The sequence below is a fragment of the Manduca sexta genome, chromosome 13 (genome assembly GCF_014839805.1).
Source record: "Manduca sexta isolate Smith_Timp_Sample1 chromosome 13, JHU_Msex_v1.0, whole genome shotgun sequence".
Taxonomy (NCBI): domain Eukaryota; kingdom Metazoa; phylum Arthropoda; class Insecta; order Lepidoptera; family Sphingidae; genus Manduca; species Manduca sexta.
Genome location: NC_051127.1, coordinates 9611834 through 9683922, shown reverse-complemented (window position 1 = coordinate 9683922; position 72089 = coordinate 9611834). Strand labels below are relative to the sequence as shown.

Here is a 72089-nt window from a genome sequence, read left to right as displayed (position 1 = left end):
GGAGGGTTTCGTATTCTTCGCTTGTCGACTCTTGGACTCCATTTAATAACTCGTATACCCCAGCGGTTGTCGCTTCTTCTAGATATATGACCAGCCCACTGCCGCTTCAGCTAATCTTGTGTGCTACGTCGTATGTAGGTATATACAGCGTCATATTGTCTCTTATTAGATTAAGATTATTTATTAGATTACCCTAATTATTCATATAATATTGGTGCAATATTTTTAAAAAGACGTCTTCCAGTTGATTTCACAAATTCTCTAAAGAGTACTGTGGACTGTGAAGATATTATTTCGCCAATTTACGGTGAGAAGTTACCCATTACAACCACCAACATTGGCGTCTTTTATAAAATGCATATATTACTTCGTTAGTCTTTTTCAACCTTCTCGGTGTAGGCCTCCTTTAACATTTTCCATTCACTGCGGCATTGAGCTCTTTTTATCCAGTTCGATCCGGCGACTTTCTTCAAGGCGTCTTTCCAGCACATTTGTGGTCTTCCTCGGCGGCGATTTTTTGCCCATAACTTCCATTCAAGTAAATGTTTACACCACGATCTATCGTTCCGAGCGACATGTCCAGCCCACTTCCATTTATTTATTTACAATGATTGTCTTTGACTTATTTTGCTGTTTGTTATTGTCGTTCCGGTCGATGTAAATAGGGGAAGTCGTTGATTAGACGGGGAAGTATATACTCATTCTAGGTTTGTATATATTCAAATAAAAAATATTTGAATACTGAAGTTATGTCAAGGTTGCTCGTTTGATATTATAATTATTACACCATTTTATTATATAAAAAATTATAAGAGTAGGTAGTTATTATGTACTTATTTCCTTCCGGTCGGCGCTAGCTATATAATAACAATAAAATAAAATACAAGTAGAATTGCGAATTTGCTCCTTTTTTTTAAAAAATCGGTTAATAATCGTTAATACCTATTAAATTCATGACTTTTACTGTGGGTCGCTGATTGAAGCAATCAATCGACTTCCTGACTTTAGTCATTTTTATTTAATTTTATTGAAGTTAATAAAAATAAACTAGATACATATTTTGTAGTAACATATAAAAATAAGCAATGAAACGTATAAGCAGTTTCTAATCTTAATAAGTTAAATTGACTACTTTTTCCTTAACAGGTCGTTAATAGTTGCAGTTACCCTACACTTCCAATTTTAAACATTGATTATTATAATTTTTAATAGCAAATAAAGACTTATATTATGTAAAACATAGTTTTATTACATTCTTCAAGGTGCTCCATTTATCATTCGATCTATCGTTCTCATTCGATCCAAAGTAGCCAAGTTCCTGATGCATTGTGACTCACATATGGGCAACAAATAAATGTTCATAAAAAAGTTGGTGGTCGGATATATTTTATATCCGCCCGGATAGGGACCATCGTACTGGTGTTAAAACCCGCCATAGTGGCGACGAAGTGTGTCGCGTTCCGGGAATCAGTCTGTGTATATCCGGTTCCAACACGCCGGCATAATTGATGTCGAGGGATAATCATCTCTCGTCAGTCGACATTCTATTGGACCCCATTCCACTTACCATCAGGTGTAGTCGGACCACGTTGCCGAGCACGTAAAAATAAGTGGTTTTATTTATTACCATACTGACAAAAAGACCCTGTATATCCTTGTGTACCCTGTGTTAAATATAAATAGTACTAAGACAGTACAAAATATACTCACTTTTTTATCATATAAGTGGTAGGATATACTAGCGCAATTGCTGAATACGGATATTCAGACCTGGTATCTAAAATATCTTTAATACCAAACGAATCTCATGATAATTTATTAATTCAATGACAAATAAAGAACATGACAACACATTATAAAAAGAGAACATTAAAAAGAAAACTACCAATAAACCTACTTACTTAAAATAATAAAACATTACACACCTCCACACTAAATTAACAATAAGCATTATTTCAGCGGAAACAATAAATCTTTTTAAATCTGGCAATTGTCAATGCCAAGCCTTTTAATAGGCTTACGCTCGCGTTTGGGCCTGGGTTCACGGGGGGCGACAACAGACTCAGTACCGGGCGCCGTTTGTGCTGACGTTTTAGCAGGAGTGTCAGTCGTAGCAATGCCCGCTCCTGTCGACGTCCCCACTGCAGGCATTTCCCTGACACCTGTGCCCCTAGTCTCATCTGCTACTATAACGGGCGTCGATCTTTCGGATCCAACACCTTGGCTAGGAATACTTGGTACCTTTGGGAACACGCATGAACTCATTAACCGCCGTTTTAACTGGTCAATATGCCGATGTATATGGGACCCATCACAAGCCACAACAGTGTAATCTCTCTTACCAAGACATTCTAAAACCTTCCCCTGCGACCATTTAGAACCTCCCGCGAAATCTTTATACCAAACCAGATCCCCAGGCTTGAACTCTCTCACTAACCGGGACCTTTCATCTGTAGGCCCCCATGATTTCGCAAGCTTCGTTACAACGGGCTTTAAGGAATCAAGTCTTGTTCGTAACTTTCTACCCTGCAACAATTGTGCAGGAGTTACACCAGTAGTACAATGAGGAGTGTTATGATATACTAACAAAAACCTATATATGGCCAACTCGACGTTTATTCCCTCATGTAAAGCCTTTTTGATAACCCCTTTAACTATTTTAACTGCATTCTCTGCGGCCCCATTGGACGCTGGATGATAAGGAGCCGTGAAAATTTGTTCAATACCATTATTAGAGAGGAAACTTCTAAAATCATTACTAGAAAAAGGAGGACCATTATCGGAAACGACTTGCTTGGGAAGACCCCACCGCGACCATGACTCACGCAGCTTACTGATTGTAGCTTCAGCTGTTGTACGCACCATTTTAAAAACCTCAATCCATTTCGATCTAGCATCAACAGAAACTAGGTACGTATAACCACCGATAGGCCCTAAAAAGTCTAAATGTATTCTCTCATACGGGCGTTGAGGCCAACCCCACGGTTCCGGAGGTGCCGCCGGTGGGGCGGACGCTACCGAAGCGCACGTAACACACGCACGGCAGGTTGCTTCCACCGCCTCGTCGATCCCCGGCCACCATACATAACTCCGAGCATACGACTTGGTTTTGACGATACCCATGTGAGGTTCATGCAATTCTTGCAAGACACGCGGTCTACATGAACTGGGTACTACCAGACGATGACCCCACATTAAACAACCCAGCTCAATGTACAACTCGGATTTTCTAGTTAAAAAAGGTTTTAATTGCACTATGCCAACTTCTTCAGGCCAACCGTTTTCTACATAATTACAAACACGACTTAATATCGGATCGCGTGCTGTCTCCTTCTTGATTGTGTTGTTATCGAGAAGTATTGCATTCGTTGCAAAATGTAAATAAGTTTGTTCCGGAGGTTCGTATTTATCATAGTCATCCACTGGTAAACGCGAAAAAATATCTGCACCATTATTACTGGAACCTATGTACTCTATATCGAATTCATATGCCGCGACTATAAGCGCCCAACGCTGCATGCGACTTGCAGCCATCGTAGGGATTCCCTTATTAGGACCAAATAAACTAACGAGCGGTTTATGATCAGTCTTTAGCTTAAAACGACACCCATATAAGTATTGGTGAAATTTCTTTATGCAATATACTATAGCTAAGGCTTCGCGATGTATCTGGGAGTATGCTTGCTCTGACTGCCTAAGCTTCCGCGATACATATGCTATAGGGCGCTCCGTCCCCAGTCCCGCATCACGCTGAGACAACACCCCTCCTACACCATACGAACTTGCATCGCAAGTCAAAACAAGCTGCTTCTTCGGGTCATAATGGGTTAAAACAGCACTACTAACCATTAAACGCTTAACCGCTTCAAACGCATCGGTTTGCGTTTGCCCCCAACTCCAATGCCTACCTTTTCTCAACAAGCCATGCAGAGGAAAAAGTAAATCGCTAAGCTTGGGCACGAACCTAGCATAAAAATTCACCATACCCAAAAACGATTTTAATTCTGAAATGCTATTGGGAGTCGGCATGTTTATAATAGCTCTCAATTTATCTGGATCCGGCTTAATACCATTTTTATTCACTATAAAACCGAGGTACTTAATTTCTTTTGATAAAAACGTACATTTATCTTTATTTACTTTAAGACCTACGCTTTCGAGTTTGTGAAACAAGGCTTCAAGCGCTATTAAATGTAACTTCCTTGTATTACCTGTGACGATTATATCGTCACAAAAACATTGAACATTGGGAATACCCTTTATGACATCGCACATAATTCTTTGGAATATACCGCTACTAGACGACAAGCCAAAGACCAAACGATTATACTTAAATAACCCCTTATGTGTGTTAACTACAGTGAACATTTTTGATTCTTCCGTGAGACAGATTTGATTGTATGCTTGTGACAGGTCAATCTTAGAAAATTCCTCACCCCCCGCAAGATTCGAAAGTAGCTCGTCTATACGTGGTAATGGATATCTATCGACCATCAAAACAGGGTTAAGGGTTACCTTGTAGTCAGCACATATACGTAACTGACCATTGCCTTTCGGTACCAATACCAAAGGAGTCGCCCAATCCGAACAATCGACGGGTTCAACGATGCCTTCTTTTTGCATGACGTCGAGAGCAGCATCAACTCTTTCACGCAGCGCAAACGGCACTGGTCGGGCGCGGCAGAACACAGGAGTCGCATCCTTTCGCACGCGCAGCGCCGCCTGTCCACCCGTGTAACAACCCAACTTGCCATCCAAAACATTTTTATATCTGTCGAGAATATCGTTTAAATTATTACATTCTACCTTAAAATGATCCATAGTACCTTTTGTTAATATAGGAATTTGAATACCAAGCTCAAACAACCATTGTCTACCTAATAAACATGTTACACCTTTATCGACTACAAAAAGATCAAGACACTTTTTACGCTCTTTATACTGCACTAAGGGTCTAATAACACCGAGGGGTTGAACTTTAGATCCGTCATAAAACTTAAACACTAAATCGCAAACTTCTAACTTCAGGGCCTTGAACAACTCGTTGTACGTCCTTTTACTTATACACGAGCAGGCTGAACCAGTGTCGATTTCCATCGTCAACTTGGTATTATCAACTAACAACGTTAATTTAACTGGACTATAATCGCCTACATTTAATCGAAACATTGGTTCTTCCTCGTCGCACTCAGAGTTTGCAGATTCTAAGGCCTTTTGAGATTCTAAAGTCTTTTGCTCACTAGTGTAGTGAGTATGCCTGCGATCTAATCGCTGCCTCTGCCTTCCGTTGTTTTGTTTATCTGAATACTTAAATGGGCAAATCTTCCTTAAATGACCCTTATTCTTACACAGAGCGCATACAAAATTTGAATATCTGCACTCCTGTGTTTGATGCCGACCACCACAGGCAGTACACGAATCTTTCGAAATTTTGACGTCAGCACTTTCACCGGCATCCCTGCTGCTCCCTCCGCTCATGAAAGATCTCCTAGTACGCGACGAAGTAGCATTCAACGCTTGACAATCAACTGTAGCTGCCGGTGTCAACGGCAGTACAACAGCCGCAGCATCGCGCTCCGCCGCCTCCAAGGAAGTCGCAAGAGTTACAGCTTCAGCAAATGACATTGTCGCCGGTTCGGCAAATAAACGCTGTCGAATAAGTTCGCTTCTCACACCACATACGAATTGGTCACAAAGATTATCATTTAAATTCATACCAAATTCGCATTCTTGGGATGCCTTCTTTAAAGCGGCCACGAATTGCATTATATTTTCATTGGCGCTCTGTTTTTTCTGGCGAAAACGGTAACGTTGGACCCATACTGACGGCCGCGGTTGTAGGTGTCCGCGTACTAGGTCCACAAGATCTTCATACTTCAATTCTGTCGGTTTTTTAGGATTAGCTAATGTGACCATTAACTCGTAGACCTCTTCTCCGACTATCGAGATTAGAGTCGGCAACTTTAATTTCTCTTCCACGCCGTTAGCAACAAAATACATGTCTATACGCTCGCAATACAGGGCCCAATTACCTGTCTCCAAATTAAACTCTTTAATTTTTCCGACCGTCATGATAACGCTATCCCATCCTCGTCGCCAATAAAATATCTTTAATACCAAACGAATCTCATGATAATTTATTAATTCAATGACAAATAAAGAACATGACAACACATTATAAAAAGAGAACATTAAAAAGAAAACTACCAATAAACCTACTTACTTAAAATAATAAAACATTACAGTATCTACGGACGATATAATATTATATACTGATATAGGAACTTGCCTACTTTGTGACTGAAGTATTTTATATGATGCAGGAAAATTTCTTTGGGACTCAAACCAGAGGTCACGTGTGATGTGTTCGGTATAGCATTCTTTCTTTTCCCTTTCATAATACGAAAAAATATAGTTTTATTTCAATGTCAAACATTTACGTTGATAAAACATTAGCTCGAAAAAAGATTTCTGCTGCTTACCTATGGTTGTGACTGCTGAGACTTCGGATTCGATCACCGGGTCAGGCATGGTGATGTTACGTTTTTCTGCGCAGAATTAGCCAAGATTCTGGAATTTGTACTCGATATGGCGATAGGCTCGCCCACATTACATCATGGGACGGAATACACACGGCGGAATAGGGGGTGCACAAGTTTCGCCTCTGCCTACACCTTCTGGGATAAAAGGCGTGAGTGTGTGCATGTTATTATTATAAGTTATAATAAAAGTAAGTAAAACCATGTTACGTATAATTACAATGATTGTTTCATTCACGAAAGTGTTTTGAAATTGACGCGTCGCGTTTTACGCTCTGAATATTTTGTCTCGTCTCGTGCGCTGTAACCTTTATGTGTGCTATACCATCATTTACAATATGAGAAACGGAATGCCTACCTGGTGAACACCCCTCCCTTATTATTCGTCATAATTTTAGAGGATTTAAAATTTCCTTATAAAAATCTAGTATAATTTAATAAGAATTGCAAGTACTCCCTTTTCATATCATCACTCTTTCTAAAATACACATACAAGCCTGTCATACTATGACTGCAGGAATACAAATCTTATTCGTTCCTTGAATCTATCGCTTAAGCCATTTTGTCAATACTGCCACACAATGCACCTAACAATCACACGCTTTAACATCTATACTACAATCAACTTTAGAATAACAAGCCTGAACTAACATGCTGTATAAAATAGCTCATTGTTCATTTTCCTTTAACTTAACCTGAAACATTAGCCCTTAGCTTCCACAACGATGTCAGTAGGAAATGACTACGGTTGCCTCATTTCCTACTGATAGCCCGTGACAGTTACATAACACATATGACAATGCTGTTTCCCCATGCGATTGTGTCTGGGCAAGCTACGGAACGCCCTGTATAAAGTGTAATACGGTTGTGGCAGACGTCAGTTATGTTTAAGATCCTCTCGAGATGAGCGTTAAGGTTGTCTGCTGTCTACTCCTCGGGTGCGTGGCTGCGGAGTATAGGAATGATGGGTAAGTGATTTTGAAATTTAAAGTTAGTTGCTGAAGATTCTTTGTGGATTGTCACAGTCATCTAGTAAGATTCCATTCTAAAATTGTGTTTTACTAAAATTCAATTTCATACTTGTAATTATTTGCAGGACAAAATATACAGTTCCTATTATTACATGAACTAAAAAAAATAACACTAAAGCAAATGTAGTCGTTTGAAATCATGGTAGTGGTATTTACTTCATCGTCTGACAACACCATCTTATTTAATTATTATTATTTAAACATGAAGGTATCCGGAGCTGTGAGCAAAACATACAATATTGTTATAGGTTAAAGTTATAATTTTTCAGAGGGTTTGTCCCAAGTTTCCAACGCACGGATGATCAGCTCGCAGAACCATCGTCAAGAGTGGAGAAGGCTAGAGAGGAACGAGACAGCCAGTCTGAAAGGACGCAAAGATTTGGAATCTCTGCTTATGGCGGTGGAACTACGGTAAGGAGCATTTACTAAGAGCGCCTTGGTTTTATATGTATATATAGACATCGGTTCAATTACTAAGGCTCATTTTAACGTCGTTAATATTTATCTCGTATAGTTAAATATACACACGTTTATCCTTGAAGGGGTAGGCAGAGCCGCAACTCACAGTCCACCGACTGTGCACTCACTTTTCGCCGTGCGCATTCATTCCACGGTATGGTAGTCATAAACCTTTACTAATATCTCTATAATTAGGACATATTGTGTAGTGCAGCTGAGTTGGATATCGTACCTTAACTGAAAACAGAAAGACTCATCATGCTGACCATATGAAAATACGTCATTTTTCTTCGGGAAAATTAGGCCTCTGAGATTATGTAATCCGTTATTCGGTCGATTATGTACCTTTTTCTGTTCTTCAGGGTGGCTTTGGCAGCACTGCTCCCGGGCTGTACGGCCCTCTGAAGATAGATCTCGGCGGAGTACTCATTGGATCCATTTTAGGCTTCGGCGCAGTCATTATTTTACCTAAAATAATCCATGCTTTATCGTACAGTTATGGCGGAGGATACGGCAGGAGTAAGTACCTAATTACTATGCATCTTTCACGTTCCTTATTCACGTTAAACATGGCTTCGACAAAACATTTTCAAATATGTTGCAGAAAGGACTAATTCATGTGCTTTTAGTTTTGTATGAACGGCCTCCTGATTGTCTTCAATCCAGCTGTCATCAATCATCGTAATCTACATAAAGTGGTGCTATATTCGGGCAGCGGAACACCTCGAGGTCCACCGCTTAACCGTTAGACCAAGGAAGTGACCCAATATACAATCTCTAGAACCTGTTTTTCATCAAGCTCGCATTCAAATTATGAAATCTCTGCAGCGAAAATATTAATTTATCATTTCTTTCCTGCCAGGTGTGGAAACAGATCTTAGCCAGATGTCTGACATCTTCAACAAGATTGACGACATGCTTAGCAGGTACAACATAGACTCTTCAGCATGTATGCAGCGCCTGGCTTGTTCCTACGTCCAGCTGGCTAACGAAAATGTAGTCACTGGAAATGCCACGGAGTTTGATGCCATGCTTGCTTCTATGTCTAGGTAGGTTGAAAAATAGAATAAGATTGCTTACTGACTTTAAGAACTTGTATAGAGTTCAGACTTCAGGCAATCTCACGGTATTGAAAGCCTTTAATTTAAAATCTATGACTGATATAGAATTGAGAAAAAATCATCCCCAAAAATTTAAGTAATTACTAATAATTCCACATAATCTTGACCCCACTTCTGTATTCGTTTTCGGCATCAGGATTTGTTAGAGGCTTTCGGCTTCGATCACATCACCTGAAACAAATTCTGCGGATCAAAAACATTTGCCTCAATACAGAATAGAACACGTGGTCTCTTTTCTGAAACCCGAGACTGATTCTTGTCAGGTCTTGTCCATTATAACTTGCTATCTAATTATGGTAATCACATCTAAAGACATTTTTTTTTTACTATTGTGTAGAAAGTACTAATGATAGTGATTTTTATAGCAACTCCTTGGTACGCCGCATGCTGGCAGGAACTTCGGTGCTCGACGCGGTAACTGCTGGTAAATCCCTGGACACTGACTGCCATATCCAGTACCATAAGTGCAAACTCGATAAGAAGACAGTTCTCAAAATGCTTGCACAACTTATACCTTCGTAGTAGTTACCTAGAGTTCATTAAATATCAGATTTTTTAGTAAAATTGTTTTTTTTTTTTAAAATATCATATCACGCTCAAATGAATGTTACGTTGACAAGGCGTTCCATATTAAAATTTCATTCCTAGTCCATTGAAAAGTTACATTTGGGGTTGCGTTTTTTAGAGGACGCAATTTTATTTTTTTGAAGTGTAGGGGGGGTCAGTGTAAAGCTAAAACCAAGTTTGTGGGGTCGCCACCCTTGTCCCACGGCCGCCATCTTGAAAATAGGGGTTGAAATGGTTTATACGATGTATCTCTTAAACTATTTATCTGACAAAAAAAATGTATGAACATTTTTTGTTGCAAATTAAATTCTCTACAACTTTGGTCTAGTAACCTTTGTCGTAGAACTATAAATAAAAAAGTTATAAGCGAAAATGTTAAGAAATTCAATGTTAAGCAATGTCCATTGCAACGTCATCAGAACGTGTGTTTATAAGGTTCATAATACTTTTTTTGTACTCTCATTAATACCCAAATACCCAAGGGACCATTAGGGAACAAAAGAATATTTGCCTGCTATTATTATTATTATTTCTAACCTCTCTTATTGTAAGAATAGCTGATAATATTGTGTTGAAGTTGCCGTTCAACTTATATTTTTTAGTTGTGCTGTGCTTTAAAGACTTTTAAAAGTCAAAATGCTAATAAAAAAAGTAGTTTTCACTCAAGTTAAAATCGTGTCTAAAATCATTCGAAATCGTTTTCACAATTAAAAACAGAATAAAATACATCCGCACGTACAGAAATATGTAGCACAACTAAAGGTATAAGTTGAACGACAACTTCAACACAATATTATCAGCTATTCTTACAATAAGAGGTTAGAAATAATAATAATAATAGCAGGCAGATGTTCTTTTGTTCCCTAATGGTCCCTTGGGTATTTGGGTATTAATGAGAGTACAAAAAAAGTATTATGAACCTTATAAACACACGTTCTGATGACGTTGCAATGGATATTGCTTAACATTGAATTTCTTAACATTTTCGCTTATAACTTTTTTATTTATAGTTCTACAACAAAAGTTACTAGAACAAAGTTGTAGAGAATTTAATTTGCAACAAAAATGTTTGTACAGTTTTTTTGTCAGATAAATAGTTTAAGAGATACATCGTAAAACCATTTCAACCCCTATTTTCAAGATGGCGGCCGTGGGACAAGGGTGGCGACCCCACAAACTTGGTTTTAGCTTTACACTGACCCCCCCTACACTTCAAAAAAATAAAATTGCGTCCTCTAAAAAACGCAAGGTAAGGCCTAAAAAATGTAACATTTCAATGGACTATCCAGAGAATTTCTACATTCATATTTTGATGTGGTATTTTGGTCTTTATCCGCGTACGTAACATCCATTTGAGGCAGACTGCCAGCTATATTTATTGTTGCAAATGATTCCCATACTGTCAATTACGTGATAGGTTTTCTGTTAATTTTTTGTGTGCATAAATATAACAAATGCGGGTAGTTAAAATAAAACCACGATTACAAATTTAACAATTTTATTAAAGTCAACACCAAATCCTATCTACATCTGATATGCTCTGCAACTCATTCCTTGACAAATATATCCGTCTTACCATACATTCTCACCGCGCGTATAAATATTCCCTGCCATTACACTGTACTTTACTATGACGAACGTAATATTACCTAAAATATATGCTTTTGAGCATCCTTACTTCATTAAATTATTTGGTGATTTCCGAATGTTGCCTAAAAAAGTTACAGATTAAAAAGGCGGGAAAATTATGATTGTAAAGACAGGTAACGCCATCTATTATCGTTGAATTAAGTTTAGCAGGGTTGGCACTTAATGTTTTGGAAATAATGTCAGGCTAAAGTGGAGAGTATTCGTTAAGGGCCTGGAAAGAGCAGAGCATTATAAAATAGGGTAATTTAGGAGGATGGGAGAATCGCTGAAGATTTTAAAGTCATAAATCTCCCATAATGTCATCATAGGTACGTGATTTTAGGGCTTGTATTACATAGACAAATGAGCTTTCAGAAACCACCAAAATTAAAGTATTGTGTACACAAGAGTATTTACTATCTTTGCTTTAAGCTGTGGAGCAGTGTAGACAAGCATTCCGAACACCTTACATATTATTCTGTTAAGAATCTTATACTCGTAAGTCTAATAATAGTTAAGTTTATATTACATGAAAAAGGAACAAAATTGTTTTTTTAAGAAAGGAAGAAATACGCCAGCATTGAAACTTCATCATAGTCCCGGATTTTAAATCATTTGACGAAATAATATAATTGGCGTTCTTGTAAGCAAGTGACTACACATTTGACATTTTATAATTACATATATAGTCTCTTCTGTCAAGTCTTTTACTTGTTTTCAAATTGGCAACGGAAAATACGAATGGAGATTGACAAATAAAAATATAATTTCACATTTCTAGACTGACTATCTCCGTTGATTCAGCGACCAAAATTGTCCATGACCTGTGCCAGCACTGACTAGTTAATGGCTTGAAGTTTTCTCTCTAACCAATAGGGTACATGATTACGGATCAATCGATCGATATATCATTATCAATATCTTTTTTTAATATGGCGACACTATTCTATTAAAACGTAAAAGAAATGATGAACTTAAAAAAATATGGTATGATTTCTTACATTTTACTATATGATTACTTACTTTATTTTCAGAATAAACACGCATGTACCCTTGCCCACTTTCTCTATCGTTACGATTATCTTACAAAACTAAGTTTCACGAAACTTGGTCGTCATAATTCGATAATTAATTATTGCATGGCATTTATGCTAATTTTAATAATTAATATACGTGCAAAATGTCACTTGCCTACGCATTATTTAGGTATAATCGATGAAATTTTCCGATAAGTTTTATATTATAGATGAAATGCATGAAGAAGTAGAGTTTACAGAGTTTGAAACAATTGTAATCGATAATATTTACGTACGATAATTGTTTAATCGATATTATTTGATTGTAGTATATCGATTCTGTGTGAAGTATGGTACTGTATCGATAAACTATGGGATCTTAATTATGTAAGTATGACATTTGACTTGTAAGGTGACACAACTCGTCGATACTTTGCCGCTGATTCAAAGTATTACGGCTTACTTACACTAGTTATATTGGGCTAAATTATACAGCGGTTATAATTAAATAATGCACTCGTGGAATCACTAAGAATTAGAAATGCATCGTAAAAGACGGCAGTTAATATGGTAACTAGTGACGAAATGATGTATTTGAAATGTTGTCACATACACTCATTCTCGAAACATAAGTGGGATATCCAGTTGTGGTATTTTTAATTAAACAGTATGTAATGAGTCGAGGGACATGTTTAAGGAGGGTATACACTTTTGGATTGTCATCCCAAATAGATATAAAAATATGACCTAATTTTCAACGGTAATTTTGGCACCTAGGTATATTTGCCCAAACCAGACTTGAAGTATGAAGGGAAAACGGATCATACTTAAGTCATATTCATATGCAATGATCGATAGGTCACACAAGTAGCTAGCACAAGGAAACGTACACGTTGGGAGACTTCGATTATTTTCGAAGTTAACATGTTGTTTCTAGCTAATAAAAAGTCGACCCGAATATTCGTGCAACCAGACTGTGTTTTTCTGTTTCTCAGTTGATTGTTTTCCTTTTATTACATATTGTGATTTCTTTATTTTTGTTGCAGATAACACTTGTGCGTACAAATAAGCTACAATATCGAGTAATTATAACAGGGGTAACGATACCGTATTTTTACTTTTAAGACTGATATATTAAGCTTTGGTTTGGCAAGACTTGGATAAAACAACACATTTGAAAATATAGTTTGTCAATTAAACGTGTTTAATATGGGAAAATAATAAGGACTTTCAAAAACCTTTTTGGTAACACCGTTAAAAGTGTATAGTATCACTGACAAATCTTAATATATGACTTGAAGATTATGTATATTTCATATTTGGAAATATGTCAGAAACTGTGAATGATTCATCTGACCTTTCTTTTTAATTTTGGTTATGGTTACACGAGACAGACCTAAAAGATTTGTTCATATAATATATACAGCATTATACAAATATAAAAAAGTGGAAGTATCAAAATCTTTGAGTTGAAGTACAAACCTGTCATGACGGTGACAAGATCATACACGGACTACAAGTAAGTGTTGCCAGTAGCCGATTTTAGAAAATTACTAAAAGATGCCATGTAAACATATTTAATCAACAAAATGTACTAAAGATTGGAACTTTGATATAGAAATAATTAGATGTGTATATGACAACGTATCAATTGGTCCTTAAAAATAAACCCCAACGGATTGATTAAAATAAGTTGTATTTGTCATAAAGGAGATATCATACATAAAGTTTGGTGTTTTCTTTACAAATAAAAATTATATATAAAGTAATTCACATCGCAGTGTGATGTAAAAATTGGCTGAGAATAACTTATTTTGTTCTAAATAAGAAAAAAAAAATTCATTGATGGAATTGTTAAATAAAGTCCAGGGCCTTGAGACGTTTTGTGTTGCAATAAATAAATTAAAAACAAAAAGAAATCGGAGGGACCTTAATATGGCCGCAGTATTTTAAATATAGAACCCATTTAAAATTAATCTACTGAATAGTTTGACTTGTAAGGATAAATATTCCTATAACATATACGTAGAATATGCACGATACATAATTGTATATAAGCAATTCGAGATTCGTAATTGCTAACTTATAATCTGAAGATGGAATTGAGCATTATAAACCCAATTTCTATTACATTAGCATTGCTTTCGCGTTACATCGGACTTATAAGACCCTTATAATATTATTTACAAAGCGCTACATATCGGAGTTTATACCTAAACCACTTATTTTAGAATGTACAACGCTCGTAATCAAAATTCCGGAGGGAATAAGGCCTTGAACGTAAAATATATAAATACCCCACGATGATTAAAAATAAAATTATTTCCTCACTGGTACAGGTTTTGATAAAAACAAAAACGAACTTTTAGATATTTTTTTACTTAAAAATATCTCGCTAGATGGCGCTGACTGAATGTTTATTTTTCGAATATTACATACGTATCTCTAACGCTATTGTTATAGTTACATTTATTACAATAGCAACTTTAAAATCTATTTAGCAAACTATTTGGAATTATATTATGTTTCAATTAGTTTTTCAAAAAAACCCTCATACGCATTAACGACAACCTTTAATATTGCTTTGCGCGTGATGATTCTTAGAGAAAATTCGCTCCATTTACAAATTTATTATTACAGCCAATACTTTGTATTTAATAAAAAAAAAAAAAAACTATTGATCAGTGGCGAAGGGTCCTCATAACCAGATTCCTGCTGACTTCCCTTTATGTAGAATCTAATTATGATTAGAACCTAAGATGTTTTTATTACATAGATACGTTGTCCGAGCTAAATACTGGCAAGACGAAAGCAAGGTAATTAAGGCCCGACTTAACGGCCAATGAGCGTTGCGGCACTAACGTTGTTATGTATATATATCCTTTTCTAACGAATGTATGCTGCATTTTTTTATTCCTTCTTCGAGCCAATTTGCAATTATATGTACAGGTACGTGAAGATAGCAAATAGTGCGCCGTTTTTATGTGCCATTTTGTTAGTGTATGACGTGTCTATTTGTAAAACGTCATTGATTAGAACGATGTGAAGACCGCATTTATGCATATTGGTACCTATATGTTGTGTCGGGTTCCCTTTAAGGAAAATTTCACCTTCCGCCACTGCTATTTATACATACGTGCGGTATAGACTTGCTAAAATCATTATGAAATCTTAATTTTTTTTTATTGCTTTGAATGACGAGACGACCATAAACAGCAGAAACACCATCCAACACTTTGAATACCAAGTATTGTTTGGTATTCCACTGCGTTCGCCATACTGAGACATGAGATGTTAAGTCTTATGTCCAGTAGTTACACTGGCTACAATCCTTCAAACCGGAACACAACAGTGACTACACACTGCTGCTTGGCGGCAGAAAATATATTTACTTCGCAATATTAACGGGACTTGCGTTTTTGATGTCCATCGTTACATGAATGGTCTCTGGTCGATTTAGTGTTGTCTTCGCTCCTGCGTTTCGATTTTCTTTTCTTTTGGTGTTTTCCGGGTTTTTTTGAATGAGTGTACCGTTACATCACTATTTGTAAATTAAAGAATTTATTATCCCAAATAAAATATCACCAAAATCCACAAAGAAACCAGAAAGCGGTTATGAAAGAGGTTGCGCGATAAATTTGATGTTTTTTTTCGACTTTTGGTAATAGTGAATGATATAGGGTGTTAAAAAATCGTATTATAATTTTTCATATTTTATAATGTCTATCATCAAATTATCACGAAAAAATGCCACTTTAATATAATATAGACATCCATAATGGCGTATGAATTTAAAGACGTATTTTTTTTGTGAATTTTGTAAGTATTTTTTTTTTAATCTTTTAGGCGCCTCCCCGGGGAAATAGCTTTGAGAATTCGTTCCCTGCTTGTACGAGTTATGTGCGGGAATATGTGAATATTTACGAATTATTTAGTTAAAAATCAATTTTAGGTCGTTTTGAAAATTTTAATTACCAAAATATTATATCTTATTAAATTGATTTTAGTGTTGGCTACAAATGAAAATGATGTGCACTTTATGAGATACACGGAATAAATATTTTTAATCGTATTTTTATTATTAAATAAATTATATCCATATTATAATAAATTTGAATTACAGAAATATGATCTTTTTTCTTTTTTTATGTGTTTTAAATTTCGAATAGATAGCTTTTAAAAACTATATAAAATACGGTTAGCGCGCCATTTTGCTGCGGGGAGGGGCTTTAAGATATTTTTATTTACAATCATCATATACTATTACCAAAAGTCGTTTTAAATCATGCTTTTAGAGTGAAATGAAGCTCGAAATGAATAAAACTATTACATGCTTGAATACCCTTTTTTACTACAGAAATGTATATTTTTATAACAGAATTTACGAAATACAGGGTGTTAAAATAAGAAAAATGCATTCTTATGATGAAAACATATGAAATAAATATTAAACATGCTCATGATCCCAAAAACAATTGAAAGAAAGCAAATTTGAACAATGTATAATTGTATGACAAATTTGAAACAGTTCGAATAACAAATCTATGACACGAAATTAAAGTCGATTTTGTAATGTCTAAGAATTTAAGAAATCATATTGTGACATCACTGATGTTTCTTTGTTTTAAAATGAATTGCTCGCGACTCCGTCTGAATAAAAGTTTTCCGGGATAGAATTCCCGCCATATGTTTTTCCGGGACAAAAAGCAGCCTATAACCCTTCCCATCCTGGGAATCAAACTCCATACCAATTATCATCGAAATTCGTTCGGTAGTTTTTGAGATTATCGCGTTTAGACAGATAGAGGCAACGAGGGACTTTGTTTTATATGAAGTTAGATATTTAAGAAATGATAAATCCAAATATCACGTAACACAATTGCTAGAGTTAGAAAGCACGAATAATGTAAACCCGCTACGAAGTCAATACGAGACTATAAAAAATAAATGTACGCTTAGAGCTACCACACTGGGAGCATCAAATAGCCTACTTAATCTTAAATTTTGAGCATTTTCATATTGATTTCTTATTTATCTTCTTTAGAAAATCCGTCTTTAAAAATAGAATTAAAACAGCTATATTGAACAATCAAAATTGCAACGTAAAATTAAGCACTTAAGTACTTCAGATGTCGTAGTATACCAACTTATGCACATAGTGACGTCATCATTATGAAAGAATGTGCGTGCGAGAGAGATAGCATTATTTTGATTATACAGATATGTGAATTGCTCAATTATTATACTGCGTCTGAGGAACAAGTCCTCTATCCCTAATGTCTTTTTTTGTTCGGATTTTCAATCGCAAATGCTCCCGGTGGGATATGCTCTACTTTTACTTATTGTAATTCTTGTAGCTATTTATAACAGACTAGATATTACACGATACTTAATTTAAAATAAAATAAAAAATACTACATTTTAATACTTATAAAAAACGAGATATGAGCTACAAAATTGAGATTCATTGAGCCAAACTAAATCGAGTCGTATTCTATAATTATTAGAGTCTAATTTATGTACTATTATAGTGCTTTAGATCACGTTTAGCTCATGCATCGTGTTTTATGTCAACACACATGTCAAAATGCTACACAACACATATAACATTAAAAATGTATAATTAAGCACCAATAATGCCACAACACGGAAATTATTCGCAACTAAATACAACATTCACTCGTATCGACTTCGTAAACACCACAAATGAGAATTGATACCAATTTGTATGAAAGAGCGCACATTCAGTAAAGAAAGCTTATAGACTTATGATTGACAAAGGATACTGAACAAGGAGTTTGCGTACGCCATCGGCTTCACGTACGGGTGGGGCTGTAAAAAAAAAAAATAAGCTGTATACAGGGTCATTTTGATATTGCGTTACTGAATGAAAACACATACTTATCTGCTTGGACATAACACTACAATAAGTTATCTGAGCCGTAGATGTAAAATAAAAGTGTATTTCGGAAAAAATTAAAAGTAATTTTAATTTTACGCACCCTAAAGCCAATACCACTACTCTAAGAGAATTCGTCGCAGCGGCAACATCATACTTTCAGTCAGAAATACACACGCGCACACCACATTCGCATTAAACTACAAAATGATAAAAAAATCAGAAAACTAAAACCAGGATTTTTTGGTGAAAATATTCGTTATTAATGGATGATTTTTGGCACAATGTCATCTAATGTGAAGACGAGTATGTGGTTTCATTTAGTAACGCAATGTCAAAATGATCTTGTATACTAGTATACCAGTTACTTGGCAGAGACTTTCCCATCCTCACACTCACCACAACTCCTGTAAGCCAGGGTCAGTGGCACGCATTTTATGACACCGAGCGGTGAAGCTCGGCGAGTCTCAGGGAACACTAAGTTGTCATTATCCCGCAACGACATTAATCAAATAGAGAGGAGTTGGAAATATTAATTGTCCACTACCCTCCATAGGAAAGCGGGAGACAAAATAATGAACTAAGGAGGCGTTTTGACCTCAAGGATAGGGACGTTTACAACTAGATAACCTAGTTATAAAACACCACAGACTGAATTAAAAGAAAGGGTCTTATCACATGAGTTGTTACAGCTTGGCAGTGGGTGGAAAGCAACGCCGAACAATACCAAACGCTTTTTTAGATCTGTCGTTAAAATGGACCAATCTGTTTGTATATATCCGGTTCCAACAGGCCGGCGTAACTGTGTCGACTGCTGAGAGATAATCATCTCTCGTCAGTCGAGATTCTATTGGACTCCATTCCACTTACCATCAGGTGTAGTGGGGTCATTTTCCAAGCCCGTATGATCACAATGATTTTCCTCCGAGTTCCGTCATAATTTTAAAATATATTTGGTTTTATAAAAATCAAATAAAGTAGTAATCAAATACGTACCACCGCTTCGTAAGTAGTGAAGTTTGGCTTCAAGTCTTTTCCGTTCATTGTGATGAAAGCACCGAGGTTGGCCATTGTGTCGCTGCGAAGTATAATGCCATTAATATCTTATTATAAATGCAAAATTATATTTATTGGTTTGCCCTTTATCCAACAACAGTTCAATACGATTATTTATTATAAATGCAAAATTATACCAATTTTCGGATTCTATCGCGGTTTTAGTATTTTATTTTCTCCCGACGTTTCGAAGACTTTGCAGCCTTTATGGTCACGGGGGGGGACTCGAAACGTCGAGAGAAAATAAAATACTAAAACCGCGATAGAATCCGAAAATTAGTTTAATTTCAATGTCTAACATTCGCGTAAACATAAGAAATCATTATGCAAAATTATGTTTGTCCGTTTGCCCTTTTATTAACAATTCAACACGATTATTTATCTTAAAGAATCTATTTGTGTTATATATTTCTCTGGGTCCTATACGACCCACTCAGTTTCTTTAACACGTTTTCCATTCCACAATGATATTAGATAGGCAGACTGTGTTAAAAGCCTGTATAGAAACTAAATCAATTCCATTCATCTCTTCAGACACACCGGGTCCTTTCTGACCCACACGAATGGATTAGGATATCGGTGGAATAAGATAATATGACTAACACACCACAAAGTCACCAGTAATTAGGCACCAAGAATACGTAGACACACTTGCCATCGTGCTGTTATAACCCTGTTCTGTAAGGGTTCTGGCTGTGACAGCACTAATGCTGTCACCGTCAGCATTTATAAAGAACTAGCTTTTGCCCGCGGCTCCGCCCGCGTTATAAAGTTTTTCAGGCTAAAGTTTTCCGTTATAAAAGTAGTAGTTTCCCGGGAGCCTATGTTCTTCCCAGGATCTCAAACTGTTTCCATACCAAATTTCATCTTAATACGTTGGGTAGTTTTTGAGTTTAACACGTTCAGGCAGACAGATGCAGCGGGGGACTTTGTTTTATAATATATTTTTAGAACTTTTTAAGAGGAACAATCCCGTCATACATCATTGTTGCATAACTTTAACCGTTTACGCAGCGCACGCAACGGAAGCTCTCAAAACTAATAATTTTTCCCCGTTTTTGCAACATATTTCATTACTGCTCCGCTCCTATTGGTCATAGCGTGATGATATATAGCCTATAGCAATCCACGAATAAAGGGCTATCCAACGCAAAAAGATTTTTTCAGTTTGGACCGGTAGTTCCTGAGATTAGCCATTACTGCTCCGCTCCTATTGGGTATAGCGTGTTGATGTATAGCCTATAGCACTCCACGAATAAAGGGCTATCCAACGCAAAAATAATTTTTCAGTTTGGACCGGTAGTTCCTGAGATTAGCGCGTTCAAACAAACAAACAAACAAACAAACTCTTCAGCTTTATATAATAGTATATAGATATATATACTTGACGGGACCTCGGGCCCATCAGTCTGTATTTGTTATTCTCACGCGACGGTTGCCTTCGGACCTCTTTATATTCATGTGATTCAATAAAAGGATTTTTTAAAAAAAATTTTTTTAAAGGTCCCCGTAACAGTGCGCAAGCGCGTAGTCCTCGTGGCAACGTACGATTCGTCACGTCGAATCCGAATTGCCCTCCACATTTCACCCCACACAAAACGGGTCTTTTCCGACCCGCATTAGAATGACAGTAAACAATTCGACTACAATAATATCAGCCCTGTATTATATACTTGCCCACTGCTGAGCACGGGCCTCCTCTACTACTGAGAGGGATTAGGCCTTAGTCCACCACGCTGGCCTAGTGCGGATTGGTAGACTTCACACACCTTCGAAATTGTTGTAAATATGGTATATGTTCTTAGTAATTAAATAAAGTTAGTAAAAAGATGTTATTGACACGAGTGTTTATTTCGGACTAAAGAGAAGTAACTATGGCAAACAAAATACAATTAGTTCTAAAAATAGAACATATAAAAAATAATAAGTCACGACGAAGGTTACAATCTCCAACAGCCGCCCTTAATCGCAGTTGTGACAGAAACAAAACAAATAAAATAATTAAGTTTCTAAACCTAAGTTAACTACACATCGTTTGTGTGCTAGAGGTCCGAGGGCCTTCGTTAGTACATCAGCAGGCATATCGTTACTTTTTATATATTCTAACTTAACAATATTATTAGATACCTTTTCCCTAATAAAGTGAAACCTAGTATCTATATGCTTCGTCCTGCTGTGGTGTACAGGATTTCGAACAAGATTAATGGCACTTTGGCTGTCAGAAGCTAAGTTAACTGAACAAAGTATACCTGTTATCTCGTATATAAACCGACGTAAGTAACACGCTTCCTTCGTGGCAGACGCTAATGCCATATATTCTGACTCGGCCGAACTTAACGCAACAGTAGGTTGCTTCTTGGATTCCCATGATACTGGACCTCCACTTAACTTGTAAACATAACCGGTGTATGACCTTCTGTCGATTGGACAGTTTGCCCAGTCTGCGTCACAAAAACCCTTTAAAGGTTCTCTATTCTTCCTGTAAACCAATGAATAGTTTAGGGTACCTTTTAGGTATTGCAGAATCCTTTTAGCAGCATTCCAGTGTTCTTTAGTAAAACACGTATTAAATTGACTTAAATAGCTCGTAGCGTAAACGATGTCTGGTCGTGTGTTTACCGCTAGATACATGAGGCATCCTATTAAGTTTTGATAAGGATAAGACTCACCGACTTGACCATCCATTCTTTTTTCCATATTCTTTTTAATTAATGGAGTATCCACGGCCTTACAATCCTTCATATTAAATTTTTCTAATATAGAAAGAATATAATTTCGCTGGTTCAACCTTATACTCTCGGAATCACTTTCAACTTGTAGTCCCAAATAACATTTCAGTATTCCGAGATCTTTTAATGAAAAATATTTCGACAAATCATTCTTGACAGTGTCAAATGTCAAATCAGAATTAAAGAAGACTATTATGTCATCAACAAAGATTCCTAATATTACAAGTTCTTTACCAAAAGTTTAGTATACACACAAGGTTCGGAAGGAGTTCCTATGAAACCTATTTTAGAAAGCGTTTCATTTAACTTTTTATTCCAAGCTCGCGGTGCCTGTTTAAGACCGTAAAGAGATTTCTTCAATAAACAAACTTTGTTTTCTTTACCCTTTTCAATAAAACCAAGAGGTTGCTCCATGAAAACTTCTTCTTCTAAATCTCCGTTAAGGAAAGCTGTATCGACATCTAAGTGCTTCATTCTCAACTTCATATCTGCAGCTATCGCAAACAACGTGCGGAGGGAAGAATGACGAATCACTGGTGCGAACGTCTCGTTGTAGTCTACACTTTCAACTTGATGAAAACCTTTGACGACGAGTCTCGCTTTATACTTGATAATATTACCATAAGCATCCCTTTTAATTTTGTAAATCCATTTACATGGTATAACCTTTTGTTAGGTCTATCTACTAAATTCCATGTATGGAGTTTCCTTAAGGAACTATACTCATCAACCATAGCATGTTGCCACTTATCAGCATCATCGGCATGAGTAGCTTCGTAATATGTCGTAGGTTCATTAGAATCTACCATTGACGTATTGTAAGCTTTATAAAAATTTGTTGGTTTTCTGTCTCTGGAAGGGTATCTGCGCTCAGGGTGCGATTCCTGTTCCAAATTCGCTGTCACTTCTTCCACACTAGGCATCCTTAAGTCACTGAGAGACTCTCGCTCTTCCAGAGTCACTGACTCTTTTGTACTTTCTAGATTTACTGGTAAAGTTGCTTCAGCCGCCGGGCTGATACTCTCATCACAGTCATAGAATTGACAGTCATGATCAAACTCAGACTCAATCTCTTTTGCTCATCAAATAACAATATAGATTTTGACTGTGCGACAGACTCAGATTGCTTCTGCTTTAGCGCTGTAAAGCAATTTTCAAAAAAGGTTGCATCTCTGGATATAATAACTTTTCGTGGGTTAGCAGGATCCCTAAAAATATAAGTGCCTGGATTTTCAGAATAACCGACGAAAATTGCTTCCTGTGCCTTGACATCTAATTTCTTCCTGTGACACGAAGGTATATGGACTAGAGCTCTACAACCAAACACTTTTAGATGGCTAAGATCACATTTTCGTCCATACCATTTGTCATAAGGAATTTGTCCACCTAAGGCTCGATGAGGAGACCTATTTTTAAGGTAAATGGCAACTTGGAATGCATCTTCCCAGAATGCTTTCGGTAGTGAGCTTTCAGCTAGCAACGTTCTTGCCTTTTCTGTAACCGAACGATGGGTGCGTTCCGCTACTCCAACTTGCTGAGGACTATAAGGCGTCGTTGTTTGATGTTCTATACCTTTTGAAGCAAGATAATCAACAAACTCTTTATTCACGAACTCCTTACCTCCATCAGTCCTAATTGCTTTAATTGTTTTATCTAACTGATTTTCAACAAAACATTGAAACACACAAAATATATCTTTGACTTCTGTTTTAGAAGAAATAAAATAAGCAAACACTTTTCGCGTATAATCGTCTACTATTGTCAACATATATCTATTTCCTTGAAAAGAAGTTGTAGACACCGGTCCCATCAAATCCATATGGATCAGTTCCAAAGGGGAAGTAGCCCTATTAAACGCTAACCTTTTGAAAGGTTTTCTTGCTTGTTTACCTTCCACGCAAGCGATACAACTAGTTTTATCTACTCCTGTATACTTTATACCTACCTTGTGATTTTTCAGTTGGTTCATGCCTATACGACACAAATGTCCTAACCTCTTATGCCATATTTGATAACTATCCTGACAACCAGAGTGCACATCTTGTGTCAAAAATTATCCGCCACATTCTCGGGAACATTTACAGTACCATCTAAAACGTACAGTCCACCACAGGGCGAGGCATGAGCAACAGATTCACCTGTAAAATTAAAAGTATCAGATTTATAAAAGTTACATCCATTTTTATCAAAAACACAAATAAAACCCTTTTCAACAGTTTTATATACAGATAACAAACTAGCTTTCAAATCTGGTATATAAGCAACATCACTAATATTGTTGACCACGTTCTCGGGCGTGTTTATTGAAATATTTCCAATTCCGCAGCACTTAATCTGTTCTCCATTTGCGACAGTAACAGTACCTTGATTCTGTATCGAGATATTCTGAAACCAGTCCCGTCTAGAAGTCATGTGTCTAGTACAACCTGAATCTACATAAATTATGTCCTTTCTTGGGTTTCCAGAAGTATTAAGACTTGTAAATATCGTATCATTGGTATTTACCGCATTGCCTTTCTCCTTCTTGTTTCTCTGTGGACAGTCTGGTCTCTTATGTCCAGGTGTCTTGCACTCATAACAAACTATATTCTTCTTCATTGACTTAGGCTTCTTCTTCGCATGAAAAACAGAGTCTAATGATGTAGCCACATCTTTGGACATTTCATTAAGCAGTTTTGTTTTCACCAACTCTGTAGTCACGTCTACATTGCAATTTTCTAAAGCCATAATGAGAGGTTCATACCTTGGAGTTAGACCTCCCAAAAGTATTGCAGCAATAGACTTGTCCTCTATGACTACATCAATATCCGCAAGATCCTGTGCGGTTGACATAACTGCGTTAATATATAGTTCAATATTTTTGAACTCTGATAGACTCAACCTGTACAGTTTACGCTCCAAAAATAATCTTCGTCCTATTCCCTTATCTTCAAAGGCTTTTTGCAAACAAGTCCATGCCTCAGATGCAGTTTTCGCACATCTTATATGGGTTATCGCTGCACCTTCTACTGATAAGCATATCTTTGCTAATGCCTTTGCGTCTTTGCGTACCTTTGTAGAGGCAGGGGTTGTGTCTCCTTTTGGGTATCCACCGATTGTTTCCCATAAATCCTCATGGATAAGGTAATTTCGCATCTTGAACTTCCAAGTTGGATATCCATCTTTTATCCTCAAACAAGGAAATGGAAAAGATGTGATCGACGCAGGGGAATTTTTCATACTCGAAACATCTCCAGATTCATGTGACATTTTCAGACTATTACTATTTCCTAGTCACACAAAAAATATATACAACTTTATTTTACTAAATAACGTGAAAAAAAACTAAGAACTAAGCGTTCGTGCTGATAACGTGTTGTAAATATGGTATATGTTCTTAGTAATTAAATAAAGTTAGTAAAAAGATGTTATTGACACGAGTGTTTATTTCGGACTAAAGAGAAGTAACTATGGCAAACAAAATACAATTAGTTCTAAAAATAGAACATATAAAAAATAATAAGTCACGACGAAGGTTACAATCTCCAACAGAAATTCCTATAGAGAACTTCTCAGATGTGCAGGTTTCCTCACGATGTTTTCCTTCACCGTTAAAGCGAACGATAAATTCACAAAGAACACACACATGATTTTTTTAGAAAAGTCAGAGGTGTGTGCCCTTGGGATTTGAACCTGCGGACATTCGTCTGGCAGTCCGTTCCACACCCAACCACGCTGTCGCCGCTTATTTAATTCGACTAACTCACCAATAATTAGGCGCCGAGAACACGGTGATGCATTTGCCGTCGTGAGCCAGTTCGTAGCCCTCGTTCTTGACCTCGTGGCTGCGGATGATGTAGTCGAGGTTGTTCCGCTGCAGGAAAGCGTTGGTCACGTCGGGTCCGAACTGACAGCCGACGCCGCGTTTCGACGGCGAGCGACCCAACATCGGCTGCGGGTCCGACCACAGAAGCTCGCACATTATGCCTGGAAAATGTATTGGACATTTTCTAATATGTTTTTATTACATAGATACGTTGTCCGAGCTCAATACTGGCAAGACGATAGCAAGGTAATTGCCCGACATTCACTTAGTCAACCTCCAACCACTGTCGCGGCTTGTCGGCTTACTAACTTTTTGTATTTTTATAAATAAAATGCCTTCCTGTGTTTTTAGTCGATGTACAAATTATACTCCAACTGTGAATGAACAAAACGTTTCGTTTCGTACGTTAGTAATAAGTATACACTATTTAACTTATTTTTTAACTAATAAATGCATTTCATTCGACTGTCACGGCGACGGGGCGGTCGACGCTCGGGCCCATTCGGGCACACTCGGGCCCACTCGGGTCGTATCAATGCGAGCCGCTAGGGCTGTGAGCATAGTAAATACAGCGCTGTTTTTATGTGCAATTTTGTCAGTGTATCTCTATTTTGTTACTATATCTGGTTCTCGTACTGTGTACATACGTGTTACAACAACTACGCTACCGAGATAGTCAAAGAAAGAGGAGCGGGGAAAGGGGCTTTGTTTTATAATAATACTAGCGACCCGCCCCGGCTTCGCACGGGTGCAATGCTGACTATTTAATGGATGTTATTATTATACATATAAACCTTCCTCTTGAATCACTATCTATTGAAAAAAACCGCATCAAAATCCGTTGCGTAGTTTTAAAGATTTAAGCACACACAGGGACAGAGAAAGCGACTTTGTTTTATACTATGTAGTGATGTAAGGACATGCTTTTGTTTGCGGTTCCGCCCGCCTGAAACTTGTTCCAAGATAAATATTTTCCCAGTTCAAAAACCAGCTATAGCACTCAAGAGTAATCTGTAATGTATCTTCCTATTAGAAAAAAAAAATCAAAATCGCTTTAGTAGTTCCTGAAATTGGCGCTTTCAAACAAACTCTTCAGCTATACAAACTCACCTTCCTCAGGCGGTTGCTTGTTCCTCTCAACGTTCCTGATGTCGTCGAGGGTGACGTCATCCCTCGAGAACAGACCCCCGTGCATGACCAGCACCCTGTTGTTGATGCAATGAGCGAGCGGCAGCCAGTTGTACACTTCGGTGAACAGATCCGCCATCGGTGATGTGTATTTTGCTGTCACTTCGCCGCGGAATCCGTACATTCGGTTCATGTCTATTGTCTCGTGGTTTCCTGTTGGAATATGTGTTTTTAATAAGCCTTAGGCAGTCAGTCAAAGTAGTATTTGTCAACAAGTAACCCGAGGTAAAAAAAAAAATGGCGGTAGGTATCATATCGTGGTCAATTTATGGGAAATCAAAAACAAAGAAAAAAGTAAATAAATCTAAAAGGGAGGCCGGTAGGAATCGGGTTGCATGGACGCTTAGCCACTGTTAGATAGCGTCGGTGGAATGATCGTATTGCGATAGGTATTAAATTGGTACATTTTACCAAAGTAGTCGCCGATAGAACTTAATATTTTACTAGGGATCCGCCCCAGTTTCACATGGCATTCATTATTCATAGACAGATATTGATGATGAAACAATAGTACCATAAATAAAACTTTTGTCGATCTGATTTCACGCACACGCACACACACACGTACGCACGCACCCACGCACGCAAACAGATCTTTATCATACTAAGACCGTGTCTTCGATTAACATATTCGCTACTTTTTTAACCGGGTAAATTGCTAAGGAGGGAAATATTTCAATTTTATATCACGTTTTTTTAACTAGATGACGCTAGTGTCTTATATATGGCGTTGCGGTTCGTATTTTTCTACCTAGAAAGGTTTTCGATGCGGAAAAAACACGATCAATACCTAGTACAAAATAAATGCGATTTGATTCGACGCATTTCGATTCTACTCTTAGTTATCGCGAGACAGTCTTTAAAGATCACTCGCCAAGCTATCGACAACAATAAATAACAAACCAATATCCGAGCCAAACTTGATTTGCACAAAAACCTTGACCTCTAAATAATTAATAGAAATATAATAATACTAAAGTATAGATATATGTTCTAGCTAAAATACTCACATTCAAACCAGTTTGTTTCATAACCTTTTTTTATGAGGGTAATCATCTCAAGATCGATTATAGACATTCACGATTTGGATAATTTATTATATAGGTCCATTTTGACATAGCGTCGATAAATGAAAACATACTTGTTTTCTTGAAAATAACACTACAATAAGTTACTCGAAAGAAAATAGTCAGAAAAACTCGGTTCTGGCTGGTAAATTTTTTAGATAGATCGAAAAAAACAATTATCGCTTTTTAAAAATAGCGATAGATTTAACACTTTTTTCAGGATACATATCTGATACTGGTCCCTTTCATCTCGAACTTCAAACTATCGCAATGCGGTATCTAAACATGTTAAGTAACTAACTGAGAACTAAATTTTTGGTTAAGCTTCGGTTAATCGATAATCGATGCCATACTGTATATCGATTATCTATTCGTAATATAATCGATAAGAACTAACCTCGAGACATGAAGAAGTGGTCCGGGTACAGCAGTTTAAAACTGAACAGAGTGAAAATGCACTCAACACTGAACGACCCCCGGTCCACAAAGTCTCCGTTGAACAGATAAGGGTTGGTCTCCGATGGTAACCCGTTCAGCGCGAATATGTTCAGCAGGTCGTAGTACTGGCCGTGGATGTCGCCGCACACCGTGAACTTCTGATTGTCCGCCACTTTGATGTCGACTAGCGACGGTTGCGTCTGTAGATACGCCTTCACGTCGATCAGGATCTGTTGGTAGAAGAATCGTGTGAATTTACCATCACACATACGCACGCACACGTACGCACGCAAGCACGCCCGCGCACACACATATATACAAAATAGCCAGAGGTGTAACTAGTGGTCCAATAGTTGTGTATTTCATATTATGATGTGATAGGGTGGCGAGCCTATCGCCATATGGGACCCAAATTCCATAGTCCAGGTCGATACTGAGTGTAATAATCAAATATAATTGTACCCAACTCAATAATCAAACCTGTCAACGCACGCAAAATACTTGCTGGTGATAGGATATATTTTATATCCACCTGTATAGCGAACACTGTACACACGGTGTTAAAATCCGACAGTGGCCGACGTAATTGTGTCGCGTTCGGGATCAGCCTGTGTATATCCGGTTCCAACAGGCCGGCATAATTTTATCGACTGTCGACGGATAATCGTCTCTCATCAGTCGACATTCTGTACCCCACTCTAATTACCATCAGGTGCAGTGAAGTCACTTGGCTATGCTCGTGAAAAATTTATAGTGTGAAAAATAAATGTACAAATTAATACATATTATTAACTAACCTTGTACGCATATTTTTTATGTAATTTTTTTTGTTGTCTGTAATGTTCCATCAGATCGGTTGCGAATTTGAGAGTAACTTTGCCATCTTCAAGGGCAGGGCCATTGTAGTCATCTTCGATTGCTGTTGAGAAAGTGACGTCATAATTAAAAAAACTTTTTGATGGAGAACTATTTCGGGTAAGTTATATAAGTGTTTATGTTTTGTTTGGTTTTACTTTTTTATGGCAAAGAATTTTGGAAGGTATTTTTTTTGCGATCAAAAATACGTTGTAATTGGCTAATATTAAGATACAATATTAGCCAATCACAACGGCCCTATGTCTACGCACTGCGAAGGCTGCCATGCCGTCAGCACTGAGAAACAGACTTGTTATCACAGCCATGCTCCGTCCTTAGATAAATAACGTCTATGAATACCGAAGTTTGTTTGAACGCGTTAATCTCAAGAACTACTAAACCGATATAGATTTTTTTTTCACTTATAGGAAGCTACATTACGCCTGAATGCCATAGGCTTTTTATCCCTAAAATAATTATCCCGGAAAAGTTATTTACGCGAACGTAGCCGCAGGCAACAGCTAGTTCAATATAAAATCAAACAATATATCTAATTAGGTTTACAGATATGGTATCAAACACATTTTATCTAATATATTTATAAATCTAATCTATGTGTAGCACGAATAGTCTGTTTTTGTGTTGGGGCCTTCCCAAGAATGAGGCCATCTGAATAACTTACAATGCGTTAAAACTTTGAATCTAACACATACGCCTTTCATTGGCGAAAATATTTGATAGACCATCATTTTCTAATTATAAAGGTAACATTAGATCATTTGAATATTATCATTGAGCAAATTTTTTTTATTGCTTTGAATGACGAGACGAGCTTGCCGTTCGCCTGATGGTAAGCGATACGACCGCCTGTAAACAGTAGAAACACCATTCAACCTTGAATTACAACGTATTGTTTGGTATCTTATTGCGTCATCCTAAGACATGAGATGTTAAGCCTTATTATGTCCAGTAGTTACACTGGCTACAATGTCCTTCGAACCCAATCACAATAGTGACTACACGCTGCTGCTTGGCGGCAGAATTAAGACATTGCAGTGGTACCTGCCCAGGCGGACTCTCACATGTGAGAGACCGATCACCAGTAAAAATCCCTAATTTCATTACAACATTACGATCATTACTTTTTATTGAAGCTTGATATAAATTCAGGCATTTATTAATCATGGAAAACGCATGCTTCGAGTTGGACTGTCATTACACGCAGGCGAAGTCGCGTGCAATGTCTAATTACTTTATTTGCAATTAGTTCAATTTAAAAGTCATAAGTTCGCAGAGCATGCCATATTATGTTGAAATTCTAAGTTATTGGACAATATTGTCTGACACAACTAAGCTAGTTGATCAGATTTTTTTTGATAGCCCCATAATATGGCATATTCGATTTTTTTCTAACAGATCTAAGTGGCAGTTTCATCAAATTTGGTATGATGAATTCGAAAATATTAATGAAATTACTGTTCCATATTAATACTCAGAAGCACTTAACATGTTACAAATTATGTCAGACAGTGTAATGTAATGTTAAAAACACCATTCAATTAAATTTATTTCTCTCGCTTTTTTTTTATAGAATAATGTGCTTTGGTTGAAAGATGTTAAGAGCTATTGTTTTTAATCTACAAGTCGCTCAGCTTTATTGCGAAGAACTCTCAATGCTAAATTAAACATTTTTATACCAAATGATTTTATGGTTAGTTTGAAGGTATAATCTTGGGCTTAATTACAGCTGTATTGAACCTAAAAATTCTTTTACTAACATTACATTCTGCTGGAGCAGCACAAGTTATATAATAATATCAGCCTTGTATTATATGCTGTCCCACTGTTGGGCATGGGCGTCCTCTACATCAAGAAGATTAGGCCTTAGTCTACCAAGCTGGCCTAGTGCAGATTGGCAGACTTCACAATACCCTCAAAATCCTTGGAAAATTTCTCAGTTATGCAGGTTTCCTCACAATGTTTTCCTTCATTGTTAAAGCTAGCGATAATTCATAAAGTATACCCACATAACTTTAGAAAAGTCAGAGGTATGTGCCCTTAGGTTTTGAACCTGCAGATATTCATCACTGCAGTCCATTCCATACACGACTAGGCTATCGTCGCTTTTTACACAAGTCACATATTATAAAACATAATTGAGGAGTTGGGTATGTAAAACTAGTCAGTCAACAAAGTACTCACTCATAGCATCTAAGTTGATGGAATTAGCTATGTTCATATCCATGTTATCAACCGAAATGGCCTTTTCAAACGCAATCTTCTTGACAATTTTATTGCACTCGTTGTATTTAAGTTTTGCATCTTGATCATTGGGCCTAACTTTGGTTACCTGCAAGGAAGACAAATATTATTATTTATGGCAGATAGATTTAGAATAAAAAAGGCCTCTTAGGATGCGCAATAATATTACTAGATACTAGTGGTAAAGGGTCCATATAAACCGATTCCTGCTGGCTTCTCTTTTATAATTTTTGTAAAATCGTATTATCATTACAACTATTTACAGACCGAATTCATTCATTAGTATGATTTTTTTCGGTTTCCATTATGGAACATGTTATCTTAAGCCATTACAAAATATGGTTTTATTTACTTGAATATTCTACTTGAAAAAGATAATTTAACTCACAATAAATAAATAATATGAAAACTGATACTTAAATATTTTATTTTTACTCTGCATTTTTACATAAATAAATCAAATCAAGTGCATTGTTTCAAAACAATATTAAATTGTTGTGACCATAATTATTTGACATTATAAATACTTGGATTCTTGTCAACCGTGATAATTGTTTGTTGATGTTGCACCTGCGCATCTTTGATTTGTAGAAAAAATAGTTTAGCCACTTGCCTGGGTTCTCATTTTCTGTATTATAGCAAGCTGTAGTGTGGAGTGTTCATTAACAATAATTTATACTATTATAATAAAGAGGAATTGTTTGTGAGTTTGTTTTTTTGTGGGTTTGTAGAAGCCGATCTCTGGAACTACTCAACTGACTTTGAAAATGTTTTTACTAACAGGAAACTACATTGTTCCGGAGTGCTATAGGCTACTTTTTGCTTAAGAAAATATAAAACAGGACTTATTATTTCTCACAATCATAAATACATGAGTTAATGTAAAAATATACAAACTTTATAAAGTAACAAATATGTAAGACATTGTAAAGTTACTATTAACCTTTTGACAATAACTTACAATGTTTAAGGGCCTATATCACAATGTTCAAGGAAATGTTATCTACTAGTTAATGTAATGTTAACACTCAATGCATTCTTTATTTTCCTTTTATTTGGGAGCTCGATTTTGAATTTGGTACCTTTGTATTATATTCAATGTTTAGAGTTTACTTAGACAATGAGAAATAGGTCCTAGATGATATAACATTTTTATTATCATATTAAATTAATACAATTTATGCCCTAACATATTTGTAATAATATTTTCACAAGTTGTTTTTTTTTTATTTGGATACTAATATAATTTTTATATTATGAATGTGAAAGTTTGTGAAAATTATTGAACGTAAGTTAGTAAATTTTTTTTTATTTATAAATAACAATAAATAATTGATGTCCAGGATCCTTATCTCTACTAATATCAAAGTTTATTTGTTTGTGTGAATGCACTAATTTTAGGAACTAATGAAGTGACTGAATATTTTTTCACTGATAGGAAGCTATGTTACTCTTTAGCTATAGGGTACCTTTTATCTTGTGAAAATATAATGTATAATGAAACCCAGTTCCTTGCCACATTGGTCTGAAGGGGATAAACTGAGAAAGTACCAAAGGAAATAAACTGAACAGATTTCAATGTAATTTGCTATAGAAATAGTTTTAGACCCTGGTAAGGCCATAGACTGTTTAACCTGGGAATATATATTGCAGGCCTTATCCCTTTTTTCAAATGGCCAAAGCTATGAGCAAAAGCTATTTAACGCAATATAAGAATCAAATCCTGAAAAATGCACTGGGTGTTATTTGTAGTGGGAAATAATTCCATATTACAAGCAAGATTTACTTTAATATATACCTAAAAACATGTAATTTCTTTAGCAAATTTAATGAGGGCAAATTCTACTATAATATAAAGAAAAAAAAAACTGATTTGGACTTAAGAATCACTGGCATGTTCAACACTGCTATAACGAAAATATAAGCATACCTATATAAGTGTTTTTAAGTTATGTACTTACATATTCAAAATCCTTAAGCGCTAATTTGTACTTCCCAAGGGACATGTGAGCCGCGGCCCGTCTGTAATACGCCTTGGTGTAAGCTTTGTCCAACTCTATTGCCTTCGAAGCGTCGGTTAGCGCATAACCAAAATTCTCCAGCCGCAAATTCGATATACTCCTATTCGCGTAAAACACCGCATTATTTGGATTCTTCTCTATTGCTTTTGTATATAACTCAATAGCTCCGTTGTAATCTTGCCCTGAAATTTTGAGGTTATGTAAATTTTTCACATCATTTCTGTCACATCAATTACATACACATCGAAAATGGTTAAAATTGTTTGTTCTCGTCTCATTAACGTATTCAATTACTTACTTTTAAAATATTCATTAGCTTCATTTTTCAATTTTTCCGCCGCCTCTATGTCTTCTTGCGAGACGGGTCCCGTAATTTCCTGAGTATTAGCCATCGCACCGAGTCAAATTTAATGTAAAATTTATAATGTAATAAAGTAAATTAATTGGCTAATCATATAAATCGTGATATTCTCACATTCATTTACATGCTATCCGCAATTCATGAAAAATTAATTGACAGATTAATTAATGAATGAAAAGACTGAATGGTATGTCAATTGTCATGTGAATGAAACCATGAACGATAATTGTTGATGTTGCCATTTCTTTATTGTATTTATTTTGATTGATGTTTTGTACTGAATCAACCCAATAATTTTACTCTTATCTAGTTTCATATTTTTTTATTTATTTATCATAACTAAATACTTGCACGCATTATTATTGTCACCCCTTGTGCAACCGCATCAAATACTTTCGCTTTCCATATATATTATAATTCTCTTTGACTTTCGCTATAAGTAACATCACCTCACTGCGAGTGGTAGGACTGCCCATGTGTCAAAAATTAGAAAATGGAACATGGACATTTGGTAATATCTTGATGTCGCTAGAATGTAATACAATCACAATACAATGCAATATGATAGTAATATAATAGTTAATATAATACTATTAAGTTTCCGGCTAAAGGCTATGTATCCATGGCTATGATTTTTTTTTAAATCAGAATGTAACAGAAACAATATAATCAAAGAGCAATGTCTTTTCCATGTTGTATTTCTTCCCTTCTCTTATTTAATGTTAATATTTATAAAGCTATTTCTTCAGTTATTGTACATAATAATATAAAAATATAGTTTGTATATACCTAATGTATTATATTGACGAATATTATTATTATTAACTCTTTTCTATTACTATTTAGTAATTAATATATTATTGTATAACCAACTTTCCTGACTTATTTAATCCAAATTCCGAATCCTATTTTCTTCCTGTAATATGTTTCCCTAGCTTTATTGACATTGGCGTAGCAATAACACAGTGCTTGTAGCCATATTAAAAAAAAAAAGAGCAATATATTTGGCAATATAATTTTACGAGAGAGTTCTGAATGATTGAAAATTTTCCAGAAAATTCTAAAGTTGAATATCTTATTCCTTTTGAATTTCTGTATTGTTTCCAGATTGTCCCATTTTTCCACACCGGTAGGTAATTCCGCTGAACGATAAAAAATTACGCCAAGTGTTTGTGCACTGTCAATAAGTTTAACATTTCCTATATTTATGCCTTATACTTATACATTGTACATAATGCAACGGTATTACAGAGATTTCTTTGTGAATCATGACCCTACGTTTGGCCTTAGGCCTAAACCCTTTCAGTAGCAGAGGATGTTCTTGCTCTCAGACTTAACATGTGACATTAGGTATAGTTTACTATCAAGGCTGGTATTATTATTATGATATTATTGATTATAATGATCTATATTTGAATATAATTTAATACATAATGTATAGGTATAATTTAATAAATATTCTATATTTAAATATCTTATAATACCTATTCATAATACTTGTATAGGTAGGTATCTACTGCCTACTGCTGAACGGCCCTGTTCTACTGACAGTTAAGGCCTTATAGTCCACCATGCTGGCCTAGTGCGCATTGGCAGACTTCACATACTCTCAAAATACTTATGGGGAATTTTTAGTTATGTAATTTTCCTAACGATGTTTTAATAAATAAGTTTTAATGAAGTCGATAATAATTAGATAAATAGTACACAGCGAAATGTACACAGGTTAAAAAGTGTTTGGGTTTTTAACCTGTGTACATTCGCCTCGAAAGACCTTTCCATTCTCAATTCCCAAGTGTATACCCACTTAATACATAAGTATTTTATGTTTGTTTGTTTGTGGTAGTTTTCGCAAATCATAATAAAGATTGTTCGCAAATAAGACAAAACATGTACTTATTGTATGTATAAAAATAATTTATTATAAATTCACTAAACAAATTATTTATATTTTGTACAGAGATTTTCTGATAGCTTTAAAAATATAGGCTAATTTTTACTTTAAAATATTTCTATATACTTAACAGCTATTAGAAAATCTGCATCTTATTTTAAGTATTAAAGATATTTATTCTCAATAAAACAATGTCACTTAGGTACTAGAGAACAATATTTACAATAACAATTGTAATAAGGCGCATACAAGCATCATAATAATACTGCTCTTGACGATGAGACCCGAGCTGGGTTCCTCGCACTGCGGGCTTTGTTCAATTTGTACGAAGTAGGGCTGGTGGAGTTCTTCCTGACGTTGGATGACCTCGTTAATGGCGGCTGTTCCTGCAGCAGGCATTGTCCTGGTGCGACTGAGCTTCCAAGCTCCGACTGGAATGGAAGAAGGGTATTAGTACAAGTTCATTATTTATGATTGTTTTTTGGAATATGGTAGGCGCACCGCTCTTTCATAAGTAAGTAATTAATTTTTAAAAGGCACGGTTTTTTGAGGTAGCTGATCGACAGACTAAAGGAATAAAATAAATGTCTTCTAAATCGAGACTGTCCAACCTAATATTGTAAGTGGACACAAACATTTCCTACTTTGACATGAGCAAAATCATTGTCTGTCGAAGGAGCCACAATTAAAAGTAGAATTGAAATCACTACCAGTTTTCTGTTTGTTTTAAATAATGTTCAGTAATTAACACCTATTTTGATTTTCACGTTCCAACTATAATATCTTAGGATAGATCGTAATGCTTTACAGTAGCTTCATGATTAGCCATTATATAACTTTGAAGCCGATATTTAAGAGTGTTCGTAAAATTAATACTTACCAGCTCTCTGGAAGCGGTTAACATTGAAACAGCTGTATGCTAGTGAGTAGGAATTGTAATCCGTCGCTAGCACGTAAAGACTGGTCGTCACAGTGTCTGAAAAGAAAAGCAAGTAAAAAAACGGCTTCACAAATAAATAACTATAACATACAAAGGAGTGTTTAGGAAGCCAATATAAAACCTGTAAATTACCAACAATATCATACTGTATATCTCATATTCTTGTTTTCAAAGATAGAATGTTTAGTCATTTGAATTTGGAACTGCATAAAAATTTGAAGAAAGTCCACCTACCGTTGGTTCCAACAATAGGCAATGTGACCTGCAGTCGAGCTGATCCATCATTAAACTGGGGTACAGCCGTTCCGCTAATAGTCACCAAGACACCGTTGATGACCTCCCAATTGAGGACATTGACGACTCCACTAGCTTGGTCCAGGATGTATCTGGCGCCGATACAAGTGCCACTCTCGTGGATTTGAGGGTACTTCTCTATTTGGTACCATGTGCCGCCGTACTAGAAGAAAATTCTGATGTTAATGACGACTTATTGCTTATATAAATGTGGAAGATAAAGAGATTTCTATGATAAAGAATGAACTACATCACAAATTAAGATACCATTTCGATGATAAAAAATGTTCTACATAACATATCAAAAAGATATAAAACAGATCAATAAAATAGTGTATAATCTGGATTGAGGCTTAACTTACCGCAGCAACATCAAAGTTCTGCACGACGGGTATGTTCATATTGCACTGGCCTGGCAATATGATTTGCCGGCCAGTCTGTTCGGGGTAGTGGAAGCAGGCGCTATCGCTCTGGTCGACTGGCAAGTAGAACTTCTGGTCAAGAACTCGATTCGAGTGTATAATCGGTGCCATAATGTTCTGTGCCGCCTGTGTTAGCTGTCTTGACTTGCTGTGTTTCGCACTCCAGACTGTAAAATACGAGAGATTGATTCACGGTGGTAGATTTTGGCAATGGTAGGTATTTCTGTATAATGGCAGTCATTTTTAAACTATTCGACTGATCAATGTATCTTTAAAGTACTATAATTGTAGTGTTATAAATTGTTTCTCGTATTTGGTATGCACCAAGATATTTTATTTTAGCAACATTCCTTATCTAGGTTCAAGGATTATGTGCAGGGGTCTGGTTTATTCAACACAATATTATAATAGATTACGTAAATATTATTTAATATTTCACTCACTGCGTCTGTGTTCCGAGTCTATATTGACACAAGAGTAAAGAAGAGCGTATGTCTCGTAATCAGTAGCAAGCACCCAAATTTCTGAAACGAAAATAATTATAAAATTAAGCAACATTCTGAAATTGCATTCACAACTTTTTTGAATTTTCGACGTTATATTTTATAATAGATATATTTTTAAGTTTTTTTTAATGAATTTGTAACAGATATTTTTTTATAATATTAAAATCATTGATGCGAAAATCTGGTCGCAACTATTCGCATATTCTTTAAAATAAAAAAAAAATCGTTGTAAAAGATTTTTCTGATTAAATTATAAGTAAGCCTTCCTGTACCTTCCACTTGTCCATTCGCTAAAGTCCTAGTAAGACGTCCATTAGGTGATGCACCTACTGTTCCTGTTACGACGGTAGCATTTCCGTTGGCCACGCTGGTATCAACCACGACGTATTGGTTACCAGACTGTTGGTATTGAGAGCTGACACAATTTCCTTTAGGATTATCCACTGGGTAGCCCTCGATCTCGTGCCACCAGCCAAGGTACTGTAATAATTGTGAGGCGTCAGAATTTATACTTGATTTTGTTTTTTCTTGTTTTTTTTTCATTCTTTAAGGTGTTATAAGTGTTATAATAGAGGGGAGATTCTTGCCATGGGATTTCAACATCTAATGAGGAATATGTCTAACAAGAGATTATTGGTTTGTTTATTGACTAAAAAATTTTGTCCTTTATAACTCACAGTTGGACAAAATATAACCACCATGTCAACATTTTATTAGTTTTGGATAATAACAAAACAAAATGTACCCTTTGTAAATCGAAGTTTTGAACTGCCTGAACGTTTTCACACTGCCCTCTAAAGACAGGTGCGCGATAAGCATTAACTTCGGGGATATAGAAGCAAGTTTCTTCGGACTGGCTGGTGGGTTGGTAGTATTCTTCGAGAAGACCCTGGGTCGATCCGATGACGCTATCTATGATGTTGTGAGCTTGGGTGCTGAGTGTGGTACTTCTGCTGAGTTTCCAACTACCCACTGTGAAAATCGAACCATTATTTTTATCGAACCATTATTTTTATTTATTTTTTTATTTTTATTTATTTATCAAATTTACCAAAAATACAATTTTCCTTATGAACTAAGACAAATAACTCTTAGGTGGTAACATTCTAATAATATTAAATTGAGATCATAGGACAAAAACAATACCTCGGTCCCTACACTAGGCACAGCCTGTATCGTAGGCGACCGATTTACATACCGTGTTACACATTATAATAAAATAAAGTAAATTGCGAAACATCAATGCAAGGTTTTATAAATTTGGGTCTGAGTGTGTGGGTGTATAATACGTGTAGTTGAATGAGGGTACACGTATTGAAGTGTCTGTGTGTCATGTGTGTGTGCGTGTGTGTGTGTGTGTGTGTGTGTGTGTGTGTGTGTGTGTATTATGATTGTTTAGTATGAGTATAATTGTATGTGTGTTGTGCGTATGAGTTATAGTATGCTACTGGGCTACTTTAAGTAGTGCTTCAATGTCGTTATATTCGAGGGAACATAACCACTTCTGAACCTTAAATTTCATTTCTCTGACTGAACAATGTTTAATTATACAATTTGCGTTACCGTTTACTTTATTATAAATATGGGGATGAAGAAAGACACTGAATCTTCTTGCAAAAGATGTGTTTACTTTTGATGTGGGTAGTTTATATATACGATCGAGTAACATGTTTTTATGTTTAGGCGAATCTAAGATGGTACGATGCGTATTTAGCATAACTCTCAGGATAAATAGACTACGGACTGAAAGAACTTGAGTTTCTTTATAAAGATTAGTAGTTGGATACAATATAGGCTTTTCAAAGATCACTTTGAGCACCGATCTTTGTGCTCTCTCTAGTAACATCATATATGACGCCGCTGTACCACCCCAAACTATAATACAATACGATATTACAGATTGACAGATTGCATAATAAACAGTTTTAAGTAGTTCAGTGGAAGCTGAAGTGCGTAAGTTTTAAAAATGTATATGAGTTTTCGAACTCTATTTGCTGACGTGATCAGGTGCTCTTTAAAATTCAGTTTTTCGTCAATAAGTACACCAAGGTACTTAATACTGTGAGATTTGCTGATAGTTTTACAGGTGCAGTGTAATGAATTAGGACAGGTATGAATTTGAATATTCATGTTGGACGGTGGGGCCGAAACTTTAGTTTTGTGAAAACATATATAGGTTGTTTTTGATAAATTGAGTGTCAATAAATTGTTTTGTAGCCAAATGGCAATGTTTTTCATTCCTCTTTCGGCTACATCAAAACTTCCGACCAAGTATTTGCATGAAAAATAACTGCCGTATCGTCTGCGTAACATATGATATCAGAATTACTTATATTGGTTTTAATGTCATTTATGTATAAAATAAATAATATAGGACCTAATATGCTTCCCTGTGGAACGCCGAATTCTAAGCTACATGGATTGCTTTTATCTTGATTAATTTTAATACATTGTTTCCGATTAATTAAATAGCTTCGAAACCAATTCAGGCAAATACCTCTAATACCTAGGAGTTCCAACTTTCGTAACAAAATAGGAATACAAACCGTATCAAAAGCTTTGCTTAAGTCAAGGAAAACGCCTATACAAGCTTGTTTTTGTCTAACTGTTCTACAATAATTTTAGTCGTTAAGTCAACTGCGTTTTCCGTTGATTTGTTTACTCGAAAACCAAATTGCCTTTCTGATAGTATATTGTGTTCGTCAAGAAATTTAATCAGGCGTTTATGCATTAATTTCTCTAAAATTTTAGAAAAAGACCCTAAAAGTGATATTGGACGATAATTACTAGGTTCAAACTTGTCCCCTTCATGGATAGGAGTAACTGCTGCCATTTTCCAGGCAGATGGAAAAATACCCTGTGATAAACTAAGGTTACAAATAAATGTTAAGGGCATAATTATGTGGTTTTGAATGGAGTATAACAAACGAGTTTGAGATACCATCCAGGCCTGGGGCACTGGATGGTTTCAAACTTACTATCAAGGATTTAATCTCTTCTTCGTCAGTGGGATCAAGAAATAAAGATTGTAAGGGTGTATTGTCTATTGCTACTTTGCGGGCAAGTGAGTCCTGGGTTTCGTTAGAAGTTGACAGTATATTATTTGCTAATTGTTTTCCAACACTAGAAAAATAATTGTTACAGTAATCTAAAGATTTTATTACAGAATCTTTTGTTTGTGTGAGCTCCAATGGTACTTGTTTAGTGATCTTTGTATGTGTAATATTTTTAATGGTATCCCAGAGCTGTTTTGGACAATGTTTACTCTCCTCTAGTTTATTTGTATCATAATTTTGTTTTAATTTACGAATAATGTTACCGTAGATGATTAATATGATTAACTTTTATTAACCATATTTATAATGTACCAAGATTTGCAGTAATCAGAATTATATTATTATGCATATATGATAAACTATAATATAAATAAAAAAAAGGTAAAAGATTGGAAGATGTCTAATTTTTTAATGGCATTAGTGTTTAATATGTGCGAATTTTCTTCTTATTTATAATTTTAAACTTTATTCATAATCCACATAAAGTTTATTTTGCATTACCGAAACTGTGTACGTTACTCAAGTTAAAGAAGAAAATTACCTCGCCTCCTGTTATTGTCCAAGTTGCGGCAGTTGTATAAGAGGGCATAGTTGTTATAATCAGTTACTAGCACGTAGAGGTCTGCAATGCGTATATCATCTGTAACAGCCAAAATATTATGTTTAGAAGAAAAATAAATAATTATACCAGCCCTGTATTATATACTGCCCATTGCTAAGCACGAGCCTGCTGAGAGAGTTTAATCCTTAGTCCACCACGCTAGCTTAAAGCAGGTTGGCAGACTTCACATACCCTCGAAATTCTGATGGACAATTCTCAGATATGTATGTTTCCTCACGATGTTTTCGTTCGCTGTTGAAGCGAGCTAATTGAAAATCAAATCACACGTAACTTCGAAAAGTCAGAAGTGTACCTTAAGTTTGAACCAGCGGCTTTAGATTAAGCAGACCGGTTCATTTCCAACTAGGTTATCTTTCATAGAATAATTATTGATTTCGAATTCGATAATACTACAAATGTGTAAGTTTTATTTGATTCGAAATTGGTTCCTACAATAAGAATCGGACGAAACTTGTTTTCAATCCAGTTAGAGCAAAATAAATGATCCAGACCAAATTTCTATTTTGGACCTCACCTTTTGATTTTGGGAGATTGAAAAGTAGATATCTGGTAAAGATAAATTGAAAGTAATATTAATATGAAGTTCGTAGTAAAATAAACATTATTCTTACCGCCACCACGGGATAAGGTAACCTGAAGTAACCCAGTGGTGTCATTAGATATGACAACCGCGGATCCAGAGATGGTTGACAAAGTGTTGTTGATAACTTGAGAGTTGGTGACGTTAATAGCGTTGTCGCCGGCGCTATATACTGCTCGGTTACATTGGCCTCGCTGTGATGGTTGAGGATACCTAGCAATCTCCATCCAACGTCCCAAGAACTGAAGAAGGATAATGATTATTTTATAATCGGCAGAATTATTTCTCGGTTTATAATGACAATTTTTGATTATAGATTTAATATGTTATAAATGACAAGCTGATTACTTAATGATCAACTACCTCAAAATAATAAGTGAATTATTAAAACCACACAATAACTAATTCATCCGTTCATAAAGTTAATAATGAATAAGAGACTAAACGAGATCGAAGAAACCGAAATTAATTATAGCCTCTCAAATGTAATCGAATATTTTCAACTTACCGCATTTGAATTGAAATTGGAAACGCCACGGATGCTTGTGTCACAGGGTCCTGGTAGAGTGATGTAGTTAGGCAAGACGGGGAAGACAGGGTAGTGGAAACAGCCGTTATTGCTTTGATCCGTGTATCTGTAGTACCCTTCAAAGAGATCGATGTTGTTGGAGACGATCTCATCAATAGCCCTGGAAGCATTCGCAGAGAGACCAGTACGAGACCTGCTGAGTTTCCAACTGTAGACTGAAAAGAAAATGGTCATTAATTTCTATAAAGACGTCATTATAACAAACATAATATATCCGTGTTCATTGTAAAAGTGATACTAGGAATATGGCAATAAGTAACTATTTACAAATTGTAAAAGATTTTAAATTTCCTTAGTTATGTAGGACTAGATAAGTTCATGTGGTATATTCTTACTTTGTTTTTTGTTCTGCGGGAGATTCCTGCAGCTGTAAGCCAAAGCGTATTCAGTGTAGTCGGTCGCCAAGATGAAAAGATTGTTAATCGGCACTGAAAGAAAATAACACATTCTATAAATTAAATACACAACATATTGTTGCAAAGGAATGTTTTCTCAACAGCAAATGCTATAAATTATGTATATTAAGAATAATAGTTTTCAGTTTATAAGCGCCTGCTGTAAGAAATACGTTATACCTACATATTTACGCTCAATGGCAATTGCTACGCGAAACACACAAACTGCCGTTACTATTTATTTGCTTAAAATTCATAACATTTGTGTTTTTGTGTTGAATGCAATTGATGTTAAAGTAATTGATTATTGTAAAATTTGTGGGTAACGTGACAGGTCCATAGTATTACATTAGAAGGGAATATAAGCTTAGTCAAATATGCCTCGGCTCAACTCTTCTCGGATCGACGAGAGATTATTATTTTTAATACGTGCACGGTAGAGCGATCCCACTGCACCTGATGGTAAGTGGAGTGGGGTTCAGTGGAATGTCGACTTACGAGAGATGATTACCCCTCGGCAATCGACACTTATGCTGGCCTGTTGGAACCGGATATGAAAAGATAAGAGGCTAGATTCATAAAATTTTGCAATCGGGTTGTCTTATAGATCGTACGTATAAAGATTCAGAAAGAATATCAAAACTCTTCCTCAAATTCAAATCAAATTCATAGTGATTATAGTTTATACGTTCAGCCCAACTGCATTGTGTCATTTAATCAAGATTTTCTTATTTATATTCGATAAAATTATATGTAGGTATCGCCGTATTGGTTTCTAATATGCTTACCCCCACTGATTGTGGCACTGATGACACCCCTACCACCAGCGGCAACCGTAGCGCTGGGAATGAGTGTGGTGTGCTCTCTTTCATTCCTGATGGTGCTCTGGGTGACATTAAATGAGTTCGCCCCATTGACAGTATATTCCGAAGCCACGCATTCGCCATTTTGGAAATCTGACGGGAATCTTGCTACTTCATTCCAAGTGCCGGCGAACTGTGGGGAAGAAATATCATTAAAGCTATCTCCTCCTGGGGCCTTAGAGACGATGCCTTTTATCGTTGTCTCAGGCCTATGGTCTGGTTGAATTTATAAGTTAAAACTCGGATGTAGCCACTACGGCATTTTTATAGATAAAATGTGTATCAAACAATATACTTACATCATTAAGATTGAAATTAGTGACAGCCTGCACTTGGTTGTCGGGCACACATTGTCCATCCAAGATAACGTCACCGCCAAAGTTGTCAGGATAGAAGAAGCAGCCGGTAGGACTGTGGTCTCTTTGGACGTAGTAGTCTTGTCTCAGGACCTGAACGTTGTTAATGACGGCGTTGATAGCGGTATTAGCAGCAGCAGTCAGGCCGCGAGTCCTGCTTAGCTTCCAACTGTGGACTGTTGAAGGAAATGAGGTTTTATTATTTAATAACTTTATTTCATATTTGTCTAAATTGATTTTGTTTTAATTTCCCTGATACTTTGAGATTTAATTCTAACTGTACAAAGTATGATAATAAAGGTCAATTTGTGGTCAGGAAAATTAAATTATAGTTATAAACGGCAATAGTCTTTTCTACATTGATTGGGACCTAACATAACTAAATGAATATTTGATACACGTCTCCCTATTCTTGAAAAGCGATCACATTATTTATGTATATAAAAAATATTTATAAGTTCTATTATCACCTTGACGGTGTTCTTCACCGACATCCCGGCACGAATAAACCAAGGCGTAGGAACTATAGTCAGTAGCCAAAACCCAGTAATCTGTTGTAACTGCAAAAAAAAAAACTTATGTTTACGCAAATGTTAGACATTAAAATAAAACTATTTTACGGATTTTATAGTTTTTACATATATTTACTCGTAACTCAAAAAACCGGCTGTCAGACTTAAAACTTAAGACCATTCTGCATAGATTGGACTAGCAACAGCTAAAGTAACTTTGACTTATTAGATATTGTAACTTTGACTTTTCGGAAGACCAACACCTCAGTTCGCCCCGTGACCACGAAGGCTGCAAAGTCTTCAAAAAGTCGGGAGAAAAAGATAATATAAAAAGCGCGATAAAATCCGTAAAATAGTTTTATTTAAAAATACATTGAATATCGAGTCATAAATTCTAACCACTACGTTGTAAACTTGCTTACCTTGAACACCGCCTACGATGAAGGTAACAGTAAGCCGAGCGCTACCGTCAATACTAGCCAAAGCAGCGGATCCTGTCATAGTGCTCAGTTGTTGGTTGACAACTTGCGTGTTGACCACCGTGATACCAGTGGTTAAGCTAGTGTATTCAGCTGTGTTACAAGTGCCTCTCTGGAAAGGCGTTGGGTACGATTGTATGTCGTACCATGTGCCCATGTACTGTAAGACATAAATTCTTTAATATTAACGTTAATTATTTGATACTCCTATGATATAGAAATTTGTTCAATGTACCCAACGTTACGTATTGTATTAAAACAGCATGCACACGTAAAAAAAAAAGATGTAAACGAAGTAAAATTATGCATTTTGAGTATGAAATACTTGGGAATATTAAATTATTTAAAAAACTGCAATATTATTTTAATAAGAACAGAAAAGACACAATAGAAAAAAAAAAACAATTACCCTGGATGCGTCGAAGTTTTGGACTACGGAAACATTACGGTCGCATCGTCCACGGAAAATAACTGGATCATTGCTAGGCTCAGGGTAGTAGAAGCACCCGGAGTCGGAGCGGTCCACTTGTTCGAAGTATCTGTTGTCCAAGACGTTGACACGACTGATCACTTGGTTGATGGCATTGTTCGCGGCTGCCGTCAAACTGTTTGTACGACTCATCTTCCAGCTCCAGACTGAAAGAGAATATAAAGCAGTTGATTTATTTTGAATTAATATACAAGTTCAGGTAAGAAGATAGAAGATACACACCTCTTCTTCGATTTTGGGCGATGTTGACGCAACTGTAGATAAGGCTGTAGCTTTCGTAGTCCGTGGCCAGAATATAATAGTCGATTGGTGCAGGTGCTAAAATGTATTCAAGAATATTTTATCATTACGCTGTAATGCAAGTATTTTTTATCAATATAATGCGTGCAATTGATTTTTCTAGGACTTACAGTTGGGGAAAGTAACAGTCAGTCTGCCGCTGTTGTCTGGTGCAGCGACGGCGGTTCCAAATATCTGACTGAGTGTCTGATTCACGACTTGTGTGTTGTGGACAACGACCGTTCCGTTAGCTCCGAGGGAGTATGTAGCTTCATTACATGTGCCTCCTTGGAAATTTGAATGGTAGCTTTCTATTAGCCTCCAAAGTCCCAAGTACTGGAATACAAAAAGAACATTTAATAAATAATTCCATTATAATAAAGCAAAGTTGCTGAAAAATATTCTTGTGAATAGATGAATTAACGTGTAACACAAATATGAAAAAGCATTAGAGGTGTACTTACTCTAGCGGCATTAAAGGCCTGTACGACAGGGACGTTAGTGTCACATTGGCCGACAAACTCGACGGGTTCTCCAGGCCCGAGGTCAGGCAAGTAGAAGCAGGCGTTGTCGCTTTGATCGATGCGCTCGTAGTATCTGTTTTGAAGCACATCGATGTTGGCTATGGCGTTGTTGATGGCCGTGTTGGCTGCTGCTGACAGTTGCTTAGTCCTGCTCAGCTTCCAGCTCCAAACTGTTCAAATTGATCATGACAGAGTTAACACGATATTAACAACAAAACAAATAAATATTCGAAATTTACCAGCTTACCTCCTCGGAAGTCAGCGTTGATATTAACACAGCTGTAAGCCACGGCGTAGTTGTTGTAGTCCGTACTCACGATCCAGTAAGGGATCTCTACAGCTGAAAACACGTATTCAAATATCAGTAGTTTGAAGTTTTACTTTGTAATATTACGTATGAGCAGGCAATCTACGAGTTTTAATAATAAATAATTTGAAATTCTTACTGGTGCCATTACTCGTGATGGTAATGGTCAATCTTGCGCTTCTGTCGTTGGACGCAAAGGATACACTGCCGTTGGAGACACCTAAAGTGAGGTTCAGGACGTTGTTAGAGATGAGGCTGAGTCTATTGTTGGTATCTGCAGAGAACTGGTGGTTGATACACTGGCCTGGTTGGTCATCCTTCGGGTACGCCTCGATCTCGTACCACGTGCCTTGGAACTGTTAAGAATAGATTTATGTATATCAATGTTATTCAACTATTGTGACGAGTGTAACACTTGAAGCTAATATAAACCCCACCTGGTTCATGTTGAAGTTCTGTACGACAGGTATGTTAGGGTCGCATTGTCCGGGGAATACAACTTGTACGCCCGGCTGTGGCTCAGGGAAGTAGAAGCAGCCGTCGCGAGATTGGTCCCTGGCCTGGTAGTAACGTTGGTCCAGTACGTTAACTGTGTTCATAGCAGCATTAATGGCCGCCGACGAGGCTGCTGTTAGCGTTTTGGTTCGACTGAGTTTCCAGCTTGTTACTGTATGTAAAAAAATTCTATTAGACAATAGACATATTTAGTTTCAAGGAATAACTAATAATTATTGCTAAGAGATTGCTCAATACGAAATACGAAGATGGCATTTTTTTGTATCGAAATTATGATACTTGCCATGGTTGTATACTGTTTTTCGTAAGTTTTATTTTTTTTATGATAGTCTAGCTTTTTTAAAAAGTCCAGTTGGAAAGTAGCAAAGGTAGCAACACTCCAGAATTTAGGGACGGTATGAGTCTGGAACCCATTTTCCGATTCTGGATGTATAAGCCTGGTCATTTGGCCTCAACCATCATATTTAGGAAATAAAGTTCATGATTGTAGAACGACTTTCAGTTATCAGTTTACTAACCTTCTCTTCTCTCTTCGTCTAGGTTTCTGCAGGAGTAGACCAGAGAATGCGTTACGTAGTCAGTTAACAGAACCCAATAGTCAGTAACTACCGTTTCTGAAATGTATGAACAAATCACAAATATTACAGATAGAATAACATGACTTAAGTAATAATAATACATTCACCCGCCAATTCCAAAAAATTGTAATTCTGTAGCAATCGATGTTGATTATATTTATAGAGCTATCAAGTAAAGAAGAATCATCAATCGCAAAACTCTAGACGAACGGATGAAATTAAATATATATCTCAGTTAAAAAATCAAATTACACCAATGCATGGTTCAAAATATCAATTAATATAGTTTGATGTTTATTTTAATAATAAATGCTTACGGTTTGTGCCGGCGACAGGGAATGTGACGTTCAGCTTGGCACTACCATCGACACTCGCCAGAACTGCTTGCCCATTGATCGTGTCAAGAGTTTGGTTGATGACTTGAGTGTTGTAAACATCCACCACGCCGCTATTCAGTGTGTAATATGCATTGTTGCAGGTACCGCCTTGGAACGGCGTCGGATAAGATTCAATATCGTGCCACAAGCCCATGTACTACAAAGGAATTACTCGTATGTTAGAATGGTTATAGCGCAAAATTTTTACATGTACAATTGTTTATAAACTAAACTTAGTATTTACCCTAACAGCGTCGAAGTTAGCAACAACTGAGATGTTCTGATCGCACTGTCCGCGGAATATGACAGGGCCTGCGCTGGGTTCGGGGTAGTAGAAGCACCCGGAGTCGGAACGGTCCACCTGTTCGAAGTATCTGTTGTCTAAGACGTTGACACGACTGATCACTTGGTTGATGGCATTGTTCGCGGCTGCCGTCAAACTGTTTGTACGACTCATCTTCCAGCTCCAGACTGAAAGAGAATATAAAGCAGTTGATTTATTTTGAATTAATATACATGTTCAGGTAAGAAGATAGAAGATACACACCTCTTCTTCGATTTTGGGCGATGTTGACGCAACTGTAGATAAGGCTGTAGCTATCGTAGTCCGTGGCCAGAATATAATAGTCGATTGGTGCAGGTGCTAAAATGAGTTCAAGAATGTTTTATCATTACGCTGTGAGGCAATAAATGTAATGCGTGCAATTGATTTTTCTAGGACTTACAGTTGGGGAAAGTAACAGTCAGTCTGCCGCTGTTGTCTGGTGCAGCGACGGCGGTTCCAAATATCTGACTGAGTGTCTGATTCACGACTTGTGTGTTGTGGACAACGACCGTTCCGCTGGCTCCGAGGGAGTATGTAGCTTCATTACATGTGCCTCCTTGGAAATTTGAATGATAGCTTTCTATCAGCCTCCAGAGTCCCAAGTACTGCCAGAAAAAAAGAACATTTAATAAATAATTCCATTATAATAAACTGAAGTTGTTGAAAATTTTTCTTGTGAATAGATGAATTAACGTGTAACACAAATATGAAAAAGCATTAGAGGTGTACTTACTCTAGCGGCATTAAAGGCCTGTACGACAGGGACGTTAGTGTCACATTGGCCAACGAACTCGACGGGTTCTCCAGGCCCGAGGTCAGGCAAGTAGAAGCAGGCGTTGTCGCTTTGATCGATGAGCTCGTAGTATCTGTTTTGAAGCACATCGATGTTGGCTATGGCGTTGTTGATGGCCGTGTTGGCTGCTGCTGACAGTTGCTTAGTCCTGCTCAGCTTCCAGCTCCAAACTGTTCAAATTGATCATGACAGAGTTGACACGATATTAACAACAAAACAAATAAATATTCGAAATTTACCAGCTTACCTCCTCGGAAGTCAGCGTTGATATTAACACAGCTGTAAGCCACGGCGTAGTTGTTGTAGTCCGTACTCACGATCCAGTAAGGGATCTCTACAGCTGAAAACACGTATTCAAATATCAGTAGTTTGAAGTTTTAATTTGTAATATTACGTATGAGCAGGCAATCTACGAGTTTTAATAATAAATAATTTGAAATTCTTACTGGTGCCATTGCTCGTGATGGTAATGGTCAATCTTGCGCTTCTGTCGTTGGACACAAAGGATACACTGCCGTTGGAGACACCTAAAGTGAGGTTCAGGACGTTGTTAGAGATGAGGCTGAGTCTATTGTTGGTATCTGCAGCGAACTGGTGGTTGATACACTGGCCTGGTTGGTCATCCTTCGGGTACGCCTCGATCTCGTACCACGTGCCTTGGAACTGTTAAGAATAGATTTATGTATATCAATGTTATTCAACTATTGTGACGAGTGTAACAATTGAACTAATATAAACCCCACCTGGTTCATGTTGAAGTTCTGTACGACAGGTATGTTGGGGTCGCATTGTCCGGGGAATACAACTTGTACGCCCGGCTGTGGCTCAGGGAAGTAGAAGCAACCGTCGCGAGATTGGTCAGTAACTTGATAATATCGCTGATCTAGCACATCGACCGAATTGACTACAGCATTAATAGCCGTCGATGCAGGGACTGATAGTTGCTTAGTTCGGCTTAGCTTCCAACTTATTACTAAAAGCAAAATAATTGGTTTAATTGTGTCAATTATTCATTCAAATTAATGAGTCATGCCGTGTTAAAAATCTTTTGTTATAATACCTTGTCTTTCTTCATTGTTAATGTTTCTGCAGGAATATACAATAGAGTAACTTATGTAATCTGTACCGAGGACCCAATATTCAGCCAGTGATGTTTCTGTAACGAAAATCAAACAATTGAAAATCTTAATCAACCCAAACATTATCTTATTGTGTATGGTATAAGAGCCCTTATAACTTACGGTTTGTTCCAGCAATAGGGAAGCTAACAAGAAGCTTGGCACTTCCGTCTGTAGTAGCTAAGACTGCCGTACCCCTGATAGTATCCAGGGTTTGGTTGATAACTTGGGTATTAAAGACGTCCACAGTTCCACCAACCAATGTATAGTATGCATTATTGCAATTACCGTTTTGGAAGGGAGCTGGGTATGATTCGATCTCATGCCATAAGCCCGTATACTGAAAATGTAATCAATGTTTATCAAAAAAAATATTGTGAGCAGGATGTGATGAAGAATAATAATTACTATTTAAATGATGGAATATACCATAATTGACAAGATAAAAAGAATTAACCAGCTGTCAATCGAATTTCGGCTCTGCCCCCGAACAGATATCTGCTTGAAATGTTTGTGTGATTATAGAAATATTTTTGTTAGATTGGGTATTTGCAACTGAAAATTTATTTGGACGGAGATCACGAAGAATTATATCGTGGGTTAGGAATCCACGGGCGACTGTCGAGTGCATTTATTACTATTTATTATTACAAATAATTTTACAATAAAATTTCATAATTCATGACAGTAAGTTTTAATAAAAACATGCACAAGAAATAAGACTGAATAAAATTCAAAGGTGAAATAGAAAAATCGTAGGTCTGGGATGATAAAAATAAAGAAGTTGTCAAATACCCTGTCAGCCATGAAGTTCTGGACCACAGGTATGTCCTCGCACTGGCCTCGGAATACCACCCGGTTGTTGCTAGGTTCCGGGTAATAGAAGCACCCGGCATTAGAACGGTCGATACGTTCATAGTATCTCTGGTTCAGCACTTGGACACTTCTTACGACCTTGTTTATCGCAGCAGTGGCATTCTCCGACAGAGAATTAGTACGACTCAGTTTCCAGCTCCAAACTGTAAATTTTAACATAATTAGCACCTACCATTATTTAATTTGGATCTTTTATCTTCAATTCCTATCGTAGATAATAAATTCGATGTCGAAGTTGCAGAAGTATCTTTCAGGTTCGAACCGGTTTTATTAGTTACTTTATAACTCATGTCACGTAGATTACAAATATTATTTGCAGTGATAGACTTGGGTACGGTCCATAAAAATGTATAGAAATTACATTTTTTTGTTTTGATATGCTTTGAATGACAAGACGAGCTTGCTGTTCGCCTGATGGTGAGCGATACAACCGCGCATAAATAGTAGAAACACCATCCAACAGTTTAAATTACAAAGTATTGTTTGGTATTCCACTGTGCTCGTCATTCTAAGACATGATATGTTAAGTCTTATTATGTCCAGTAGTTACAAAGGCTATAATATCCTTCGAACCTGAACACAACAGTGATTACACACTGTTGCTTAGCGGCAGAAATAGACATTGTGATGGTATCTACCCAGGCGACTTTCACATATGAGAGACCAATCACCATATGTCCTAGCAGTAGACTCACCGATCGGGTATAAAATTCTCACGATTTTTTGTTTTCTATTAGTGTTAACTGTAGAATGTAGTCTTGGCTACAATCCCAGGTGTATTTTTGGAAATTTTGAAATTTCTAGATTTTATAATTGGTTTTCTATAAAAAGTCATAGAAATTGGAACTTATTCCAGATATCTATATTAAAACTTACTTCTTCTGCGGGTGTTGCTGACGTCAACACAACCGTAAACTAAAGCGTAGTCATCGTAATCTGTATCAAGAATCCAATATTCAAAAGGAACTGATGCTGTAAATAAAGAAAATATAAATTTTAATAAATCAAATTCTCGAAGATCGCTTGAATTTCGATATAATAACAATATTAAATACTTGAAACAATTTTTTTTTAGAGGATATTAATTACTCGTATGCTTTTAAAGCGAAAGTATACATTTTTAATATAATAATGTCACATATTTCGCGTAATACTCTCTGTAAGTCATACATACAAATGTGCAATAAATAATGTATATTCAGAATCCGGTCTATCTGTATATTGACAGAAGAGTAATAAATTAATAATCAACTAATTTAATAAATTCTTAATTCTGATTGATGCGCAATGATGATTATCAAGCAAGATTTCTCTAACAGCCGGTTCCAATATGTTAACGGCAGATTGCAGTTAAAATACTTATTTTTGATGGTTATCTGTGTTTCTATAAATAAACCGCGATAAAAATAGTTTAATTATAAGAAAGCATTTTTGGAATTTTAAGCCTTAAAAGCCAGTTTCTTCATGGATAGTGACGGTCAAAGTTACTTTTACCTCAACAACAACACATATAGTTTGTATGGCTTTTACATTTATTGTTTACTAGCTTTTGCTCGCGGCTTCGCCCGCGTGAAGGTGTTTTCCAGGATAAAATTCCACTGTTTGATAAAAGTCTTGCTACATATTTTCCCGGTACTTATAGGTTCAAACTAATTTTATCCCCAATCTATAATTTCAGTTCAATCAATCGAAAATCCAAGAACATTTATACAAACTTTCATCCCCTATTTTATCCCCTTAAGGGTAGAATTTATCAAAATCCTTTCTTAGGGGATGCCTACGTCATAGTAGCTTTATGCATGTAAAGTCTTAGCCCGATCCGTCCAATGGTTTGGGCTGTTCCTTGATATATCACTGTCAGTCACCTTTGAGTTATATATTATATTAACAACTGAAGTTAGCTAAAATTGAGTTTCTCGAAGCCGACCACTATTTATGTACTATGTATTTTGAGACTATGCAATTTTGTCGCGTTCGCGATTCACTTTCACTTTTGTTGAGTTTCAGAACGCGATATTAGATCCTCCAACGCGCACGCGAATTTGAACTTTATGCAGCGGTAATAAATTACAAATTGACTCTCCATTTTATTTAGAAAACGTTTGTATGGGAAATAGAAAAATGCTGTTTTGAGGATTTTCCCGGCAATTATTCGAATTTTTCTCACCTTTTAAATCTTCCCTAGACCTCCACGAATAATTCAAGACCAAGATAAGATAAATCCGTTCAGCCGTTCTCGAGTTTTAGCGAGACTAACGAACAGCAATTCATTTTTATATATATAGATGAAAACTGTAATGAGAAATCGCGTAGGCAGATTATTTAAATGAACACAACATACTGTGCGGGAATGTGACGGATAGCTTTCCACTGCCATCAGCAGAAGCAGTGGCTTCACCGGTTATTGTTCGCAAAGTTTGATTTTGGACCTCAGTGTTGAAAACAATAACCCTTCCAGTGGGTCCGAGCTCGTAATTGGCTTCCTGGCATGTGCCGCGTTGGGAATCTGATGGATAGCCTTCGATCAGTCTCCAGCGTCCGAGGTACTGAAATAAAAAATATCATGAATACTAAATAACAGTTTATTTACCGCGATGTATATTTTTGTGTGAATAATGAGACTTTACTATTTTTTTAAATTTATATCATTTCAAAATATCATGGGAATAATATTCCGCCCGTGCAGGTACCACCAAATTGTCTATTTCTGCCGCCAAGCAGCAATGTGTAATCACTGTTGTGTTCCGGTTTGAACGACATTGTAGTCAGTGTAACTACTGGACATAACAATATTTAACACCTCATGTATCAGGATTGCGAGCGCAGTGGAAACAATACTTTATAATTCAAGGTGTTGGATGGTGTTTCTACTGTTTATGTGCGGTCGTATCGATATCGACGAAAGACAAGCTTGTCTCGTCATTCAAAGGAATAAAAAAAAAATGTTCACCAATTCCGTTACTATTTCATCTTTTATAGACTTTTTTAATTATACTCATTATTCAATACATCAAACAATTAGGGTCTAAACTTGTATTCAAAATTTAATTACCCTAGCCGCGTTGAAATTCTGCACTGCCCTTATATTCCGATCGCACTGTCCAGGCAGTATAATCGGTTCACCTGGTGCCAGTTCAGGGAGGAAGAAGCAAGCCTCATCCGTATGATCGATGCTCTCAAAGTACCTATTGTCCAATACTTCGATGTTCGACATTGCTATATTCATAATATCTCTCTGTGTCTGTGTCAGACTTCGGCTTCTGCTGAGTTTCCAACTCCAAACTGGAAAGAATTGTTTTTGTTAATTGTGATCATATTCTTTTTTTTAAATTTGTGATAGATATTAGTCCGTCTGTCAAAGACCTGATCAAAAGTTCTGCTTTGCATTTTTATGGGATAAAAACTATGTTAATACAGGATTTAGTCCAACACTAAAATTTTATTCAAGTCGGCTTTAACATCCACGCACTTTCGAATTATTTTGTAGTAGTAAAATATTAAATTTCTTTTTATACTAAACTTACTTCCTCTGAAGTCTTCGGATAAGTTTATGCAACTGTAGATCAAAGCGTAGTTGGAGTAATCTGTAGCTATTACCCAGTAGGGGAAGGAAATATCTGAAACAAATATTTCTGGTTTTAAATGTTAGATACCATTAGCACGTAGTTTTTTAGTGAAACTAAATAAATAATATGATTGAATCAGTCAGGGAATTACAAGCCTCATCAACTTCAATTTATGGGAATATTACCTATAAAGGTATAAAGGGTTTTCACCGAGGTAACAATGGAATCTGCCCATGAGATAATGCAAGACACTGGCTTGAACTGAGAGTCGCTTAACGTGCTATGTAAAGAGCCTCTCTGAAGGACAAAATTGGAACGTAGTGATCCGAAAGAGACCCGTAGCTCTGAAAGTTAGTAGGTTGAAGTGGCAATGAGCTGGCCACATATGACGCAAACAAATATCCGATGGAGTAAGCGTGTTCTGGAGAGGAGACCACGTCTTGGCAAAGCTCTGGCCAGATAGCGGGACGACTTACACAAGAGGGCCGGCAGCGACTGGATGCATAAAGAAGCAGACCGGGCTCTGTGGAGTATCTTGAGAGCGGCCTATGTCCAGTAGTGGACTACAACGGACTGATAATGATGACTAGCTTGAATTGTGACTCAATAATATGAAATAACAAGGCAGGCCATTTATTAACTTCGAATGTACCGAGTTGGTTTTAGCGAAATAAGTTGTACCTGAGCCGTTAACTCTAATAGACATTGTCAGTCTTCCACTGGGTTGGCCAGTAGGTTGCGAGGCTGTACCCTGAGATAAACCCTGGAACTGGTCATATACATTCGTTGATCGGACATTGAACGTGTTGACGCCTCCTACAGTAAAGTCATGACTGATACAGTGTCCCTGTTGCTGTTCCTTAGGATAAGACTCAATTTCGTTCCAGGTTCCAGCAAACTGTAAAGGAAGATGTAATGAATTAACTACTACATTATATTTTTAATTTCGTGTAACACAAATATATATTTTTGAAGGAATGAAACTGTGCATAATTTTTTTTAAAATAGTAACATCTGTTCTGCGTTATATTGTCTCGTTGCTGTGGACAGGTTTCCTCTAAAAGTAACTAGTTTAGGCTGTAGGCTATAGTATATATGTTTGTCTAGGCGGGGTAGCACACTACACATACCTTTCAAAATCTCATGTAGAATTATCAAGTGCCTATGTAAGTTTTTTCACGATATGTTCGTTTAATCTTAAGATAATGAGGCATAGTATAATAATACAGATATATGATCACTCGCAAACTAAGTTTCATGTTTAATAATATCAGCTGTGTCATCAAACAGATTGATATAGTCTTTTACGAATAATACAGTAACGTTTCCTTTGCATCCATTAACAATTTATAAACTTCTTACTTGATTGAAATTGAAGTTTACGACTGTCGGTATGGTTGGATCGCATTGTCCAGGAAAGACTACTGGAACGCCCTCCTGAGGCTCGGGGATGTAAAAGCAGCCATTAGGGCTTTGGTCCATGGCCTGATAGTAGCGCTGGTCTAGCACGTCGATAGAGTTCATCACATTGTTAATGATGGTCGCTGCTGCAGCCGTCAACGCCTTCCTTCGACTTAGTTTCCAGCTGGTCACTAAAATTTTATATCATGCTGTATAATTTTTAAACCAGGGGTTTTATTGGAAATAGATTGAAGGCATTAAAAACTATAGGTATGCCATACTTAACTACTAATGTATATTTGTGATATTTGTATGTTATTAAGTGTTATTTTTCATAAGCAATAAACTGTGATTCTGATGCAGATCTATATTATAAATGACATATTTACCTTGTCGTCTATTGTCGGCGAGAGGCATACAAGAATAGACTAGAGCATAGCTGTCGTAGTCTGTGGCCAATACCCAATAATCTGTAGTAATTGTCTCTGAAATAAAAAATACATATTAGTTCCATGATCAACATTAGGTAACGCGTAGACGCTAGAAACATTAGCAGTGTTGTGGTTCTTACTCATAACTGGCCAGTATCCGTGCAATGACTTGCTCTCTTGTCGTAACTACAATATGGGGTTTGGCGTAACACGTTCTCAATCGTATAGAATGGATTTATCTTTATTACCAATTTAATACAAATATATTCGACTATTAAACATGGGGCAGCATAAGGTGTACGAAATATATAATGAATTATATTATAAATACACAAACGCAATAATTAATATTATGTAACTAATATCATTATAAAAAAGCCGCGATAGCCTAGTTGGGTGTGGAACGGACTGCCGAGACGAATGTCCGCAGGTTCAAATCTCAAGGGCCGCACCTCGCACCTCTGATTTTTCTAAACATAATTATGTTTGTATTCTTTGTGAATTATCGCCTGTTTTAACGGTGCAGGAAAACATCGTAAGGAAACCGACATGTTTAAAAAGTTCTCTATAGGAATTTTGAAGGTGTGTGAATTCTACCAATTCGCACTAGGCCGGCGTGGTAGACTAAGGCCTAATCCGTCTTAGTAGTAGGGGAGGCCTGTGTCCAGCAGTGGGACAGCAGGTATATTATAATGATATTATTATGTATTATTAATACACATTAATACATAAGTGACTATAGAAACGGGAAAAATTAATTTAGATATTATTATAAGCAATATATTCATTTAACCTAATATGCTCTTGATAATTTTTTTTTATTATTAATACAAAATTTAACAAGTAATAATTGTTTATTTTACAATTATATTTTACCTAGCATTTTGTTCAGTAATCGTAATCTCGGCAAATTGTTTTGTGACATAATTACTAATAAAAAAATATTATAATTCTAAAATAAAATTCATTTACTGAGTAAAGATAAAACTTCCTTTCTTTCTTTGCAGTAATAAGGAAACAATAAAGCAATGACATTGCATTTTATGATAAATGTATCTAAGTGCCAAAATATCTTGACATCCAAACAAGGATATGATTTCTTAGTTATCAAAAACATAGGTGTTATAATTGAATCAGCTTTTCCGTTATCGGATAACGACATACATTTATTAGCAATTGCTATTGACGTCAGAGAAACATTTTACGAATGTTTGTTGTAACACTAAATGTTGAGTTAAAATTGCAATGAGATGAGACAAAACTGAGATTCCACAAACCTATTGAAGGAGTGTAAATTAATTTCACCATCTAAATATAAATAACTTGCTTTCACCCTCGCGTGCACCTGGCTTAATTTCCTGATAAAATATTCAAAATATCGCTTATTACGAGATAGCGTGGTTTATAAAACGATTTTTTTAAATTTGTCCGAGTATTTCCATAGATTACAAACTTACAAACCTATTAATAAGTGTTGATAATAAAAGATTACTCACGGCTTGTACCAGCGACAGGGAAGGTGACGCGTAATTTAGCACTTCCGTCCGTACTGGCCAAAACTGCCAATCCATTGATGGTGTCCAGGGTTTGGTTGATAACCTGGGTGTTGAAGACTTCCACGCCCCTATTCGACAGACTATAGCGCGCGTTACTACAGGATCCCCCTTGGAAGCGGGTAGGGTAGGACTCGGTGTCATGCCATAAACCCATGTACTGTAAATGAGGGCGTTTATTACAAACAGAAGAAGAAGGAAATGAGTATACATTTAAATCAATACTAAGGTATCACTAATTTGCATAAAAGTCACAATTGATCCTAATTTCGTATCATCATCATCAAAAGCCACAGGATCTTCTACTGCTGGTCATAGATCACAAATTCGACACATACATCACGCCTTTATGTTATTGGCAGAAGTGCAAACAGGGCACCCACTTTTCGCCTTTGTGCTGTCCCAAGATGTTATAGAGGACGTCCGTATCGCCATAACGGGCAAAAATTCCAGACTCCAGGCTGACATTGAGTAGAGAAACCTAATATTACTCCTAGATCTAGGATTGCAACCCTGGTTCTCACTCGCACTTATTTTATAACCTACACGTTTGAAATTGAGTGTTATATATACTCACTCGCTCAGCGTTGAAGTTTTGAACAACAGGGATGTTCTGGTCACACTGTCCTCTAAAGATGACGGCCTGGTTCTGCACGGGAGGGGGATAATAGAAACAAGCGGAATCAGAGTGGTCTGCAGCGACGTAATAAGCATTGTTGAGCTCCATTATAGAGTTTACTACTTGATTCACCTGCGCCGCAGCGCTGGGCGATAGTTGTGGGTTTCTACTCAGAATCCAGCTGTATACTGAAATGATAGAAAAAAAAATATCATGAAAGGACGGACGGAGATTGGATCAATGTATTTAATTTTGACAAGTTTAATTTCTACCCCATGATGAGACAAGCATACTGTTGTACTGGGCCAAAATAAAATTTTGGTAATATTGTTATTTTCGATCCTAAGGGCCTGTTTCATAAGTTTCAAGAAAATTTTATCTAAGAATATCGTATTATACAGATAATGTAAATAGTATTCATTTAATTACTATTTTTTTGGGGGCACAGATTCAAGTTTGACTTTTTTATTTCGTCGGCTTATTCATTTATGAGTAGAATTTACTGATTAGTTGTAAAATAGGCCCCAAATCAAATAATTTACGAGATAAAGTCACAAACTATTATGCCTTCCTGGTAAAAATGTGATGAATGATAAATGTGGTTTGGTAAAGTCAATCACATCTGCATAAACTTACTTCTTTTTGAGCTGTTGTTGACATTTTCACAAGTGTAGGAGATTGCATAATTACTGTAGTCAGTGGCGATAACCCAAAGATCTTGCTGTACGGTCCCTGTAAATATGAAATAAAATTAATATAACATAACTTTGTCTCTGTAAAAATGTGTCCTAAAGGATAGGGACCGCTATTCGTACATTTGATTTCCAGTTTCTTTATCCGTTTTTACTATAGAAAATATAAAATAGTAGTAATTTTAATATATTTTTGCTTCCGAATATGTATTTTTTTAATGTCAAAGACCCAAGAATTATGTTTGCAATATATTTTAACTCATGGCTTCCTCCCCCTATTAATTTAATATTTAATTTTCTCCCTTTTTTCATAAACTTTATATCGTTGCTGAATTTCGATATTTTAGGCAAACATGAAGTGGAATACCAGCTATCTTAATTAGCAGCACAATTCCAATGACAGGTATTTTTGTTGAGCCAGTAATAACCACAGCCTCAAATCAGCCTATTCCAAAAATGACTAAACCATTTTCATAAGCGACCCCGACTGCTTTTTCGAACTAACTCCAAAAAGGACCGATCAGAACAAAATATTTTTGACATTTTTAATAATGAGTTATTTTGATTGGTTCATTCGCGGAATCGGATTGAAGACTGAGATTGGGATCGTTTATTGAAAATAGGGTCGTGACCTTGCTGAAGAACTTTTGTTCGGACTATGTTTCGCCACCTTGTCCTATCTTAAGAATATAATGTATGTAATATATCTTAAGAATATAGAACAAACATTCAAACATCGACACGAAGTTTCGCATATGTAAACTACAGGCCAGTTGTATCGTAAGTCCTTAAATGGAAGTCTTAATATCCACTTCTAGATTGTTCGATTAATAATAAAAACAAGTAATTATTTTAGTTTTATCAAATTAATCATATTATCCGATATCAATATTTATCAATACTTAACGTACAGAATTGGAATGATTTTTGAATTGTCATCATCATATAACTATGTGACGGGCGTTTCCTTTTTAATTTCAGTAATATATCATTGATATTGTAAATGGAGATTCAAGACGTTACAATATTGCAATAAAATTTCGATAAAATTTAATTGAATTTAGTTCAAGGGTATAACGCGATATTACAAAATATCTGCACGTAAAGTTTATCTAGATATCAGTATAGCGAAACACTTGTTTTTAAGGATTTTTATCTTTCGGGTAATTTGGGTAATCACAAAGAATGAAACTAAACTGGTGATGTCGTTTTATATGAGTTTAAAGAAACTATAGACAACATTCTGTACGCCTGTTTCATAAGAAGCGACATAGATTATATTTCAATACTGTATAAAGTAACCAAAGACGAACACGGGCCTAAATCCAAATATTGTATAAAACTGATTATAGTACAGACAGATCTATATTTTCAAAAGTTGAAAGACGAAATCGCTAGCTGCGATCAACATACTAAGAATATATCACTTCAATAAAACGATAGAAAGAGCTGATAATGAAAGTGAAGAATCTTACCTCCTGGTACATTTAGCACAACGGATAATCTCGCGCTGCCGTCATTGCTGCTGACTCTGGCGAAACCATTGATGCTGAGCAAGGTCTTATTGATGACTTGACTGTTCATGACGTTCACAACACCATCACCGAGACTGTACTCCGCTCTGTTGCACTCGCCAATCGCGTTGGCGGAATGGTAACTAGCGATCTCATGCCACACGCCGAGGAACTGAAAATTGGGTTTGTCATAATTTACATGTTGAAGGGAGCATAGATCATTAGATTTTATATAATTCGTTTCTGTCTTTGAATTATGTATTTTTGGTACAATATGGTGCTACATCAGAACTTGTAGAAAACATTTGTTTTGTACAAAATTAGTTGGGAATTGAATTCTTATACCAGGGACTCATTTAAATATGACATATCACCTGTGGTACATTGAAGTTCTGCACAACAGGGATATTGACATCACACTGTCCAGGAAGGATGACGTCTTCACCCACATTGATGGTCGGCAAGATGTAGCAACTTGAGTTAGTATGCGATACGCTATAAAGATCCAGAGCGTTGACGCCTAGCACGTTGTTCAAGGTAGTATTCATCAGAGCCGGTACCATCTCGTTGGGGTACGCATTGGTCCGTAAGAGCTGCCATACGTAGACTAAAAAAAAATCAGCAGTTTGAGCCTGTTATGATATGGATTCAAAATTAAGCTAAGATACTGGTCCATAGATTTTTTTTTATCCCAGCGCCGCAGTGACTACTTCGTTTTATATTAAGAAAAGTGGAATCTAGATAGACTATTGGTGGAGGAGGAATGATTACCCTCCTCTGTCGTTAAAACTATGTCGGTTTGTTAGAAACCTGATACTTATACAATTATTTGAAGGTACTGAGACAGATAATATGGTTTTGAGAAATTAAACGAAATGTGGGGCGATTTTTTTATTAAATAGGGATCTTACCGCTCCTTTGCGTCGGACTTATGTTTTCACATGCGTAAAGTATGATGTATACGCTTGGCTGGAAGTCCAGAACCCAAAAATTAATGGCTGAAATCAAAATGTTGTCTTAAAATATGTTTAAAGTAAAATAATGGCTCGAGACAGTAAAAAATATTTTTAATGTGAAGAAATTTAATGCTCCGTTTTTAGTTTGAGTTGAAGGACATAATTATAATAATGACACAATTGATGAAAACTTTTGTATTGATGACATAAGGACAAAGTATGTAGATACTATTACTACTGCTAGCTATAGGCGAAACTAAGTAAAATTTTATACAGCTGGCTTAATACTAAACAATTAATATTATTCAAAACTAATAATAAAATGTGTGTAAAAAATAAATAAAACTCCGTAGGATAAGTTGTTGTCCCACTAGCCACTACGAGCGGGACAACGATTACTACTAGCTCTTACCACTACCGCTAGCTCTTATCCCATTCCAATATGGGGGTTGCACCACACCTATTTTCAGGGATGCTGCAGAGAGGATTTGAGATTTTATGATCAACGGTCTGCGATCTCAAACTACTCTGAGGAATTCGGTATTAGGCAATTCATGTTCGAATAATCACAAAAATTGTTGCACATGAGATTCGAACCCAGGTCCTCCCAATTCACAGTCACTACAAAAGCAAGGAGGCATAAAAACTGAATATACTTACAATTATTGAAATTTGGCAATGTGATTAACAGTCTGGCGGTTCCATTTTCATAAATAGCTGATCCATTAAGTTCGACTAGGAAGTTTTCCCTCACAGACGAGCTGAGTACTCCTAGCTCAGCGGACGTGTTTGTTTCGGAGACGATACTGATTTCGAGGCTGGCGCAGTCTCCCTCATGCCGTGGGGTCCAGGCCCTCGCGACCTCATACCAGGTTCCTACGAACTAAATAAGAGATATTTTTAACAAAAACTTGGGTATTCCCCAGTACTTCTCTCATTCAATTTAAGATAGTGATGTCAACTGTCATTATAGCTTCTTATCTGTTTCTAGTCAGACAAATGAGTCAGTTGTTTGTCTTTTGATAAATTATCACCACTGCCTGTCAATTCTCACACAGGCAGAAAGCCAGTGCTTGCCTATTTTATATTTAGCCACATTTTTGAAGGCCTTCCCTTCATAATCCCCATTCGCTTCCTTTAAAGTCGACATCATACTCATGTTTCAGTCCATAATCTTTAGATATAATGAGTCAAGGCAAGTGCTATCTTGTGTTTTCCGATTACCCTTATCTTATCTTGGATAAGTTATTTTTACGTACTGTCCAATTTACAAATGATTGCTATTAGTAATCAGGGTAAATCTTAATACTGATTAATTAAATAATTGGAGGTGTAATGATTAAAAAAAATATATTCTACTTTAAAGTCGCCGAGTCTGGAATTTGTGTGTAATATGGCCATAGGCTTCCTCCCTATCATGTCTGGAGATGGAACACACAGGCGATAGACGAAAAATATTGACACTAAAATATACATAAATCAGTAACAAGTGTAATATGAATCAAAGAAACCGAATTTTATAGGTTTAAAAAAAATAAAATCCCATTAAACAAGATACTATGATTTCCATCATATCATAATTTATGTTACATCATTGATGTAACATAAATGAAAATGAATGCTAGAATTCAAAGAAAACAGTCCACGTCAAGTAGTGAAGGATAAGAAAGAAAAAGTTTATTACTAACAATTATACAGTAACTACTTATATAAAATAAAATAGGTAACAAACATAAAAGTATAAATACTGCGCCTTCAGGTACCTTTCATACAACTTTATTCAGTCCCACGGCGGACTGCTCTGCTTTTTGATGACACGCTCAGGGGACATGGGACAATCGGTAATTATCAATAATGATTGTAATGAACAAAAACAAAAGAATGAACGGCTTCAAGTTTTAAATAAAACTAATGGTAGTTCGGTGGTCAAAATGCGACAACACAGTAGCCAGTGTAACTACTGGACATAATAAGACTTAACATCTCATGTCTCAGAATGGCGAACGCAATGGAATACAAAACAATACTTTGTAATTTAAGGTGTTGGATGGTGTTTCTACAATTTATGGGCGGTCGTATCGCTTACCATCAGAAGGCAAGCTCGTCTAGTCATTCAAATCAATAAAAAACACATTATACATACATTTTATTTATCGCATTCCGCTAAATGAACTTTAATTATGCCAAATCTCAAACTGCCATGCGCGCATAAAAAGAGTACAAAGGTTTTTCTTCACGTATTATAGATTTATAAAATTCTTCTAATTAATAAATCGTTTTATTCTTATCATGTTAGTAACAAATTTACCGGTAGTCGTATCATTTCTTATGAATAAGATAGACTAACTGATCAAGATACTGATTTGATGGATATTATAATAGTGTTTATTTGTACCGCCTTAATTAGTTTTAATCAATTGTGTTTTTCCTTATTTTATTTATTATGGCTATGAAGTATTAAATATTAAGTCAATGATCATTTAGCAGTACTAGGCGTGATCCTAGGAACTCTTTACGGGAATAATCAATAAAAAACTAGTAAAGAAAAAAAATAAAACACATGCAGACAAATAAAAATGCATACATCAACATAATATTTAACCAAAATGCGTAAACCATCCCAGAACACAGAGGATATCCACAATAGTGACTTACATAATTCTTTGTGAGTATTTATTGTCCTCACCTGTGAGGATCGCGACGCGTTTCTCCCTTATTGCTTATTTAAAAATACATATATACATTTTATTTCTTCTTCCCTGCCAGCCCGAGCTGGCTTCTTTGTTTACTAAGTATATTTTTCATTTATTTTATTTTCAGTATAAATTGTCTTTGTTTATATAAGCTAATCTAATTAAGTAATAATTAAATATTCTCATGTACTTATCATAAGTGCAACTATGTTCGCCTACGTGATGAATAAAGCATTTTTTTTAAATGAATTCACGTTGGTGCTTTTCTCAGGTGTATTTTTGTTTGATTTTTGTTTTTTACAAATTTTGAATCACCTTTATTTTTGGTATACTTAAATCATATTCTGTAAACCTTTAGTGTAAATTATGTCCAATTTAATAGTTTTATATTATTTCTGGTTGCGTGTAACTAGGTAGTATAATTTGAGTGTATACTTTCTTTTGTTCACCCACTGGCGATACAATATAATAAATCGAAAATAAATAAACAATGGCAGTAATGAACACTTAAAATCACTCGGCAGCGATTTTTTATTTTAATAATAGATAATCCCTGACATTAGTAAATCTAGAAATGATCCCATTTATCCCATTTCATAGCAAGGGTAATTTGACTAAATTATTTATAGTTTTTTTTTTTAACTAAAGGCATAGCACAGAACACAATCATTCTAAACAATACTTAAGCACTAATTACATTAAGACTAGATTGTCTTCCTCAAACCTGTGCCTAGAACCTATGATTAGACAGCAACGTCCGCATATGATATTCTATTTAAGTAAAAAAACCGTCATAATCCATATCAGCTTGTTTCGGTAAGTAGATAATGTTACACTTGAAGTGGTTGACAAGGTGCCATATTCTGACTTATGTAGACTGTCACAGTCTTAAAGTGATATTTGGGTTTTTCTGCTCAGTATCAGCCCGGAGTCTGGAATTTGTGCCCGATATGGCGATAGGCTCGCCCCCTATCACATCATGGGACGGAGCACACTTGGCGGAAAGTGAATGCCTTGATAGCGCCTTTGCATATCTCTTCAGGGATAAATGCGTGATGTGTGTTTGTATATTTTTAACCGACTTCAAAATAAGAAGGTTTTCATTTCGACTGTATTTTTTATATTTGTTTCATTGTATACTTATATCATTCCAAGTATATTATCTTGTACTATGTATAGATAATTAATTACCTAGAAGTATGACGCCAATTATTAATGACGTCATCGAACGATACAACGGTATCGCTGATCTACGATAAAAATGTGGTCACTACAGTTTTCGACACCAACACTAATTAATTCTTAATATTTGTACCAATTACCGATAATAGTATTTTTAAGGTTATAGCTTAAGGTCCATTTTCATACATTTTGTTTCACCTTTAATCTGGGTAACTAAACAAGTATTGGCAAGTAAAGAATTTAAATTCACGTCTAGTTAGTGATTAGTTCTCGCAGTTGAAAAAAAAACCTAAAAATAATTAATATGCATGGATATTTCGGCCTTTTAAATTTCGTCGTATTAAATTTTAAAGGGCGAAATATCCACGCATATTAATTATTTTTACGTTTTTCTTTCAACTGCGAAAACTAATCACTAACTAGACGTGAATTTAAATTCTTTACTTGCCAATACTTGTTTAGTTACCCAGATTAAAGGTGAAACAAAATGTATGAAAAATGGACCTTAAGCTATAACCTTAAGATTAAGATTTTTGGCATTTTGACATAGGTCCAAAGATTTCTAATATACAAGTTTTTTTATTACAAATTCCGCAACTTGTGACCCAGTAATAGGGAGAAGATCGAATCGGAAATAAAAATCATTATAATTTTTATTACATTCAATTATTAAATTAAATATTTTAATTATTTTTTCGAAAACTAAGACATTAATATATACAAGATTTTGTTTAAACTTGATCTGTTAATATACTTATTTTGTTATAAACAAAATACTTTTATACGTAGACATTGTTTAAATTTCCCTCAAATAAGGGGAAGTGGCGAAAGATCGTAAACCAAGTTGAAATAGATGATAGAACACATAAAATCAGCCATTTTCAACCTTATAACGTTCCGCTTTTTAGAAAACAAAATATTTCACGGAGCCCTAAAGTCATTTAAAAAAGGAATTAAATTTAGTTCTATAGGCATTCTTTACTAATCATGTTTGACATTATCTTCTATTATGCCCAATATTTTTGTGGAGTCCCTATCGAGGCTTGAAGTACCTCTAGGGCAAGGCTGTCCAACCGATCTTGGAAGTGGACAGTGGGCACAAATTTTGCATCTTATTGTACTTTTACACTTTATTGTCATAATGATATAAAATAAATGTATTTTGAGTTAAATAAGCTTTTATCCACACTCAACTTAATTAAATTGAAAAAAAATACTAGTGAGACCTTTGTAGGGGTTTTTGAGCTACTATTGCAATGTTTGGCGATAAACCAGATAGCGCACTACTCTTGACGGGGAAATGCGAATGCGTTGGCGGATCATGTGACCCGCAGGCCTGGAGTTAGGAGTAAGGCTGCAATAAATGAGATGAAATAGACTTGGCAGATATCCTCATAGCCACACTTCTCCACCTCATCCACACTTCTACAGAACACCCTTCAGTATAAATAATAATATTACCTCTGACACGTTGAAGTTCGAAGCTACAGGCAAGTTAGAATTGCATTGTCCAGGCTGTACGAACTGTCCCACACACACACCGATAAGTCCAAAAAGACTAAAAACTAATAACTTTACATCCATCATGAGATCATGTTCCGTCACTGTCAGCAGCACACTACACTAGTCAAATAAGAATGTATTTATTAATTACCACCTTTATACGACATCTTATCAATGTGACAATTTTTTGTTATCTTTATATACCGGCATTTTGTTAATTGGAATTTGTATTTTCACGTAGATACTATTATATAAAGCTGAAGGGTTTGTTTATTTGTACGCGATAATTTTAGGAACGAATGGTTCGAATTGAAAAATTGTTTTAGTGTTGGGTAGCCCATTAATAAGCAGTGATAGTCTAGTTGGATGTGGAACCGACGAATGTCCGTAGGTTCGAATCCCAAGGACACACACCTCTGACTTTTCTAAAATTATGTGTGTATTCTTTGTGAATGATTGCTTGCTTTGACGATGAAGGAAACCTACATACTTGAGAAGTTCTCTATAGGAATTTTGAAGGTGTATGAAGTCTACCAATCCACACTAGGCCAGCGTGATGGACAGTATCCCTCTCAGTAGTAGACGAGGTCCATGCCCAGCATTGGGAGAGTACATAATACAGAGCTGATATCATTATCATATAGCCTATTTATTGGAGAAAGCTATAAGCTATATAAAGCACGCTATGCCTAATAGAAGGAGCATTAATAAAAAAATATTGCAAAAACGGGGAAAATGTATTCCTGTTGAGAACTTCCATTGCGTGCGCTGCGTAAACGGTTGAAGTTACGCCACAGTCATGTATGGCGAAATTGTACCTATTACAAAGTTCTAAAAATATATTATAAAACAAAGTCCCCCGCCCCTCCCGTCTGCCTGTCTGAACGCGATAAACTCAAAAACTACCCAAAGGATTTCGATGAAATTTAGTATGGAGATAGTTTGAGACTCTGGGAAGGACATAGGTTACTTCTATTCCGGGAAAATATGTAGCGAGCGAGGCGTTTATCCCGAAAAAATATTTCACGCGGTCTAAGCCGCGAGCAAAAGTTAGGTCATTAATAAAAAGATAGCGTATCAACTTATCGGACTTTTACAGTTTCTTGGTCAGTATAAAATTATCGTTCCCTGTAAAATATTCAAAGCACCTTTTTACAATCATGTTTCTGTCAGGCCAAGAGTTCTTAGATTATATTATGGAGCGGACGTTTTTTTTAATTTGGGCAAGGTGATGTGACGCCACTGCCCCTGATGGTAAGTGTAGTGTGGGCCAATAGAATGTCGACTGACGAGAGATGATTACGTCAATAGCCAACACAACTTTGCCGGCATGTTGAAACCGGATATAAATATGCCGATCGCGGAATGTGACACACCGAGGCTACTATGGCGGGTTTTAATACCTTGTGTACGGTGGTCGCTATCCGGGTTATAAAATATACTTATTCTACCACCAGCAAAAATTCATACAAAAATGAGCTTATGTGATGTGTACTCAATGTACCGTGAAATAGCAAAACCTTTGTAAAAATACTTCATATTTTATTTTGAATGTGAATATAAGTATATTTCCTATAAATGTGTTATTTTTGTATAAATATCTAAGAATGCTGTGACATCTTGTCATATGTATAGTTAAAATAAAACAACTTCTTGCCAGAATATTTTATATTATCTATAAAATATTCTTTAAGATGCATTCGGCTACGATCGGATAAGGGGTAAGATCGTATAACGCAAAAATACCACGAAACTATGGTTATTTTTTAGTTTAAGCTTCATAGGAGGTTACGCCATTTCTTTTTGCTCAACCGTATACCGCAGCTAATGCTACGACCAAGAACAAATGAGCTGTGTGCAGTGACACAGAAAAAGGTGGATTTTGCTTTAGTGGACCTTATCATACAGGCTTTATGAGTGTTATTAGTAATAAGTCCGAAATTATCCTGCGGATGTCCGGTCCTTTCTAAGGGTTTTCAATTTCTATAAAGATATTATCAATTCCTTTGAAGCTTACGTTTGGCCCATTTAATTCTCTAATTGTTTGACGTAATATATAAAGTGATAAACCAATGATTTATTAAAAAGATTAGTTAAAACACTCTTCACTAATTTGCTGGTGAGAGAGTGAGATCATTTACCACGAGACTACAAATTTGCCCATTTATCGACCTATACAAGATAATAGTCATTATTCATAATACAAATTCTATATTATTCCTACATACATACATAACATCACGCATTTATCCCCGAAGGGGTATGCAGAGGCGCAACCAGGGCACCCACTTTTCGCCAAGTATGTTCCGTCCCATGACGTAATAGGGGGCGAGCCTATCGCCATATCGGGCATAAATTTCAGACTCCGGGCTGATACTGAGCAGAAAAAACCCAAATACTACTTTGCCCGACCCGGGATTCGAACCCGGGACCTCAGAGCGCTATTGTACCGGGCATGCAATACAACTACGCCACCGAGGCAGTCCTTAATCCTTATTATCATATTATTCCTTATTCTCTTATATCCATCCCATGGTTGTCTGTAAGAGATAGCCTTGTGCCGACCGCCATTTGTACTTTTTTCTTTTATCTTGTTCCATAATCTATGTTTCTGGTGTACAAGAAAGTGTAAATAAATAAATTCAATCAGAAGGCGCGTACTATCAGAAATTTGGAGACCTTACATTATTTTCTTTGAAATGCTGACTAACAAAGTATAAATCGAAATACTTTGTTACTCTTCAAGTGAGTCATGGAACAATGATTTCATTCAATTATCAGTGCTTTCGGCCTGTCTAGAATTGCGCATGTTTACTACAATTTATTACCCTGGATTAGTTATCGTTCATTGATTTTATGATTCCTTATGACTTTAAGACTGGCTTGGACAACTTCTCACTTAATATATTAACGCTAAATACGTTTTAATCTGTGCTGTCTTCGTCAACTCATAATGAAGAGGAGAATCACTGGGAGAGGATGATATTTACGATTTATTTTAACGATTTGTCAGGATATTGTAATCCGAATGTAGGCTTTCTACTAAATATGAAATCTAAATATATGGATCCATCGTGGGAAACTCATATCCATAGTAATTACTATTAAAAACCTTAAAAAAAGGACGATAGTCCCATTTTGACGAGTTTTTTTATGTTTACTATTTCAGAAATGACAAATTTATTAAACTCAGTTATTTAACGATTTGGATTTTTTTTCTTAGATACGTCCGGTCGCATTTAAATGTTTTAAAATCGGTTCAGTAGTTTGATTTTAAAACGAAATAGCTGCATTAGTGAGTATGTAATCCAAGTAAATGAAATAGCGAATTTAACTTTCCCGTCTATCATTTTCAGTAGTATTTTTACCTTTTCTATAATAGTCATAAGTCTGCCCCGTGACCACACACACACACACAGGTGCAACCAGAGCACTCACGTTTCGCCAAGTTTGTTCCGTCCCATGATGTGATAGGGGGCGAGCCTATCGCCATATCGGGCACAAATTCCAGATTCCGGGCTGATATTGAGCAGAAAAACCCAAATATCACTTTGCCCAACCCGGAACTCGAACCTAGGACCTCAGAGTGCTGTCGTACCTAGCATGCAGTAGAACTACGCCACCAAGGCAGTCAGCCCCATGACCACGAAGGCTGTAAAGTTTTGAAACGTCGGAACAAAATCTATATCTATATAGAGTGCGTTCGGCTAATTTCGGACGGTTTTTGGGTGTGTTGCGAGGAGTCTCGAAAATACTTTTTTGCTCATAAAATATTGAAGCGATACCAACATTTTATACATGAAACTGGTTATTATTAATGCTATTTTATGTGATAATTTAATCATCTTCCAATTCTCTCTGTGTAAGCTTAAAAATAGATGATAATATCTGTATAGAAATTTAAAACCCTTAGAAAAGATCGGACCTTCGCGGGTCAAGTTCGGACTCCGTTCTAATAACGCTTCTAATGCTAGTATAATAAGGTCCACAAAATCAAACAGAAGTCTCAAAAATGTTAAGAAGAGCGAAATCTACCTTTTTTGTTTCAATGCACATAGCGCACCCGTTCTTGGTCGTAGTATCAACTGTGGTATGTAGGGTGGGGCAAAAAGAGACAGCGTGGCCACCTGCATAGCTTAAACTAAAAAATAACCATAGATTCGTGGTATTTTTTCGTTATACGATCTTACCCCGTATCCGATCTTACCCGAACGCACCTATATAAAAATCAATTCCTATTTCCCT

At 36.2% G+C, this 72089-nt stretch overlaps 3 protein-coding genes across 5 annotated transcripts; 1 reads left to right on the top strand and 2 right to left on the bottom strand.

Moving 5' to 3' along the window:
- Positions 1-6791: 6791 nt before the first annotated feature.
- Positions 6792-9694, top strand: LOC115446801. Its single transcript, XM_037438286.1, has 5 exons — positions 6792-7507; positions 7840-7981; positions 8392-8548; positions 8892-9078; positions 9516-9694. The coding sequence occupies exons 1-5, from the start codon at positions 7443-7445 to the stop codon at positions 9670-9672; spliced, it is 708 nt and encodes a 235-aa protein (XP_037294183.1). The 5' UTR covers positions 6792-7442; the 3' UTR covers positions 9673-9694.
- Positions 9695-15862: 6168 nt separating this feature from the next.
- On the bottom strand, positions 15863-34242 carry LOC115446803 (serine/threonine-protein phosphatase 5). Of its 2 annotated transcripts, XM_030173604.2 has the most exons (10): positions 33981-34242; positions 33623-33864; positions 31602-31749; positions 29342-29463; positions 28504-28774; positions 26962-27192; positions 25793-26012; positions 19258-19339; positions 18149-18194; positions 15863-15903 (listed from the first exon to the last, which is right to left on the bottom strand). In XM_030173604.2, exons 1-10 carry the CDS (start codon positions 34072-34074, stop codon positions 15896-15898), a joined length of 1464 nt encoding a protein of 487 aa, XP_030029464.2. In that variant the 5' UTR covers positions 34075-34242; the 3' UTR covers positions 15863-15895. The 2 variants fall into 2 exon arrangements, with proteins under 2 accessions (XP_030029464.2, XP_037294073.1); XM_037438176.1 differs by lacking the exon at positions 15863-15903 and having other exon boundaries at positions 16689-18194.
- Positions 34243-35939: 1697 nt separating this feature from the next.
- LOC115446804 lies at positions 35940-67994 on the bottom strand. Of its 2 annotated transcripts, XM_037438174.1 has the most exons (49): positions 67803-67994; positions 63127-63349; positions 62422-62508; positions 61885-62117; positions 61472-61682; positions 59941-60036; positions 59263-59492; positions 58629-58845; positions 57091-57186; positions 56663-56892; positions 55982-56198; positions 55259-55351; positions 54787-55016; positions 54076-54280; positions 52611-52706; positions 51654-51877; positions 50982-51198; positions 50801-50896; positions 50484-50713; positions 50187-50403; positions 49988-50080; positions 49681-49910; positions 49348-49552; positions 49170-49265; positions 48867-49093; positions 48563-48779; positions 48186-48281; positions 47589-47818; positions 47291-47507; positions 47092-47184; positions 46785-47014; positions 46452-46656; positions 46264-46359; positions 45961-46187; positions 45495-45711; positions 45031-45120; positions 44504-44736; positions 44130-44337; positions 43282-43374; positions 42866-43101; positions 42389-42599; positions 41697-41795; positions 38845-39071; positions 38372-38579; positions 38037-38117; positions 37534-37760; positions 37112-37334; positions 36818-36913; positions 35940-36368 (listed from the first exon to the last, which is right to left on the bottom strand). In XM_037438174.1, the coding sequence occupies exons 1-49, from the start codon at positions 67926-67928 to the stop codon at positions 36157-36159; spliced, it is 8697 nt and encodes a 2898-aa protein (XP_037294071.1). In that variant the 5' UTR covers positions 67929-67994; the 3' UTR covers positions 35940-36156. The 2 variants fall into 2 exon arrangements, with proteins under 2 accessions (XP_037294071.1, XP_037294072.1); XM_037438175.1 differs by lacking the exons at positions 46785-47014; positions 47092-47184; positions 47291-47507; ... (4 more) ...; positions 49170-49265; positions 49348-49552.
- Positions 67995-72089: the final 4095 nt, after the last annotated feature.

What these genes read in the sequence shown, in the direction of transcription:
- LOC115446804 (XM_037438174.1), bottom strand. Translation starts at nt 67,928, where the DNA reads ATGATGGATGTAAAGTTATTAGTTTTTAGTCTTTTTGGACTTATCGGT. An exon ending in CATCACGAGCAATGGCACCA is followed by an intron (nt 50,081 to 50,186) that starts GTAAGAATTTCA and finishes ACGTGTTTTCAG; the next exon opens with CTGTAGAGATCCCTTACTGG. An exon ending in CCAATTTCAATTCAAATGCG is followed by an intron (nt 42,600 to 42,865) that starts GTAAGTTGAAAA and finishes ATCCTTCTTCAG; the next exon opens with TTCTTGGGACGTTGGATGGA.
- LOC115446801 (XM_037438286.1), top strand. Translation starts at nt 7,443, where the DNA reads ATGAGCGTTAAGGTTGTCTGCTGTCTACTCCTCGGGTGCGTGGCTGCG. An exon ending in CTTATGGCGGTGGAACTACG is followed by an intron (nt 7,982 to 8,391) that starts GTAAGGAGCATT and finishes TCTGTTCTTCAG; the next exon opens with GGTGGCTTTGGCAGCACTGC. An exon ending in TGGCGGAGGATACGGCAGGA is followed by an intron (nt 8,549 to 8,891) that starts GTAAGTACCTAA and finishes CTTTCCTGCCAG; the next exon opens with GTGTGGAAACAGATCTTAGC.
- LOC115446803 (XM_037438176.1), bottom strand. Translation starts at nt 34,074, where the DNA reads ATGGCTAATACTCAGGAAATTACGGGACCCGTCTCGCAAGAAGACATA. An exon ending in CAAGCAACCGCCTGAGGAAG is followed by an intron (nt 26,013 to 26,961) that starts GTGAGTTTGTAT and finishes TACATTTTCCAG; the next exon opens with GCATAATGTGCGAGCTTCTG. An exon ending in TCACTACTTACGAAGCGGTG is followed by an intron (nt 18,195 to 19,257) that starts GTACGTATTTGA and finishes TTTTTTTTACAG; the next exon opens with CCCCACCCGTACGTGAAGCC.